At 37.5% G+C, this 61485-nt stretch overlaps 1 protein-coding gene, 1 long non-coding RNA gene and 1 pseudogene across 3 annotated transcripts; 1 reads left to right on the top strand and 2 right to left on the bottom strand.

Moving 5' to 3' along the window:
- Positions 1 to 5118: 5118 nt before the first annotated feature.
- Positions 5119 to 25839, top strand: LOC128018314 (nuclear receptor subfamily 5 group A member 2-like). Of its 2 annotated transcripts, none has more exons than XM_052603763.1 (8): positions 5119 to 5351; positions 8089 to 8213; positions 17077 to 17218; positions 17975 to 18456; positions 20129 to 20287; positions 22998 to 23117; positions 23223 to 23367; positions 25041 to 25839. In XM_052603763.1, the coding sequence occupies exons 1-8, from the start codon at positions 5300 to 5302 to the stop codon at positions 25295 to 25297; spliced, it is 1482 nt and encodes a 493-aa protein (XP_052459723.1). In that variant the 5' UTR covers positions 5119 to 5299; the 3' UTR covers positions 25298 to 25839. The 2 variants fall into 2 exon arrangements, with proteins under 2 accessions (XP_052459723.1, XP_052459724.1); XM_052603764.1 differs by lacking the exon at positions 5119 to 5351 and adding an exon at positions 7724 to 7887.
- Positions 10051 to 17061, bottom strand: LOC128018315 (uncharacterized). The gene is made up of 2 exons (XR_008184806.1): positions 16006 to 17061; positions 10051 to 10340 (listed from the first exon to the last, which is right to left on the bottom strand). It is a non-coding gene; the product is annotated as an uncharacterized LOC128018315 (long non-coding RNA).
- Positions 25840 to 26177: 338 nt separating the features above from the next.
- On the bottom strand, positions 26178 to 41439 carry LOC128018313 (adhesion G-protein coupled receptor D2-like; annotated as a pseudogene).
- Between the last annotated feature and the right edge of the window lie 20046 nt (positions 41440 to 61485).

The raw sequence follows: 61485 nt of genomic DNA, 5'->3' as shown, positions 1-61485 counted from the left end.
GTATATATATTTATAGAAAAGCATTTGGCATCGTTTTATGCATGTAAGTCTAATTTGGGAATGTGGAGAGTTGTGTGATGCATATGTTTGTGCAGTTGACAATACAAAGAGGTACAAAAGAACAGAAGAGCAGAAATCATACAGAAGCAGCATTTAAAACTATTTAACGCAACCACCAATGCCAAGAAAGATGTTTATTGTCAGACTGTACTAATTTGGCCATGACTGAATTTCTAAAGGGCTCCTCTTACAGTGTGTCATGTCAGGTCACTCATTGAGATGAATGAGAAGAGAAGTGAGTGTGAGTGTGTGTACTCTACCTACAGGCTCACAGTGGCCTTGACAGCGTGGGGGACGTCGAGGGTTTTCTGGCAGTGGATCTCACAGCTGCTGGAGTCCAGATATCTCGTGTGTAGGGACTCTTTCCGCAGAGGGCCAAAGCGGGGCTGAGTTTTGCTCAAAATTTTGATTTATCTATTCAAGATACTTTTCATATCCAAAGGTTGACAGGCATGGATGTCTGGCTCCTTTTGAGGACTTAAATATGTTAATTATTACATCGATATCTCCAAAAATTAAACAATTTATAGGCAATTAGAACAGATGAGGTGTTTGAAGTGTTAACATTGTAAACAGAATCTGATATTGCTCTTAAAGCAGCATTACAGTACGTCTGACGCGGAGCGTTTCTATATTGAGACGTGTGTGTGCCTTAAATGAACATCCTGTCAAGATAGAATGCCCTACTGCTTCAGTAAATATATTTATACCGAAAGTGTCCAAGGCTGCCTATGGAATCGGCCTTGTGACTGTCAAAACGTGTACAAGGCATTGTTGTTTATGGACAAAGTAAATCTCTCAAATGGGCACCAATGGGGGGAAAAAAAAGCATGGTGTAGTTTTAGAAACCCTTCAAGGGCAAGACATTTCTCAAGAATACCCCGACCTCTTTCCAGAACATCTCTGCTTGTTGTGAACTATTTGTTGAGGACATTTTTGGACAAAGGGTGACGTGTGCAGCATTTTAAGATTGAAGTTGTGACAGTCGAATGGAGGAAGTTTGAAATGAGCACACTCTTCATAATAGCAATATGTGTGTATGTTGCATTTTCAGTATATAAAAAAGTTGATTATTTAATGTTTTTTTTCAAGGTGTGAGAGGCTGTGTTACACTTTGAGTATATACAAAGCTCAAAGACTGTAACTAGGCCTAAATTCATACAATTGCACAGACTTGCCTTATTGTTTTTATAAAAAGGTATGTACATAATAAAAAATAAAAAAAAGAAACTTCAAGCACATTCACTACGCACCCTCCTGTTATGGGCTGATAAATTAAATTAAATTAAAATTAAATTTGAGCATTTAGCAGACGCTTTTATCCAAAGCGACTTACAGTGCATTCAGGCTTACAATTTTTACCTATCATGTGTTCCCGGGGAATCGAACCCCCAACCTTCGCAAGGCTCTATTGAGCCACAGGAACACTAAACATATACAAGTGTTATTAATACAAGATATTATACAGTATTCTCAAGAAAAAAGGGCAATTACATGACAGGGGGTTTAGAAAAATTCCTGTGAACTATATAAAATAATATAGTCGCCCCTAATAGGTATATTTGGAAACTTAACTCACATTAAAAAAATGTATGAATGTAATTTTATTTTATTAAAATATCACTGTAACTGTTTCATATAGCTAAAAGAAATATAAGCAGACCTGTGTTAGAGCTCAAAATGCTAAAACAATAAATGTAGCCTACTGTTTTAAATGAAGACAAACGTATTGTGGTTTGTCAAATGTTGGTTGAATTTGTTGACAGCTAATGTGATGAACTATACCTGTGTGAATTTGAGCAGAACTGATAATCTAATCAAATAAACTGGGCTCCTTGGCGGATTAAACTAATTTTTATATGCAGTTATATTCAGATATTAAAGCTGCTGTAGGGAACTTTTGACGCTCTAGCGGTTAATAAACAGAACTGCTTGCGTCTTGCGGAAGAATATTGTAGCCGGAACTACTTCTCTCTGTTTATGTCTATGAAGAATCACAAAGGTACTGGGTTACTCCGCCGCGGTACCCCGAAGCAATCTTAAATAGTCCGAATATAAAGACTTATTATAGGTGTACCCTATTCAGGACAAGCTAAAAACACGGTTTGGAAAATGGATTCATGGTGTACTTGCTTTTTATATACATTTTTCTACATTTTGAACACAAACAACGTTACGGACCGCAGCTCTAATTGGTTATTTTTTTACCAGGAGCGATGGAGTTTCTGCAAATGGCAATAGGACCACTGGAAGGAGCCAGAGGAGCTTGATTTTTTTCACAGATTATCTGTCTAATATTCTACTGTCAGGACATAATGACAGGTTTAATAAATATGTAAAAAAAAATTTTTTACAAAAGTTCCCTACAGCACCTTTAAAGTGTGACGTGTGATGCATTGCACCTTTATATGTTGTTATAAATGAAAGTTGTCTGAAAATGTTCCCTTGTTAACACTGAAACACTCACACTTTAGCATACTTTTAAAAGAGTAATAATATATCAATACAATTCTTTAAAAGTACTTATGTGTGTAGGCTACGTATTTATTTAGTTTTTTTTTTTTGTGAATTAGTAGCCTATGTTAAATAAGAAGTCGCCTACTTCTTTAAAGCGCGAAAAAAAGATGAATTAAACAATTATTTAAAACTGATTTTATTATAAAGTAGGACTTATAACGTGTAATTAGACATTAGACAACTAGACATGAGAGCGTGCTCTCTTTAAGTACACGTCATTGGCCTTTTATTTAATCAAAATCATAAAACTAATAATTCTTTAAAAAAAAATACTTTTAAGATGTGAAGTAGCCTGAAGTACCACATTCATGCAATTAAGCGCACTTCTTTTTCACAAGGGTTACCATATCCCTTCGCTCTTAACTATCAGACATTGATGTTTAAGCAGAAGACGGAGGAATGCTCGCCAAGCAAAAATAGTCTCTCGGGAGTCAAAGCATCTCGGTGAGGCTCTTCGTATCAAGAACAGAGCAGAGCGAGCAGCACAGCAGCCCGACACAACAGCGCTAACCTTGACAGCGCTAACTGATACACTGTCTGTCACACTGTCAAATGCGTTTAAATGCATGAAGCGACGGCCACTTCACTATTTAGACTAGTTTTGACTATCTTCTTCAGTTGACCCACTCCATTCAGTCAGCCTTGATGTTAAATATAAATCAAAGTAAGCTTAATTTTATTTTGCATCATGAATATACACGTGTAATAAAATAATACGCCTGCTTTTGTAAAGTTGCATGGAAGATTAGGCCTACATGAAGACTTCAGAACCAAAATCCTCTGAAGTTCTGTCTAAAATGATCTTTTTTTTTTTTTTTTTTTTTTTTTTTTTTTTTTTATCAGGCTCATAGGTTCCGTGATTTCAGTTTAATGGCAATAAACAGTTCATTTTTATTGCCATTAAATACTGAATAACTGCACAGATTTGAATCTGATCAAATGCTGCTTTTAGAAGAACATTCAGACAGAACTTTAGAGGCTTTTGCGTCCTCCTCTCATATTCTTCTGAGAGCAATTACTTTTGTGCACTATAGGTCATGGATATTATGGGTCTCTGACACATAAAGGACTTCTGAGATGGTAAGTAGAGAAATATTTGACAAATCCTTTTCAAAGCGTCCGCGAGTTCATAGAAATGCCGTCTTTGTAATCAAGTTGGGTTTTGAAACGCATTCATTGGATTTCGTGCAAACTGGAATTAATGACTCCGATGTCAAGTGGTGTTACCACGAGGCCCTACTGTAATATTTTCCTTTCATTTTTTTACACATTCGTTATTTTCAAAGAAGTTCTCAAGGTAAATCGTACTGTTGAGTCACATGAAGTTTTTAAAGTTTGCTCCATTTCATCTTAAAAAAGCGTGCCTTTTCGCAATGAATAGCTAGCTACATAAATAAATTTAACGATAACAAAATGGACCTCTTTTTATTGTTTTCTTATATATATTAACAATATTTTAATATTAATACAATTTTATTTATTTCTATTAATACTCCCGAAAAAAAATAATAATAATGAGCGCCACTTGAAGTAGCAGAATTTTTTTTTTTTTTCTTTTATTGTATTCTTAAATAATGAATGAATTCAGACTCGGTCAGGTCATTGACCCCCGCTTTTTGTGAATCTTAGAGAAAGAAGGCTATAGGCTACTAACTGTTTTAAGTCTAGGTGTATCTTAAAGAGGACAACCTTGGCTTGAATACGAGATGTCATCATAAATAGTTAACCTACATCAGCTAATAAACGCATTCAATGGATTTCGTGCATACACTGGAATTAATGACTCCGATGTCAAAAGGTGTAACCACTTGGGGGAAGAAAGTAGACCTACAGAAATATTTACTTTCATTTTTTACACAATCGTTATTTTCAAAGAAGTTTTCAAGGTAAATCGTACTTTGAGTCACATTAAGTTTTTACAATTTGCTCAGTTTCACCTTTAAAAGCGTGCCTTTTCACAATGAATAGCCTACGTAAATAAATCTAACGATAACAAAATGGACCTCTGTTTTATATTTTTTATAAATATGTTTATTAATAGTATTTTAATATTAATTACATTGTATTTATTTTTAATAGGCCTTAACCCGGACGGAAGAAAAATAATCAGCATTTATTCATGTATTTTTTGAATAATTAATAAATTCAGACTTTGTCACGTCATTGACCCCTACTTTTTGCGACTTTTAAGTCTTGGTGATTCTAAAAGAGGACAACTCTGACTTGAATACGAGATGCCATCATAATTAGCCTACATCAGCTAATATATGAAATCATTATAAGCAAATACAATATGATAATAATACTTATTTTAAAACGACGAAGCGAGAAAAAGAATATATATCTAGCCTATATATAGCCTATAGAATAATAAAATGTAAACACTTTTGTTTTTGCATTATTGCAGGATACTTATTAATGTACCAATCCTAACTGTGTGAATGACATGCCTCCTTTTTTTTTTAGTTTATAGGAAAGGTTTTTTTTTTTTTTTTTTTTTTTTTGCGGCTCTTATAATAAAGTGCTGTGGCTGTAACGTCTGGCGCGCATCATTTTCGTGAGAGCTGTCACATGAGCGCGCGCTATCCAATGAAGACCTCTCCAATACTCTGATCCAGCGCAGAGGAAGACGCTCAGACACCGAGGAAGACCTCAGACCTGTTAGATTCGCTCTTGAAGTTTCTGAAGGACTGGACGGACCGCGGTCCATCACTGGAGCTGAATGATAAAGACGCAGTTTGAAGCGGCTCACGTGCTGGACGCGCAGATCAATGGTGAGTCTCTATGAAACAATCATTCTAAAGCTGTTGGAACATCGGTCCTCCTTAACAAACATTTTAAGTTTCAGTTCTCACGCTGTGAAGTGCAAACAATTTTCTAGGCTGATAATCTAGGCTATATATATATATATATATATATATATATATATATATATATATATATATATATATATATATATATATATATATATATATAAGCAGCGCAAATACGCGTCCCTAATGAGAATGCATTATTTAAAAATATTAGCCAAAGACAGCTCTGTATGTGAATTAGCTTGAATTCCGCCTATAATGCATGTGTTTCCTTTTATTCGTTTATTTAAATATTTGTAGTTAAACATGGGATATAAAATTTATGCATTACAGGTAAGTGGAGGCTAAATTGTGGTTAAATAAATCTTAAACTGATATTGTCAGTTATCAAAAGGAACTATCTTCAATTGATCTCTTCCATTAAAATCTGTTTACCATTTCTTCAAGCTTTTCAATACTTTTATCGAGCGCAGATTTTTTATTTTATTTTTTATTCTATTTTTGCCTCAGTTTGATAATTAAATATAGTCCTTGTTTAAATATATTACATTAGTTATTTAAATGCATGCAACAGGGGCTTTTTTATGTAGCCTATCAGTAGTTACCCCAAAACATCAAGAAAACTAATTCGAAAAATAAAACGTAAATGACGATTAATTCCACCACCTGAATTAATTAAACAATTTAACTATAGTCCGTAGTTAAATTTCCACATGAGAATGACAAGTATTCATCGTAAATGTCAATTCATTCATCAGTGAATTATAACTAATACAACTTATAATTGTAACTAATAAAGACAATTAAATAATAAATATTGTTATTTGAGTTACAATTGAATTCCTATGTGAAATAAATCTACAGGGGCTGATGGGATTTCCGCACGACTTTTGTAAACTTGTGCGGCAGAACGGTGTGGGGTAGCTTTGAGAAATACATTGTGTCTATTCAGAAAAGTGAAGTATCCTCAAAACTGGGTCCATGCTTATAAACAGGGCAGGAGGGCGGAAGATGCAGTAGGGAATACTATCCAATTAGTTTCTAAACATCTGGAGGAGTCAAAGGCATATGAACCTCTTCATTTTATTGATTTTAGCTCAGCTTTTAACCCTGCTGAGCAACTGTATTTATTATTGGAGGAACTGAAACACATGGATGTAAATCCTTATATTATAAAATGTTTTTTTCTTTTTTTTCTTAACGGGTAGAACACAACAGTTTAAGGTCTATAAGATGATCTCTGACACAGGAGTACCTCAGGGGTGTGTGAGCTCCCCAGTTCTCTTCACATTATACACAGAAAACTGTGTGAGCAAAACTAATAATATTTACATTGTGTAATTTAGGACACAGCTATCCTTAGATTATTATATAAAGATGAATGCATTTTTTTCTTACCACTCTGAAATCAGTCAGTTTACAGAGTAGTGCCCACCACCTAATTGTGAATGTGAAAAAACTGAGATGGTATTCGATCCGAAGTCAGTTGGTGAACATAGCCCTTCATAATGTTCCAGTCACACAGGTGTCCTCATATAAACACCTTGCTGTTTATCTTGATTGTTCTCTTACATGGTGTGTTCATGTTGACAGTTTGTGCACTAGGCTTCAACGAAGGATGTATTTTTTGACAAGGCTCAGACTTTATCGTGTCAGTAGCATGATTATGGTGTTGTTTTTATCAAGCTGTACTAGAGAATGTGATCATATATGGAATACATCTTTGGTACGGTAATTTGACAGCACAGCTCAAATCCAGGCTTGGAAGACTCCTCGAAACAGCATTGAAAATCATGGGCAGGATAGAACCTCTTAATCTCCAGACTCTATATGAAAAGTCTAAACTGAAGGAAGCAGATAAGATTCTGCATGATGCAACACATTTCTTGAACTGTGAGTTTGTAATGCTGCCATCAGGTATAGGAGATGAAGAATTCCAAGATGTAGATTAAATCGGTTTAAGAACTTGTTTATTCCTTCTGCAATTAAGATTTTAAATAAAATTGTGTTAGGTTATGTTTTTCAGGATTATTATTATTTTCCCTTTCTCTTCTTACTGTTATTTTTTTAATGAGATGTGGTGGTTGTATTTTTGAGCCTAAGACACATTTCCCACAGGGGCAATAAAGTATAGATTTACCTTAACCTTTTGATAACTCGCTGCTTAATCCTTTTAGTATGAAAACTCTGAGTAAAAAAAAACAGTGTGTGTGTGGCTGTGTGTGTGGCAGTGTGTGTGTGTGTGTGTGTGTGTGTGTGTGGTGAAGTGGGCGTGGGAGTCAGGCGGTCGGTGGGTGGGTGGTCACATCCATATAGGAGGATGACAAGAGTCACTATAATCAAATCCATCCTTTCCTCTGCGTGTCCAGATACACAACAAAGCGGATGCATCGAGAGCTCTAGATCTCTAGCATTAGTTTCTCATTTTTGTCTGATATTTGACACTTTTACACAGTTGGTGTTTTATTTTTTGACAACTGTTCGGGAATAAGCTAAGGTATCTTATAGTGCATGCTTTACTTTATGTGATAAAGCTGTCTCGTGATGTTTAGCTCATTATAACATTATACTCTTATTTTATTGTTCAATAATAATTACAAAAATGAAAACAAAATGATGTTATGTATATATATATATATATATATATATATATGATCATCTGATCATGGCATCTCAAGCACCTGATTTGTTGCCTCAGTCACAGACGCATCTGTGAGGGTGATGGACTTCACAGCAGATGAGGAGCTGGAGGAGTTGTGTCCGGTGTGTGGAGATAAGGTGTCCGGATATCATTACGGCCTTCTTACCTGCGAAAGCTGTAAGGTACAATCCAGTTTCTCTTTTGTTATTAACTCAGCATGCTGCACTTGCCTAATAATCATAACCAAAGAGTTTATGAACAGTGAAGTCCATGATTGTATCATTTTAATGTAGCTAATGCAATGAATTACTACATATATATTACTACATAGCAGTCTTTAATAAAATGTACTTTTTGGTTCATCATGTATGCAAATATATACTACATCTGGCTGTAGACTCTGGTCTGTTCATTTAGAACAGTCCAGTGTGATTACAGGCCGTACTCCTGTTGTTTTTAAACAGCTGACAGAGCCTGTCAGAATATACTCCTTATTATTTGTATTACTGATGCAAAAAATTAGAGACTTCAATCCTGGTCAGACGGTGGGGTGGTATTTTAGTATGCAAATTTATTCAAAGAATATAGGAAATGAGAATACAACTCATAACTGGCAAACAGATTAGTAAGTATTAAAATCAGCTCCAAATATAGAAAATACAAATCCCAAAATTAATATAGTTTTAAAAGCAATCCATGTATGATGGATGTTGCCCAATTAAAAGTAATACAAAATGCATTATAATATTCAAAAGTAATCAAGATGTTAAAAATAATAATAATACAAAGTATACAACAAGCATATAAAATACCTGCATTTCAAAATAGCAACAATAAAGACAATGTATCTGATATGAATAAAAACCTGTAAGATGATCAAAGAGTTCAAGTGAGCCCCGGAATATAGGAAGAAAAAAGGTGAGAAAAGACTAAGTCCAGCTAGAAGGGTCTAGGCTGAACTCAGTCTGAGTGAAAGAGAGAGAGGAGGAGAAGAAGAAGAAGAATAAAGAAGAGAGGTGAGTTCTCCTCTTATAGCCTGCAAGTCTGCACCAAACTAATGGCACATCTATGCAGTCACGTCTCAGACAGCTATTAAAACATTAGTCATCTTCTCTGAAAATACATTAAGCTCTTGCAAGGTAATTTCGGTTCCCTATTTCCGCAGATCAGCAGCTTGATTGTCCAAAGTCTAACTACCTTACCCAAAAGGTCAACCGTCTCGTTCTTCTCTGATTAGAAACCCACAAAGGGAGTTAATAGCTCCAAATAGCGGGCGAGATAAGATCTAATCACCTCTGCGTCATGCAGTTTTGAAAATACAATCCCTTCATAGAAATCGCTAATTCTAGCTTCCCTTGTTTCCATATATGTATAACAGTCTTCTAAGTCTAAAGTTCAGCTGAGGTCTTCAGCACAGGTTGTCCTGTACTTTTAAGCACGTAGCAAATGCACACATGATAAAAGTTAAAATTTGGATTACACCAGTCCCCCACTCGAGTCTTGACAAAAAGACTCGCACCCAAAATCCTTTCCCTTGAAAATAAGATACATAATAGTCAAAGGTAACAAATACATATGCAGAAAAATGAGTAAGTAAAACATTTCAGATAAGCACTTAATCGTGTAAGCATAAAGGAAATATAAAAGTGAATGAATCTTTTCAGGTAGACTGTAGATACCTCTTTAACCCCAGCCGCGTTAAAGTTGACAGGAATTCTTCACCAAGCTGATCAGACGAGGAGCACTAAAAGCATCCGACCCCTGACCTCACCCGGACTTTTGCTGGGTCGAGGACTTACTACAGCATACCCTTCTTTCCATCTCTAAACTTATCATCATACTTTCTCTTCTTGATGGGTAGCTTCTTAAGATATTTGTCCTTATCAGATTGGGGTATCATGTCGCAAATTTCCAAACTTTCGTTGATCTTTTTCAACATCTCGTATCTTTCCTTACCCTTCACCTCTAATTCATACATTTCACCATCATTGCTGATAGCAATAGGAGTAAAAGAATCGTTTTGATCAATAATCTTGTGAGGCATCTTGATGTAGGGATTTGTAAATCTATATATCAGCTGGTAGATTAAAGCACAAGTCTCTCAGATGATGTAGAGTTAGCGTGCGATGTGATGACGATGCGTCCAGTTCTTGGGATCAAACACTGATGTCCAGCTACGAGCACAGCAACCACTCCCGAATCGTCGATGAGCTGCACTGTTGCAGAAGTCACACCAAAAGGGTCACCCTTAGAACCAGTCGTGTGGTAAATGTACGCAGGATAGATTCCGTATCAGCATGCACTCATACCTGTTTAGTTTTAGAGTAGTAGGAACAGAAATATGTGGAAACAAAAAGAACACAAACACAAACACACACACACACAAACATATAATGCCAAAGCGAAGCGACAAACATTACATATAGCATTCACACACACACACGAACAAGGACACAACAAGACAGATAAAACAACATTAATCACAATTGTTACATGTAAACATTATGGTTTTCAGTTTCATTTCATCATTTTATAAACAAATAAATACATTAGATCCAGGGGAACTCAGCATTGGAAACCTGGAGAGAAGTAAACAATTAATCATTAATCATTGTTCGTCCTTAGCAGCAATTCGTCTGATAGAGCTTACACCTGTTGGACAAATTCACGGTGAAAACGGTATCATCAACAACCTAAGGAACAGATATGGTGAATTTTGGTTAATTTTGATTCTCTGGAAGCAAGTGAACAATCACTAGATAAATAATCGATAATTGAACCAATCAATTCTTACACTCCTGACATAAGTCAGACCCTCAGTCACCTCACAGAGGTTAAAAACAAACCTTGATTACAACCTTAATTTTGGAAAGGGTACCCTTAGTCTATAAAAAGAAAATCTATTGTGCATTGAGAGATATTGTTAGTATAAGCAAGCTGCAACAGGGGCTTCACTTGTGCAAGATGCTTCCATCGAGTCAAGCCTGGCTCGATTTCAATGAGTAGAGAGAAAAGTTGGAGTAGTCAGCAACACTGAGCAAGGACCTTCATACCTGGGAGACATTGGACCTAAATTCCCTATTTCTGAACCATTACTTTGTCCCCCACTTGTACAGGATTTTAGCCGTTAAATTAAATGCAGCAGCCTTTAAGTCTCCCGCAATTTGGACGCTTAGGGCACTGAACGGGCATCCTTAAATGCGCATAATGTGTACCCATGATCAGAGGGTACAAAAATAAAATCTACCTGTCAATGTGTAAAAGGTCCTCGCGGGCGAGGACTGTGGCTTATTGATATCATACCTCTTCATAATCGTGGCTTTGTTTGTAAATGATGGATATATCTGGACAGTCTGTCCCTCACAGTTCGTAACATCTCTGGTCAAAACCATGTTTGTTGTAACAGTATTAGTTTTATGAACCCCTTGGTGTGCAATCCTGTGGTATAGATCAATTAATATCTGCTAGGCGGAACACCCTTTTCATTTAGAGCATAAATTCCTTCTTCAGTTAAAATAGCTCCTAACCTTTTTGACATATTTCATTATCTTCATTTGTGTACAATTTAGATAAAGTTTCTGATCCTGCACAATTTGGATGAACAGGGAAAATTGCAGTTACCTCTCCAAGTGATGCACCCCTGGCCGCCTCTCTCACAGCCTTATCAGCTAGCGAGTTTCCTTTTGCCCACCAATCATTGAAAGTACTGTGACCTGTAACCTTGCAAACCGCAACACTGTTAGGTGAAATGTTCTTGCATGTTTCAAGAATTTCTTTAATACTGGTTTGATGACTTATTGGCATACCGGCGGTGGTCAGATAACTGCGACGTTTCCAGACAGGGCCATAACTCCGCACTACATGATAACTGTAGCCGCTGTCAGTAAAAATATTCACATAAATGGAGCTATTTTCGCTTGCAGTTAATTTAAGTGTAAAATTTAAAGCAGCTTTCAAAGCATGCAGTTCAGCGATCTGGGCACTTCCTCCCCGTAGCGACCCTTCAGCCAAGACTTCGCCCATCCTCCCCTCTACTACCGCCCAACCTGTGTAGCGTGTTTCCCCCTCATAAAAGCTGCTGCCATCCACGAACATGTCCATGACATTTGCAAATGTCTAATTTCTGACGAAATGTCCTCTGTCACAAATAACCACCACAGCACAGTCATGTGCACTCCCTTCGTTCTCCATCAGGGAGGCAGGGTTCGTCCGGTTATCTGTAACAACAGTAAGCTGAGGACTCATTAGAGCAGTTTCCCACTTAGCAGGTCGCTGATTTGAGATCGATTTCACCTTTGTTTCAGGTAGCAAACGTAAAAAGCGATGTGGGGTATGTAAAATAGTCTGATTGCAGCCGACGATGTGCTCAGTGACCTTCAGTGCCCATTCTGCACAGTCCAGCGCCATCAAACACGGCATTTGTCTTTTCATAGAAGAAGGAATCACAATTGAATAATATCCAACAGTTCCAAAACTTTTGTCACCTTTATGCTGTCCCAGCACGCAGTTGTAAGCATTCAGGCCTACATGGGTCCAAATGTGGAGCGGTTTTAGTCATTTAACACAGGAGAAGAGTGAAAGACTCAGCCATGTCTGCTGTCCACTCTAGAGGGGAAGCACCCGGAAGGCCTCCCTTAAGAGCCTCTGTTAGAGGTTCAGCCAAATCAGAAAAATCAGGAATATAAACCCGATTAAAATTAAATAGCCCCATTAATGATCTTAAACCAGTAACTGTGGTTGGCTTCTTTAACTTTGTAATTGTTATGACCCGATCTGGAAAAGGTCTTTCTCCCTCACGACCAACACTCTGACCAAAAAATGTAATAATGGTTGAAACAGCTGTACTTCCCGTATGTTCAGGAGGAAGCCAGCCTCTTGAAGTGCTCTCAACAAGAGAGTGAGTACACTCAGATGCTGCACCTTATTTGGAGATGTAAGAAAAATTTCATCACAATATTGAATTATAACGGACGGCGCGCACGATTTTTTTTTTTAAAATGGTTGACTGATGGGCAACAATGGGGTTGCTTTGGTGGTCACAGCATTCAATGCGGTGTAATTTATAGTAAGCCTATAGTTATCGTCTGGCTTTCTTACAGGCCACATGTGAATCACATTGAGAGGCACATCTTACCACAATCCCTGTCTCGAGCGGGGTCACAATTGCCTGTGCCGCTCTCTCTTTTTCTCCGAAGAGGATACTGGGATACTGGAGGAGGTGCAGGACCTGAAACATTCAGAGGTTTAATTCTGCAAAGACCAACATCAAGTTTAGAAGTTGACCACAAATCTGAAAATTTCTCAGAAAAATATTGTATCATTGGAGAGTCAGTAGACTCTTTCTCATTTGCTGTAACAGCTCCAATGTTAAATTTAGGAGTTCAATTTTTCTGACGACTGGAATGGGACCTGGCAAAATTTGACTAACTATTTGATTTGGTTAATAAAATATCTGCTTCTAATTTCTCCAATATAATTCCTTCCCAATACAGTGCCAACTTGACTTTCTCCAACCCAGAATTGCACCCAAAAGGGTTTACTTGAGTGAATAAATTATTAAGGGAAATAATTGAGACTGTGTGAAAAGACTGCCATCAGATAATCCTCGAAGAGTCATGTGTTTATTTGTAAAATGTAAATTGGAGTAGCTAAATAAATATGTAGCTATCCTGATCTCAAGTGCTTTGGTCAGCCTGTGGCATCAGCAGCTTCAGCTGTGCCTGCATGTCGACTTCCTTTTCTCTGCATCACCTCTATTTTCAGAGCGAAGCCGAAGGGGGGGGGGCTACTTTGGTAGCCGTCGCTGTTGCTGAAAAGAGGAACCTTTTTAAACATTTTTAAAACCCTCGCTCTCCATCTCGCTCAGGGCACCTATTTACGTAGTGGCCTGTTTCCTGACAATTATAACAGGTAATTACAGAGACAGAGGGCGATCCAATCGCATCATCATCTCTTTTCGTTTGGTCAACAATATCTTGAGCTCTGGTTCCCCACGTGTGCAATGTGTAACAGTATATGAGATTTCAAATCAACAGCTTCTTTTGTAGCAACAAACTCTTTCAAAGCTCATGTGAAATGCTCAGTATATTTAACAAAGGGCTCGTTAGTGCCCTGTCTGATCAATGTTACATTACAAAAAAAATTTGGATTCCTGATCCAATCACATGCTGTACTTCAATACGCAATTCGTTAAATTAAGTAGCAAAATCATTTGCAGTTGTAATTAGTACAGTTAGATTTCATAATTGGCAGCGTGTTTACAATGCTAGGTAAATCACGCACACCAATAGTTCGATAGACCCCCACTTGGCCACCTGCTTATAGCATGGTAACCTTGAATATAATTTCACATATTTGCCCCACTCAGCCTCAGCTTCTTCCAAACTGCCAGGAGAAATAACAAACTATACTCACAATTCTCAGAAATCTGTTACATTTCTGCCAGTTATAAATGTCATCAATCTTAGGAGCTTTGCCTACATCGGCTCTCGGCTCCTTTGTCACAAGATTTTTAATAAATCCCACATATCTTATAGCCTCTCTAGCTGCTTGCGCTAAATTATAAACCTGTACAATTCTACCATTTCTGTCTGTCAAAAGCCCTTTGACTTTCCTTATCTATAAACAACATAAAACACGTGCCTATTTCTTCTGTTCTTTGTGATCAGTAATTTCCTTCAACCTGTTAACTGTCACCCCGTCCCGAATACGGGACGCCTGCGCCGACTACACCACACCACAATCAAATCAAATCCAATCCTGACAAACTATATACCATTGGAAAAGTCCAAGACTCTCAAACATATATTTTACCAATATTCTTGTTAAAAGATTATGTAGGGAAAGTAATAAAATTAATTTATGACAAGAGTACACCCTCAGAAATCTACATTACAAAAGAAGACTTCCTCGTTGCCTTTTTCTCTATCACATTTTATAAATCATCAGAAGTCATATCACTCGAAAACATAAAATAATCAAAATTCATCCTTTAAATCCCATTTTAAAATCAGACATTGCATTACCATGTAAATGGCACATCAAAATCATGTTACAAAATATTTTCAGTCATGAATTGTAAAATTTTAGGTTTGTATTATGCAAATTCAAGTCTATCTTCAAAAACGTGAGTGGCCGTTAAGGGGTCAACACCCATTCACTCTGTCTGCGTGGAACCGAAATCTCTCTAAATCCATCTTTAACCATTTTCTGTCTTATTTCTTCTACATCACATATTCATTTGGAGTTTCTTTTATTTGAACAAGTGCCATTATCTCATGTGCTGACAAATCCAACAAGGAAAAGGTTTATTCAATTCAGATACACTTAATTAAAATTAATTCTTTATTTACCTTAACTTATTTGTTACTTATCTTTACTTATTTTATTTATCTTTACTTATTTTTATTTCATTTCTACTTATTTTTTTACTTAATTTCTACTTATTTTTACTTAATTTCTACTTATTTTTACTTAATGCACCGTCTGACAATTTATTGATCTAAATTTAGTCGCAAGGTGGGGTTCTGTTTGTGTCGTAAACTGCCAAGTCTAATCCCAGAGACTATACCCAAAAACAAGAGACGGCATTCAGACCCGACCAGCACGCTGTAAGTAAACCCTCACAGCGCGTGTCTCAAAATACTGTTGCCCTTTCGGTTTAACCCAAAAGTGCTCGCAATACACCCCCGGTAACCCCGCAGGATGTAAAGCGCAGATATTTATCCACACTACCAGTAACCCTCAATAGTGAACAACACATTTAATGCCGCGGATCGCCGTCTCGTCCCCCAGCGCGCGCTGATTTTTCAAATACGGTTAAACCACCGTCTACGGTTAAACCACCGGCTATGACCCAGGCTCGTTCTCTTGCTGCAGTCAAGAATATGAACGAGGTGGGTCTGCGGATATATCTCCTAGACCCGGCAGGCAACACCACAGAAGCCCATAAAGAGAAAAAGATGAGCTACTCACCTCTCTTTATTTTGTCTTGCGTTGCATCAAAACTTAATGAAATGAAAACTTCAACGATCTCCAGCGGGTGCCTCCAAAAACTGATGCAAAAAATTAGAGACTTCAATCCTGGTCAGACGGTGGGGTGGTATTTTAGTATGCAAATTTATTCAAAGAATATAGGAAATGAGAATACAACTCATAACTGGCAAACAGATTAGTAAGTATTAAAATCAGCTCCAAATATAGAAAATACAAATCCCAAAATTAATATAGTTTTAAAAGCAATCCATGTATGATGGATGTTGCCCAATTAAAAGTAATACAAAATGCATTATAATATTCAAAAGTAATCAAGATGTTAAAAATAATAATAATACAAAGTATACAACAAGCATATAAAATACCTGCATTTCAAAATAGCAACAATAAAGACAATGTATCTGATATGAATAAAAACCTGTAAGATGATCAAAGAGTTCAAGTGAGCCCCGGAATATAGGAAGAAAAAAGGTGAGAAAAGACTAAGTCCAGCTAGAAGGGTCTAGGCTGAACTCAGTCTGAGTGAAAGAGAGAGAGGAGGAGAAGAAGAAGAAGAATAAAGAAGAGAGGTGAGTTCTCCTCTTATAGCCTGCAAGTCTGCACCAAACTAATGGCACATCTATGCAGTCACGTCTCAGACAGCTATTAAAACATTAGTCATCTTCTCTGAAAATACATTAAGCTCTTGCAAGGTAATTTCGGTTCCCTATTTCCGCAGATCAGCAGCTTGATTGTCCAAAGTCTAACTACCTTACCCAAAAGGTCAACCGTCTCGTTCTTCTCTGATTAGAAACCCACAAAGGGAGTTAATAGCTCCAAATAGCGGGCGAGATAAGATCTAATCACCTCTGCGTCATGCAGTTTTGAAAATACAATCCCTTCATAGAAATCGCTAATTCTAGCTTCCCTTGTTTCCATATATGTATAACAGTCTTCTAAGTCTAAAGTTCAGCTGAGGTCTTCAGCACAGGTTGTCCTGTACTTTTAAGCACGTAGCAAATGCACACATGATAAAAGTTAAAATTTGGATTACACCAATTACCATGACAGGGTTTTTTCAAGAGGACAGTTCAAAATAACAAGAGATACACATGCACGCAGAACCAGGACTGTGGCATTGACAAAACCCAGAGGAAGAGATGCCCCTTCTGTCGCTTCCAGAAGTGCCTCAGCGTCGGCATGAGACTCGAGGGTGAGCCGAGCTCAGTAGAAAACATGGAAAGGAGCCAAATCAAAATTACAATGCTTATGATATGACATTAAATCATTTATTATATGTGTTTATGTTATATTTTAACTCCAGACCAAACATCGATTGTAATTAAAGACATTTATTCTTATATTTCATTATCATGATTTATGTCATGATTTAAAATAGCCTTAATTTACTTAAAAGTAAAAAAAAACATGTGTTTTGATTCATTGGGGAACTCGACACAGTACCTATACCAGTTAATAAATGTAAAAAAAATATTTTTAAATGTTTCATAGCCATTTATGAACAATTCCCAAGCTTATTTTCTTCCAAATCAGTTTTAAACTACTAATAATTGATTAACTTATTTATTTGAAAGTTTCTGGGATGGAAATATCTTTGCTCTCTGTGCGCGCGATTCCCAGGCCGAGTGCAGAGAAGCACCTGTTTCCGCGCGCGCCTGTGACACATTCCTCACGCGCTGATAAGACTCGCGGATTCATGTTGAGAGTTCACAAAAACCAGGCCGGAAAATGTCCATTTGAAGAGATATATCCATTTGCTGTTGCCCTGAGTTACTTGAGCGAAACCGTGCCAGGCATTCCTTGCTTTATTTGGCTTTTTATCCACCGTGCTCCTAAAATAGACTTACATCGCCAATTTCATTAGACAAACAGCACATCTGCAAAATGTAAATAATATTTGATACGTTTGATATGCATACTTTAACACTCTCATTCTCTTTCCTCCCAGCTGTCCGTGCAGATCGAATGAGAGGGGGAAGAAACAAGTTTGGCCCCATGTATAAGCGGGACCGTGCCCTGAAACAGCAGAAGAGAGCTTTAATCAGAGCTAGCGGCTTTAAAATAGAGGTCAAGCCATCCCTCTTGTCCAGCACCCAGACTGAGTACCCACTTCCTGGATCCGTCTCAGGTCTCCACCCTCCTCTGTCCTCTCCGGAGTACGACTGCCCCCCTCTCTGCCCCCCGGCCCTGGGAGTTGCGCTGCAGAGCTATGGCTCATTCCCGGCTCAGTACCAATACACTGCTCCCTCATTACAGAGCAGATCCATTAAAGCTGAATACCCAGACACATACTCCAGTTCACCAGACTCCTCATTAGGCTACCCGTACCCTGACGGGTGCATGCCTGCGTCCCCACACACCAGCCCCATGAACCCTGGCTTGCCCCCGCTGGTGCTCGAGCTGGTCAGCTGTGATCCAGATGAGGAGCAGGTATGAGTTTCATCGTCTGGAGATAGAAATGAATTAGTTAAGGAAAATGAATCTACTTTATTTAACCCAAGACATTCTTTTGATTGCAAAAGATGAGTTTAAACATTAAAAAAGAGGAATACCACGAGGTTAGGCAAAGTTTGCCACAGTGTTTAATTTTGGCTGAACTATCCCTTTAAAGGGAGGCGAATTCTGGGATTTTAAAAGGGTGCATGGTTTAATTCAAACCTTTCAAAGACAAGTGTAAAATTGTAATTTTTATATGTTTTAATTAAATGCATGTTTTATTTTTTTGTTTAATAATATCAAATTTTTCTATCACCTCACAGTAAGAATTCATTCATTAACATTAGTTAACTACTGTTCATTAGTTAACAGGAACTAACAATAAAAATACTTTGCATTTATTAATCAGTTAATTTCAACATTTACTAATACAACAGTACAAAATACAGTACAAAAGACAAAAAAAATAAAAAATACAAGAATCAAAAGTTGTATATGTTAAGAATATTTAATGGACCTGAACTAACATGAACTAACAATGAGCAATTACCAAAATTGATCGATAGTTGATGTTAGTTATTACAGTAAAGGGTTAGTTTACCCCCAAAATAAAATTTGTCCATCTTCTACTCAACCTCGAAGCATAGGTGTATGCGACTTTCCTCTTTCAGAATAATCTAATCGAAGCTATATTAAATATTGTCCTTGCTCTTCCAAGTCTTTCATTGGGGGTAATTGGAAATATAGGAGCAAAGGAAACAAAGTTTCAACAAAGTCTCCTCCTGGCTTATTTCGAAATCCTCAGTCGTTTTTTTTTTTTTTACGAATCCTCATTTTGTGCTTCTAATTCGTGACTAGTGTTTTGTCTTGTTCTCTCCGCGCTCGTCACTAACCACGCAGCACTGACGAACTACGACATCCGCCTCTTTGTCTTCCGTGTCCATCAGTCAGCAGAAGTGAGAAAAAAGTGTTTATTAAGTTTGAAATCTGGATATTTATCTTACAAAAATGCTTGGATTTTCTACAGGGGGACCTCAGGTGAGATTAATTCTGAGGTGAACTAACCCTTTAATTAGCGAGCTAATAGAATCTTATTGTAAAGCGTTACCACTTTTCCTTTAATAGTTTGTGTTTTGAGGGTACTAAACAGTATTCGCCTCTAAATTTAAAATAAAAAACCTGTTTTATGCTGCTTTTCAGTTGATGCAGTATTTAAGTTAAAAACAGTGCAAAGGTATTTAATTTCACACACCATTGGTCCCACTTTATATTAGGTGGCCTTAACTACTATGTACTTACATAAAAAAATAAGTACAATGTACTTATTGTGTTCATATTGTATTGTAAAACACTTTTGCTGCTATTGAGGTGGGATAGGGGTAAGGTTAGGGAGAGGGTTGGAGGTATGGGTAAGTTTAAGGGTGGGTTAAGGTGTAAAGTATGGGTCAACAGTGTAATTATAAATGTAATTACAGAAATTAAATATATTTTAGATATAAGTACAATGTAAAAACATGTATGTACACAATAAGTACATTGTACTAAATTATGAATTAAAATGTAATTACATAGTAGTTAAGGCCACTTAATATAAAGTGGGTCCAACCATTTTTATACATTTATTTTATCAATTTGACTTAGTTGCTCTATACCTTTATACTTGCAGGTGAGAGGGAAGATCTGTGCGTATCTTCATCAGGAGCAGAGCGGGAAGGGGAAACTGGATAAACTGCGGCCGTTCAGCATGTTGTGTGTCATGGCGGATCAGACATTATTCTCAATAGTCGAGTGGGCAAGAAGCTGTGTCTTCTTCAAGGAACTAAAGGTACATGTCTGTGATAAGACAAAGTGTGTGTGTGTGCGTGTGTGTGTTTGTGTGTGTGTGTGTGCTTGTGGACACATCTCTGATCATCCAAATGATCATTCTGGAGTGTTTTGTCTAATACGAGAAAGTCTGCTATTTTGTCGCCAAACCACGTATCTTACTGAAAGATAACATTTAGGGACGCCAAGGCATTCAGATATTGTTAATGTTTTGTTGTAGCATGTTTGTATAGCAGCTTTAAAAGTAAGATTACGTTTTCATGTTTAGATTTTAGTGGCGGTATCGCTGATGATACGTGTCAAGTTTCCAAAAGGCTTTGGATGGATGTTAATATCCTGAGAGGACGTTTGGCAAGAAGGCATCAGATGTGAATTTGGAATCTCGAATTTGGACACTCAGTTGCTACATACACATCTGGGAGTGTTGCAAATCACAAACGATTCCTTGTTGCTGTGATTCCGAAACAGAATTTCAAACTTTCAAACAGTTCATTCCATTCTGCAGCCATGGCAACTAGCATTCTGCGATCGCGAGCGTGAATTGTGTTGAGTTTGAAAACACATTCCAGCGACTGACTCCTGCAGACACAACGCTTTCAGAAACACTTAATTACATTCCGTACAGCAATAGTGCAGGAATCGCAGCCACATTGTTCCCAACTGCTGAAAGGTTTCGTGCGATGTTGAAAACTTGCATTTCGACTGAAAAGGGTGCGTGTTTGTGTGCGTACTAGGGAGGTTTTGTGAATAAGTCTGACTCTTTGTGTCCGCAAGCACGAGAGAGGTCAGGTTTCCGAGGCTGTTGATTAGATGTGGATACACGGTTTGAGTGATTGTGTCTGGGCTATGGTTGATATATGTAGCGCTATGCTTCTATTAGAGCTTTACTGTCAGAATACTGACACAACGTGGCCTTCAGAATACAGCCTACTGTATACGAGCAGAGGATTAGAGCGGGATGGAGATGGAGATACTGATGAAGGACGACAGGTGAGAAGGTTTGTGAGGTCATCATTCGGTGCTCATAAATACAGTGCATTCAATATGTGCTCGACAACTGCTCCTCACAAGGACTCTCGTTCCCTCAGTTTATGGTCTCTATCCGTTTAGCTGTTCCTTTGCATGCAAGGGTTGTATTTCGTTGGGTTTTAGAGTCAGAGGTGACGTGCTTCAGCTTGTGCCGTGTACTTTCTTTGAGTTAAGTAAAACCGCCTGAATGTGACACATTTATTGTCGTTTAGGCCTTTTGAGACTTTTTATTGAGAGGAGAAATTCTAACAAGGCTCTGAAATGATGATTATTTAGTATTTTTAGATCTTGTGTGAAATATCTTTAGCTTTTCGTTGAACAGTCATCGATTTCCTATTCACAGCTTTCTCTGAAGCTTTTTGCTTTCTCACATACACTCAATTACGGCAAGCTCAGATCTTAAATCAAAGCATTCGCTCGACTTTATTTACAGTCCTCCTGTCATTCCAGACCTGAATGACTTTCTTCTGTGGAACTCAGAGGAAGATCTTTTGAAACATACAGTATCTCTGTTTTGTCCATACGATTAAAGTCAAAGGTTTCCAATGATGGTTTGGACCCCTTTTGACTTTCGAAACACTTTTGTGTTCAACTGTTTTTGTCCATACTGTAGCATGTTCCAAATGTTGTTGTGTTGTGGATAACAAGGTGTTTAACGTTGCACTTTGTTCCTTTTTGTGTTGCAAACTGTTATTGGATGTTGGAGTTGAATGTGAAAAGAGGCTCCGCCCCCTGTGTGTGTAAAGGGAAACAGAATATCATGAGAGTCAATGGGGTCCAAAAGCAACATTGGACCCAATTCATTGTTTTTTTATTTTTTTTATATGCTATTATAGTATTTATTAAAGGGGTCTTATGATGTGATTTAAATTTTTCCTTTCTCTTTGGAGTGTTACAAGCTCTAAGTTGCAAACACAAAAGTCTTAAATCCAAAGAGATATTCTTTGTAAAAGTTAAGACTCATCCACACCCTACTAAAACACCTCATTTAAACACGCCCCCACATGTCTACATCACTATGTCTGAAGACTTGCATAACACAGACAAGATTTTCATGCAAACAAAGAAGGCATAACCTTTATTCTGGCTGTAGTATTGTTGTTGGCGCCATCGCCATGTCGTATAGACATGGGCATAGAGGAGAAACAATAATGTACAGTAACTATGTGGAAAATAATACGTTTTTTTAACCTTAAACTGCATAAACACATTTCATTACACCAAATAACGTTCTTTTTAGCAACATCGTAAGACCCCTTTAATGTTAAATATCTCTCTCTCTCTCTCTCTCTCTCTCTCTATATATATATATATATATATATATATATATATGTGTGTGTGTGTGTGTGTGTGTGTGTTGAGTTTTTACTTACTAATTTTGTTGCATTTCTTTACATGCTTCATTTCAGTTAGCTCTTTTAGGTTCTTATTTGAGCAACATTGAAATTTTTTCATTTTGTATTTTATTTTCCTTTAGGTTTTTCATCTAACATTTGTTTATTCAGCTTTGTTTCAATTAACCGAAACACATTCTCATAGTTTTCAGTATAGAATTTAACAACACTGATTATGGACAAAAAGACTGAATGAACTATCCTCTTACATGACAATATCATGCGTTAAGTCAGTATTGTGGCCTGGTACTGTAAGCATGTAATAACTCTTCATTTCTCCTGATGTAGGTAGGGGATCAGATGCGACTGCTGCATAACTGCTGGAGTGAGCTGCTGCTTCTCGATCATATCTGCAGACAGGTGCATCATGGGAGAGACAACAGTCTGCTACTCATTACAGGACAGGAGGTAGGTGTTTCCAGCCCTCATCGTTATCGTGTGGAAGCTTCAATGCTTGTAGAGGAGCAGAAGATGTAATTAGAGAGAGTGTAGTGAAGGTTCTGTGTGCTGCAGGTGGATCTGTCGACGGTGTCTGACGCGGGACCTCCTCTGGTCAGTATGGTGCAGAGAGGACAGGAGCTGGCCAGGAGACTGCAGCTGCTGCAGGTGGACAGAAGAGAGATGGCCTGTCTGAAGTTCCTCATCCTCTTCAACCCCAGTGAGTACGACTGCATCCTATTCACACACTGCTCTACATACTTTTAAGTACACACAGAGACACAATGACAGTCTACAGAGGGACAAAATGTAGCAAAAAACCTTTTTTGTCACAGTTTATTTAACAACAACAGCAAAAAATGATTTTTAGTTTGAACGGCAGAATTCACAAGTTATTATACTTCAAAAGCATTTAAACGAAGTGTTAAAACCAAACATTTGTTTAATTTGACCTTCTATTTACAGAAACCTCATATGAAAACTAGCCCTGTCTAAAAATATATAGTTGAATAAACATAGTGAGCACCAAAGGTATTAAATAAATACAGCACATCTAACTCTAACTTGTACCTAGCAAACAAACCCTTTTCTAGAAATGTCCAATTTCCGTTTCATTAGGCACAATAAACAAACAGCTGAAAGGAGAAAACTGGTTTTGAAAGCGAAAGAATTTGTCATCTCCTCTCACGCTCACATTGATTTTTTTTTTCATTCTTGGTCTAAATGGAAAAAGCTTTATTGTCTAATTTGTGTCCTTCAAATGTCTTGAAAAGATTATTCAACATTTTAATTACTGTGTGAATGGCTCTTCTGGTGAGCTCTGCTAATGCTTTAAAGTGCTCCATTAATGGGTCAGGCTGTTGTCACACACACACACACACACACACACACCTCTCTGCTGGGACTATAGCTATATTCAGACAGTCCAAATGCGATTAATTCTCTCATATATGACTCAGTTTTGTTTTTTTTCATAACACAACCCACATGTTGTTTTTTTTTAGTTTGTGGTTTGGGACAATTCCATATGTGATATCAAATAAGATACAATTCTGATGTTTTGCAATGCAAGCTCATTCTGAACAGTCATATCTGAATTCATGCAACTTTAACACCACTTTAGATCAACATTAGTCACAATTCTGTGCTGACTGGAGTCAGATTTGACTTTTTTCACTCGGTCTAAGCAGTCAAAACACTGCTTAGAAAGCTTTGAATTGTTTGCGAATCATTTGTATGTAACCAGAAGTTTAGAAAAACGAGGCTTCGTTCCGTCACCACTGTTCAGTTCGTTGCTGAAGTCTTTGAAGTCAGCTTGGTGTGTCCCAGCCTTAAAGCTGCGGTAGGTAACTTTTGACGCTCTAGCGGTTAATAAACAGAACTGCTTGCGTCTTGCAGAAGAACATCGTAGCCGGAACTACTTCTCTCTGTTTATGTCTATGAAGAATCACAAAGGTACTGGGTTACTCCGCCACGGTACCCCCGAAGCAATCTTAAATAATCCAAATATAAACACTTATTACAGTTGCACCCTAGTGATTTAGGACAAGCTAAAAACACGGTTTGGAAAATGGATTCATGGTGTACTCGCTTATTATATACATTTTTCTACATTTTGAACACAAACAACGTTACGGACCGCAGCTCTGATTGGTTGTTTTTTACCTAGAGCGATGGAGTTTCTGCAAATGGCAATAGGACACTGGAAGGAGCCAGAGGAGCTTGATTTGTTCACAGATTATCTGTCTAATATTCTACTGTCAGGACATATGGATAGGACATAATGACAGGTTTCACAAATATGTAAAAAATATATTTGTACAAAAGTTACCTACTGCAGCTTTAAGCAATAGATGTGAATGTAGCCTGTAATGATTTGTTTCTTGTCTGCAGATGTGAAGCTCCTGGAGAACCAGCAGTTAGTGGAGAGCGTTCAGGAGCAGGTGAACAGCGCTCTGCTCGAGTACACGCTCTACTCTTACCCTCAGTGTCTGGATCGCTTCAGTCAGCTCATTCTGCGGCTGCCTGAGGTCCGGTCGCTCAGCACGCAGGCCGAGGACTTCCTGTGCTACAAGCACCTGTGCGGAGAAGTGCCGTGCAACAACCTGCTTATAGAAATGCTTCACGCCAAGAGGTCCACCGGCGTGTGAAAGTGACACTGCTTGGAGAGTTTCAGCCGCATGCGCAAAATGGATGGAGAACAGTTTTCAGGCAATTCTTTCTTACCTTACGTGATGAATGTACAGAATTTTCTCATTTGTGTTCTTTTTAAACCATTTAAGCATGACAATCATTGGTGGACGTGGAGGCGTTTTTTATTTTATTCGTCCTGTTGTTCTCTAGGCTATAAAGGTAATTGCAAAGCGTGATCTCTGTAGTCTAAGAGCGATGTTTCATTTTTAAACACTTATTTATGTGACTATGTTATTTTATCTTAATGCTCCTCTGCTTTTGAATGGATGATGACTATTGTAATTTCTTTGTTTTCAAATACATTTATTTAGGAGGTATTTAAAAAAAAAACATTCCAAAAGGGCCTTTCCGACAATGAATCAAAAAAAGGTATTTATTGAAATTATATAATTAACTATTTAAAGCACTTTTATTCTTTACATAGATTACACATTTATTTGTCTTTCCATTTAAGTGAAAAAAAATGGTTGCAATAAAATAAAACAACACGTGGCAGTTGTATGAGGACTGTGTGTGTGTGGCAGTGTGAAAGCAATCTGGCTTTGAATGGACATGTTTCTAAAGACAGACATGCTGCTCTTCATGTGTCTCTTCAGCGGGCCAATAAAGAGAGGTTATGAAGGTCAGAAAACATTCACACATGATGCCACCTTTGTGAGCGCATAAAGAGAGAGTGCTTCTTCTGAAATCCATTTGAACCAATTATTATTCAGTTTTATTCTAATCAAATAAAATGTCATGTGTATCGCTTAAAAAAAAAAGCAGTATTCATTAATGACTACAGAGATACACACTTTCCACATCAAAACAAACAAATTACTTTTAATAGTGGAAAAAAGACATACTGCATTTTATATGCATTATTTAAAAATAGGTTATACCTATTACAATAAGATAATTATTTACAATTTCAATTGAGAAGTAGAATTACAGCATGAATAAACCATTAAATATAAATTATGTTATGATCAGGTGATCGTCACATACTTGCTATTTGAGAACTAAAGACTATTTAAATAAAAAAATGAATAATGTGCCATTAAAATGATATATTGATACTTTGAACAGTATCTTCAGAAAGATCAAACAGCTGGTAGGTTTCAATGTCCACAGGTTTCTGTTTCTTCAAAACACTGAATGTAAATCTCCACGGATATGGCCTGCTCGTTCCCAACCGAAGTCAAAAATCACTAACAACTCATTCTGTTGTCTGGTCACGATTAACGGTGTGATGCTCTTTGTTGTCCTTTTTTAAATACTATGAACCTTTGTACTCATCTGTACATTATAAAATGATGACTAAATACACAACTTTGAGCACAGTCTCATTGAACGTTCGCTGAAAGAGTCATTTCGTGCACTTGTTGAGCTCTGGGAATGAGACGGCCTGCAGGATTGCGGAGGAGGCAGTGTGTGCTCCTCCACAGAATGAGCTACGTCCTCGTCCCAGGATAAGCCACGGGTCCATGCACAATTGTAGTGTAGTTTTCTCCTCAACAGCCTGTGGTCAAGCAAAAAGAGAGAAAGAAATAGCAGCACTTGTATTTTGACGGCATTATTTAAACATGTCAAAGCTTTAGTCCGTCATGCTTTTTTAACAATTTTTAAGTTCAGTTCTCAATGTGTTCAAACTGTTCTGCCATCAGCATTGGCATTAGATTTAATTGTAGTCTATTCTGATGTTAATGTATCTTTATTTATCACGTATTTGTTTAGAAGCGCATCAGTTCAATGCTAGTGAAGAACTAGTGCGCCTCCTAGAGCTTCGGTGTGGACACACCTCATGTTGCAGGAGGTTCATGTGAAACAGTTTTTACCTGAGGGCTTAAAGGCTGTCAGCTGAATCACCTGAAACGAAGCAGAATGCTGAAATATCAAGTCAAGTCAATTTGATTTGAATAGCACTTTTCACAATACACACGGTTTCAAAGCAGTTTACATTTTGCAACTATAGCCTATGAGCAAGACACTGAGATTATGTGTTTAGTGAATATCAGCCTACTGTATGTATGCAGATAAAGTTGCATATACTTATATATGCAATAATGTAACATTATATAAAGAGTTGCACGATAATACAGTAACATTATTGGACAAAAATTGACATTTACTATAGTAAATATCACTTTAGTTGAGTGCACAGGTATGCGGTCAAAGTTGGATATATATATATAATTTGTTATTAAAATATTTTTTGTTTGAGTATACAGTATGTAGGATGTACTATATATATATGCTAATTTTAATATATCGCTGAACTATAATATAATTTACTTTAAAATAAAGCTTTTGAAATTTGCTAAATAATACACTGCTTAATGTGAGTGTTCTGTATGTGTCCAGGTAATGTTGGATATACTTAGTAGTAGTTGTATAATTCATTAATAATTAGTCATTTGTCAATTTATTTAAATTAATAATTTATCATTTAAGGTGACCAGGAGGTGACATGTTCGGGTCACTTAGTTTTGTCATGGCACTACATAAAAACTCTTGGCAACCTGATAATACTGCATGTCGTGGCCACGAGATATTAATTTGTGGGAATGTCATATTAACTCGTGGGAACGTGATATTATTTCATGGCCACGAGATGGTATTTAGGGGAAACGACATATATTCATGTTCCCATGAGTTATTATGAAGTGGCCAAGACAAAACTTAGTGAACCGAACATGTCACCTCCTGGCCACCATAGTAATTTGGTTGTATTGAGAACTATGAAATATAAGTTAACAGGTTTTGTTCAAATCATAACAGCTGGTTGAAGCTTAATTACTATTTGTTGATGTGTATAATATCAATTTGGGTGGTTTGCAGCTTACCTGACTTCTGCTGTCTGGTTTTAATGGGAAACTCAATATGGTCATCTTTAAACCATTCTAACATATAAAGAGGAAAGGACAGAGACGTTAAATTTTTTAAGTTTCATGTGGACTAAAAGTAAGAGGAATTTAGCCACAGATGGTGGATAATGATGAGTTTGACTCACTGTTCTCAAAGACGAGCGAGTCGGCTGTGGAAGTGGTGATGGGAGTCGAGCTCTCGCTGCTCTCCGGGCTGGAACGAGTCGACAGGCTGTTTACCCATGATGCACTTGGAGACTTCTGGGAGGACAAGCAGCTGACAGGCTGTGAGCAGTTCTGCAAGAGGAAATGACATCAAAAGTGAGTATAGTAACAGAGAAATTAATTTAAACTGTTAAACTATTAAAATGAACATGAATATGGTCTTACTGTAAATGACAAAGCTTTCCGCTTGTCCTGGATTCTTCTTATAGCGTTTCGCACCTACATTACAATATAAAACATTTAAAAACCATATTATGATGCAATTTAGAAAGGAAATCACACAACTTCTTTGTACTACGGAAATACAAGAAAAATATAAACTGATAGCTGAGGTTATTGTAAAAGTCATACCTCACTGTTGTAAACTCCATACACCAGAAAAATATACAAGCCCTAGAATGAGAGAGGTTTAATGAAAGTTGTGACATCTGCCAAGTGTGGTGACCCATACTCAGAACTGGTTCTCTGCATTTAACCCGTCCAAGTGCACACACACAGTGCCTTGCTCAAGGGCACTTCAGCTGTGGGTATTGAGGGTGAAAGAGAGTACTGTTCATTCACTCCCTCCACCTACAACTCCTGCCAGCACCAAGACTCAAACCTGCGACCTTCAGGTTACAAGTCCAACTCTCTAACCATTAGGCCACAGCTGCTTATGAAGCAACTAGTGATTAGAATATTAACAACACTGAGCGAAGTTTAAACTTTATAGTCACTAAAAGATGTTTATATGTACAGTTCATTTATAATGGTGTATATGGGTCATTCTACTGTATGTTTTGCAAACATGTCAAAGCAATTATATACAAATAAAATGATCTCAGACATTTCTGAGTCATATTTCATCTCCAAATATTTTTATTTTTTCAAATAAAAATCATTTTCTTTATAAAGAAAATGAAGCCTATTATTGTTATTATTATTATGTTCATTAACTTTTTTTGCATTACAGTAACAATAATTTAGGGAAGTGGAAATATGTTGCATTTGAATGAAAATAAGGTCACTGCAATTTCTATGCAAAATATCATGAAACTTCATAGTGCTATAAGCTAAATAATTTATAATATTTCTTCTCAATTTTGTTTTATAATATATACAATATGGGTTTATCTCAATCAATTATTGTGTTTAAAGATTAAGCAACAGAAAATAAACAATTTGAAATAAAAATCATAATATAATAAACACTGCTTTGTTTTCTGAGTCAAAACATAAAAAAAACGCTTAAAATATTGTTTACACTATCCATTCATAAGTATCACACACACACACACACACACACATATATATATTAATTTACTTTTTATTTTTACTGTCTGAAGATTCAGTGTCTGGGTTGTAATAAACAGTTTTAAAATAACAAAACTTTCAAAAATAACCAGGAGAAGCCTTATTGGTTTTGGAGGTTTAGCTCAAATCATAAAAGGTTTATTCTTAGATCTTTATAGCACAGAATCAGCCATATGTTACAGCTAACAGGAATGTTTCATATACTTCCTGTATCTTTATGCTTGCTGCTCTCCCAGACCTCTGCTACATAAAACATTCAAGACAGATCTGCTCTGGCTAATTATATCAGAAGAGTTTCCTTGCACTGATGGACTCTGCTCAAATGTCTCCTCCTCTCTGTGTGTCTCCCCCATCTGTCTCCTGCTTCTTTTATCTTTTTCCCAGACGCACACAGTAAATCTACATTAACAAGCTCTGGGAGGGAATTCAGTTCTCATTCATTAAAGACATGGGAGGAAGAAAGATACAGTAAAAGAGAGCTAAGTGAAGCTGAAAACCGAGAGCGGAAGTTCATTTCAACGTGTGTTGACAGACTGGAGAGTTTGCAATGCAAGACAAAACAACAGCATTGAGAAATTGAGTTCGTTTTGTGTTCATAATCACTGGAAGCCAAAATTGCAATTGAAAATAAAATGTGAATAATCACCTAGTCATAGTATAAGTCTTGTGTGTTACCTGAAAAGCATTGAGTGTGATGAACAGATAAGCCACGGCGACAGACAAGTGTACTAGCACTCCACACAGCCAGGTCAGACCTAACACTGGTAACAAGATCAACACTGGCCTCGTCGCAGCCCTGCGTGCGCACACAAACACAGTATTACACCTTCATAATACTGGCAGCCAGTAAAGCTGAATGCACTGCTCAGTTTCACATCAGTATGACTGAAAATCTACTTCAAGGACACTCCAGTTCTCTGCTTAACTAGCTAATTATACAGACACTTCGGATTGATTTCTGCTCTTTCTTTATATGAAATATACATATTACAGGACAAACAGGTTTCTGTTGCTATTTGTCTCATATCTTCTCAAGTCCAGGTGGCTGATAGGAATAAATGAGTTACTGGTGGACCATAGCTTTCTAGGTGCTTCCTCTGTTCAACAAGATGAGACAAAAACTAGAAATGTCTACAATAGCGATTAATGACTGGCTGACACTGCTTTCGATCTCTTAACTCGGGTGGTTTTTATTTCAAAAGAAGTTGAAAGGTGAAAAAAACTCACCAGGTAAGATCCAGCATGTGAAGTTTCGAATCAGAGCTGGGTGTCAGCATTTTGGCTGTGCGACGTGCACTGGCCACTGTGACCATAACCACCCGAAAAAGCACCACAGCGTTGACCTAAGCACAGAAACCATATCTCCCATCAAGGAAGACCATATTTCAACTTTAAAGGGTCTCATAATACATTTTTTTTTATTTTTCAGTAGGTAAACTTATGATATTAGTGAAGATTGTTGCTTCTTCTTCACGTTCACAGCAGGGGTGACATATTTTTATAGGCCAAAACCCCGGGAACACATTATTGGTACAAATGTATAGCCTAAATGCACTGTAAGTCGCTTTGGGTAAAAGCGTCTGCTAAATGCATACATTTAATTTCAGAACAGTATACTGCATACACACTCAAAAGCAAATAAGAGCTCCATCGGGATAATTATTCTTACACACTTACTCAAGGAACTGGACACTTGTGATATACTTACAGTCAAAACAAAGAGCACAGGCCCTGCAAAAGCCCAAATAACATGCGACTGAAGGTTCAGCCAGCAGTACTGCTGTGCTTTATACTGATCCAAAGTGGCTGACAAGGTTACCACGACTATAACAACCGGCAGCCCTGAGAAAGATAAAGCAAAACACAGACACAATGCACGAGAGGAAGGTTAATCAAACAGAAGATGAATCATAATGATTTACACACACAGACAGTTCTCACCCCAGCCCAGCACATAGTACAGCTTCATTCTCCTGCCCTCGCTGATGTTCACAGAGACCACTTTACTCCAGAGCAGCAAGCCCTCCACCAGCATCCAGCAGAAAGACGACAGGAAGAACAGATGCAGCAGCACCGTCACCAGCCAGCAGGCTTCCTGCTCCACGTCAACATACAGAACATGTGCTTTATTCAGATTCGGACAAAAAAACATGCCCATACCTGCTACCAGTATTAAATATATATTTATAAAAAGTGCGAAAAAATTTGTTTCATATATATATATATATATATATATATATATATATATATATATATATATATATATATAAATATATATGAATGAAACAAATTTTTTCGCACTTTTTATAAAGTCACTTTTGAATGGTAGTGTATAATTTACCTCTGAAGAAATCACCACTATATGGTAATTTCTTATTAAATAACAGCATCTGATATTTATCAAAGCATTAATAAAAATAAAAAAAAACTTTAATGTCCTCTTTTCATATTTCACTAAGCTAGTTCATCATGGTTTTTGTAGGTCATAATTAAAAAAAAGTAAAAACATGAAAACATTTAAATAAATAAAATAAAAAAAGTCTGGGATTGTATTTTCAGAACATTTTCCTTGATTTAAGCAAGTAATTTTAGTATTAAGCAGCATTAACAACAACAAAGAGATGCTGTATTTAATATTTGTGACGTCCCACCTGGTTGCCCTCAGCCCAGTCGCTGAAAATAAGCAGGAGCTGAGCTACAGCGAGCGCCACCACCAGGTTTTTGTGGACTGTGGTCCGATCTGACTTGGGAACACTGGAGGGAGACAGAGAGCAACACATAATGCAATGCCAGGTAAGACACTTGATATGAGCCACACTATACAGTTTATTTATTTATTATTATTATTATTTTGTATAATCATACCTGTAAACACAGAGAAACTCACCCAACAGCCACAAAGAGAATTAATGTGAAGACAAGACCACACAGAGACACAAAAGAGCCAATCAAACTGAAGATCTGCAGGCCTGTCTCCTGTTCATAGCTCTAAAACACACACAAACAATTTAAGAAGCAAACCAACCTCGAATTTTGATGTCCTAATAATTTTTTAAAAAGTATAATTCTGTAGTTTATATATATATATATATATATATATATATATATATATATATATATATATATATATATATATATATATATATATATATATATATATATATATATATAAATTACCCACAAAATATTACACACTCATTAAATATTACATAAATATGCCTTATGTAGAATTTTTTTATGAGGCCTAAATCTATATTGGTTCGGTTGTATTAAACTATATATTCAAAATATATACACAATTTTCTGGCTCTTTTAATTGAACTCTTTCGTTTCTGTAGTGGTCAGACTCTGCTTCTTTATCTTTATCTGCATCCAGGGTCGCTATTTTAACAGAAAATTATTTTCAGGCAATTGAAATACATGTGAAATAAAAAATTATAAGCTAATCCAAAACTATAAAAAATGAAATGGAATCCAAAATATGAACAAATACTATATTACTAAATAGAGATAATATTAAAATAATGTTCACAAACTTTTTCTTCATTAGAATTAACCTGAACATCGTAGATCTGTAACAGCAAGGCAAAGTTGGTAGTGTGGTTACAGAAACAGGAAGTTGAGTTATTTCGAGAGGAAATAAAGGTGCAACCCTTTGTTGACCACCCTCCCCCATCTGGCCTGAGGTGTCAAGACAAAAGAACAAGATTTCATCACTTATACAAAACATACATGAGAACATTTGAGATTTTACAAGTACAATAAATGTAAGTACATGAAAATTGCTCACATCAGGTCAAAATCCCAAAAAGAACAGACAGGTGTCAAATTCTGTGAACTGTTCTAAACAAGAGTGAAAAAGAAGCATTGTATCTGAAGTCAGGCATGACCGTCCAAAAAACACATGATCAATCCTCATTTTAAACAGTTCTCCTAAAACATTTATGATATTACAAAAGATTACTAAAGATCAAAAAAAAAAAAAAAACAATTAAGCAGCAAAAACATTTTTTTTTATTTAAATAAAAAATGTTCTTGAGCAGCAAATCAGCATTAGAATGATTTCTGAAGGATCATGTGACTCTGAAGACTGGCGTAAAATTGCTGAAGCTTTGATCACAGGAATAAATTACATTTTAAAATATATACATTCCAAAAATGGTATTTTAAATTGTAATATTTCACATAATTTCTGTTTTATTGTATTTTTGATATAAATAAATGCAGCCTTGGTGATCAGAGGAACAAGTCTATCTACATCTTCAGAAACCTTGGAATATAATATGCATGTATTATTGACTGCTATTAAAGTAATTTCAAATGCTTTTGGAGCTTGGATGCCTCTTGTGACTAAACTTTATGCAAAAGAGCAGCGTTGACATTTAGTAAAATCACCTGTTCCGTGGAAAAAGGGAAGTCATATAGGTACGTAATGAAACATACATGTGGTTACATGATTCCTACTGATTCCTTGATCACAACAAAACTGATACTTGTTATTTCTTGTACCTGAATCCGGTGCTGGAGTGTGAAGTTTACGGCCATGTTGATCGGCTTTCCATCTGCCAGCACTGTACTGGAGATGACCGATGAGACCAAGACTGTTCGCAAACGACTGATTTACACAAACACACACTCCCATTAGCCATATGATAACACATTCATCTTGCAATTACACTGAAATATGAAATGACAAGCAAATCTCTGTGTAAGTACCACACTCTCTTATAAATCGGGCTCGTTATTGGCATCTATGTTTCCATGAAGAACCTTTAACATCAATTGAATCTATCCTTTCTGCAAAAGGTTCTTTATTGTGGAAAAGCTTCTTTAGATTTTTTAAATGTTTCTCTCACTAAGAAAACAACTGTCCTCTGAATGTTCATTTGGGAAAACAAAATAAGGTTGCTCTTTTGGATGGCAGTGAAACCCTATGGAACCTTTATTTTTAAGATGAAAAGCTAAGCTAAGCTAAGCTAAGCTGCTCTGATGAACGAATTCAGTGAATCTGCATACTGTGTATCACGCAGGGGCGTCGCTAGGCCCTTTTTAGGGGGGCTTCAGCCCCCCTAAACTTATGCCCAGCCCCCCTAAAAAATTATTTGATTAATTAATTAGTGATCGCTTCAGTCCCCTTTAAAAACTCATTTGAGACGGTGGCAAGCTGCATCAAGTTCCGGCTCCTCCCCTTATCTGAGTCTGCACGGATTCAGCGCGTTTTTCAATCCACAGGGGCGCCGAGCAGAGCGAACATCAGAGAGTACAAGGTGTGTGTGTGTGTGTGTGCGTGTGTGTGTGCGTGTGTGTGTGTTCTCGCATCCAATACAAATACGTCTTCGCTGAGTTCATCTTCAGCCTTTATCACGGTGTGACAGTTGTTTTTTCTTCCAACAAAAATGAAGCGATTAACACCCATGAAAACATACTTTAGAAAACGATCATGATTTATTTTAATTTACTTTTCAAAATTCAAAACATATTTTTGTGTATTTCGGCATTACATTATGCAGCCATTCACAGAAATGATTAAAGACACACATCATTGTCTGAAAGTACTAAATGGCACAGAGAGAGAAACATCATGTGGAGTTATTTTGTTTTCTATTATTAAATATGATTTTGTATTAAGTAATAATGAATCATTAGTGTATCATGATACATATATTAGAGTAAGAGTAAAGGGATCTGTGATTTTTTTTTTTTTTTTTTTTTTTTAAGTAATTGATTTATAGAAGTGGCAAATTGATAATGGTGTTATTTTTAATAAATAGAAATAAATATAGAACAGATTAAACATATTGCCAATAGACAATTACATTAATACATGTTTTGTCTATATTCTTAATGAATATTAGCTGGTTAGTTAAATGATTTGAAATGAAATAAATTTCCAGGGGCTGACTTGATGTATAACCAACCGTATTGTTGATTATAAAGGCTAAAAAGCTAAAAATTTATAATAATAATAAAATATAATAATTTATTTTTCATTGTAGATGGATATACAACATTTTTTTGTCGTGCGGGAGTAGGTCTGCAAATGAGCAACAGTCAGGTGAGAATAGAACAGACAGCCTCACACACACACAGACAATACCACTGTGTTCCCAAGATTCATTGCAGTCATTGAACCCTTATGTTGTTTTAATTTTCTGCCAATTTCCACGTACATTTCATAAGAAAAAGCAGTGGTATCATCAAAGGATAAACATGAATGTCCTAATACTGAATCAGGAAGTCTTTATTGTAAATATCTACATTCCCAATTCAAAATTTTCCAGTGACTGGTCACATCTAAAAAACTGTATTAGTTTTTTTTTTACAGTGTTGTATATGGCTCAGTCAGTACTCCTACTCCCATATATGAAATACAGGGAATACAATGGAATAGTGGATTGCAATAAGGTTAGTAGTATACAACCCTACCCTAATAGTCAAATATAATTTTTTAATCATACCCTTATTGGGGGCTGAGCCCCCCTAAAATCAAAATCTTAGAATCGCCCCTGGTATCACGACTTACCTATGAGATCCATCACTGACTGTAGGAGAAAGGCTAATGTTTTCCTCTCTCTCTGAGACACAATTCACAGAGCTGTACCATGTATTCAGTAAAGTCACATTTTTGATGCCTATACAAGCACAACATATAAAAATTGAAGGAAGAAAAATAAACAGGTTTCACATTGACAACTGAAAAATGAAACATTGTGAAAACCTCCTGGTCCCTACCTCTGTTTTGCAGTTCCTTCATGTTTTCTGCTGAGACAGAGATGCAGTCACGATCTCCTGCATCCGGTCCACAAAACACAGAAACGTGAGAACCTTTAGAAAGCAGCTTCTTTTGGACTTGCAGCTCTGCAACACAGGACCACAGTTTTCTGACTTTGATTTTAATTTCAGTGCATGTCTGTCCGTCTTGTTCCTCTGTATGTGTGTGTAACTTACTGATTTTGTCGGAGCGTATCTGCACACTGTCTGTGTCGTCCATCAGTAGAAAGTTAAGGTTGCTCACCATGCGTTCGACACTCTGTATGACTGCCATTGGGCCCTTCACTACCTACAAAACAGAGATATGTAAAGAAATGAATGGTTTCTTTAAAATTTAAATAATACAAAATGATTCATTATTAAAAAATAAATTATTTACATACATAAAATTAAATTACAAACTTAATTACTGAACTTATTCAGCGGTTGTATAAAAACAATATCACACACCAATTATGCTCTAGTGATGATATTCAGTGGAACTGCTCGTGTGATATTATTGCTTATTTATTAAAAAAAAAAAAAATTTGAATGTGCATTCATTACTGAATTATCAAGTATCATTTAATTGTTTTACTTTTTTTTTTAAAGAAGTATTAAGGTCACCAAAGGTTGCTTTTATTTGACCATACAGTAAGAACAGTAAAACTATGAAATATTATTTTAATTTAAAATAACTGTTTAACATTTTAAAATGTATTTTATTTCTGTTGGCAAAGCTGAATTTTCAGCATCATTACTCCAGTCTTCAGTGTCACATGATCCTATATAAATCATTCTCATATGCTGATTTGCTGCTCAAGAAACATTTCTTATTATTATGTTCAATATTGAAAACAGTTGTTCTGCGTATTATTTTTTGTGGAAACCATGATAATTTTTTTTTTTCAGGATTCATTGATGAATAGGAAACTTATTTGAAATATAAATCTTTTGTGACATTATACATGTCTTTAATGTCAGTACTTTAAAGTGACTGGAATGTCAATGTAATGTATCCTTTCTGAGTGAAAGTTAAAAAAAAATTGTGGCACTTAAATAAGTGTGCCAGTCCATGAGGTCATCAAAAATCACTTTTAATAATTAATAATTAATTATTACAAAACCTCAGTCACCTCTTTGATGCTGTTCCATTTACTGACATTGTCTTGGCTGATGAGTGAATCTGCAATGGTGATGAAGCTCTGGCCGAGGCTCTCCACTTCACGCTGACTATGGTTGGCGGTGCTGGGCAGGTCAGCGGCCCGAGAGAGAACATGCATGAGAAAAAACATGTCCCTGTCCTCCAGCTGCTCCTGCTTCTTTAAAACAGCCTGCTCAGACACGTTCAACAGACGGGACACTGAGGCCCAACACTGCACATCTACAGTATCAGAGAGCGCACTGTCTGCAGTCTGAGAGAAATGGGACAAATACATGTTAGAGGGTAAAAAAATATTACTCTTATTGCTGGAATTCTTTACAGTCATTGTTTTAGTTTATTTGTAGTCTGGTAATAATGTGTGCAAAATATTCATGCTAAGAAAGCACTTTTTAGAAAACGGCTGTACCATGCCATACTGCATGGCGCTTTGCATGAAGGGGCTTGGGTTGAGCGTTAGAGATTCTCTCAGGTCCTTCTTCTTCAGATAATAGTCTGTGGATCAGAGAGCTGCACAGTCACTCTGCACACACTCACAACTCACATTCTTCAATACATTCACACTTCACTAATACAGTGTCTACATATCTCTTTATTACCTTTGCTCATTCTGCAGATGAAGGGGAGCGTGTGTGTGCAGGGAGCAGTGCTGTACTGAGGCTGACCATCAGACCAGCCATTAAAAACCTCACATTCCTTTTCTTGTGGCTTTTCTGTCTTCAGGGACACTGCAAAACCAGGCATTTTCACCAGACGTTAACAGAAATATATATATACAATAATTATATTATTATTATTATTAACTACTTAAAAAAATATTACAAATATAATGAAAACAGTAAATATTGAAAATGTTATAATATTATTATTATTATTATTATTATTATTATTATTATTATTATTATTATTATTATTATTATTATTATTAATATTAGCTTACAAATCGGATCCACTCTCCCCTCTGCAATTATAACTCATTTGAATCTCATGTCATCACTGTAACAGCTCCTGTAAAACTCCAGGTTGTTGTAATTCACTGCGCTCTTGGGCAAATTCAAAGTGCCTCTCAGAGGAGCTGGAATGTCTGCTGTCCTCATTACCGGAGGATGGCAGTCCACTTTCAGTCTTTGGCGATTTCAAGATTCACCTGAACAAGCCTTATGCTACAGACTTCCATTCACTCCTTGCTTCACTTGATCTTAAGGCAACCAACTTGACTTCATTTACACACGCAATTGTATTGCAGACAACATTCTGGTAAAACCCCTACATATCTCTGACCATTTCTTCATTACATTTAAAGGGGGGGTGAAATGCTATTTCATGCATACTGAGTTTTTTACACTGTTAAAGAGTTGGATTCCCATGCTAAACATGGACAAAGTTTCAAAAATTAAGTTGCACGTTTGAACGAGTATTTTTGTTCTAAAAATACTCCTTCCGGTTTGTCAAAAGTTTCGGAAAGTTTTTTTCGAGTATGGCTCTGTGTGACGTTAGATGGAGCGGAATTTCCTTATATGGGTCCTGAGGCACTTCTGCCGGAAGAGCGCGCGCTCCCGTATAGCAGAGCACTGAGAGCACAACAGACATTCACTGATCAGAGCGAGAGCGTCGCGAAATGTCACAAAAGAAGTGTGTTTTTGGTTGCCAGGGCAAGACAACCCTGCACAGATTACCAAAAGAGAAACAGCATTAAGGGACCAGTGGATGGAGTTTATTTTTACAGAGCATCAACGGAGTTGTGCAAGTGTTTTTGTTTGTTCCCTGCATTTCGAAGATGCTTGTTTTACAAACAAGGCCCAGTTTGACGCCGGATTTGCACATCGTTTATTTCTTAAGGATGATGCAATCCCAAGGAAAAAGGGTCACGATCGTGTGTTGGAACCGCAGGCGGTGAGTAAAACTGTTAAAATATCTCTGCCTCCTTGTTAGTGCGTCCCCTCCCATGCCGGAGACCCGGGTTCGAGCCCCGCTCGGAGCGAGTCGTTGCTGCTGCTGCTCTCGGTTAGTTTCAGCCTCGGGATCTGATTCTGGATCATAAATAAACGCCTGAATCTGACTGTTAGCCATGGTTTGTTTTGGATGATGGTTTTTTCCTCAAGGTAATGTCACAGCTTCCACATGCTCTCAACGCAAAAGCCTGGCGCTCGTGATTCTTTAGCTCCGCCCACACGTCACGCCTCAAGCCGCTCGTGTTTTTCCGGGAAAAATCGGTACAGACTATCTTTCTCTTATGAATATAATAAAACTAAAGACTTTTTGGATTTATGAAGGATGCAGTACTACTCTATATGTACTCAAGATTAACAGGATATTGAGTGAAAACGAGCATTTCACCCCCCCTTTAAACTACATTTTGCTAACTGTGAGCCCCCACCCTCCATACTGGTTACTTTTAGATGAAATGTGCGCTCTCTTTCCCCCTCCCATCTTTCTTCCGTAGTATCCTCCTATCTTCCATCACCTTCAGTACCCATTTCTCATCTCTGGGTGTAAGTGCAGCAACTGACACTTTGTGTTCTACTTCAACCTTAGACGATATTTGTCCTCTCTCCTCTAGGCCAGCACGGGCTGACTCTTCTAACGCAAACCCCTCGCAAACGCAAACGCTCACCGCGGAAAGTGGCGAGAAAGACGCGTTCACACGGGCATAGCCGTCCTTAGACGTGAAAGACAATACTCTGAGGGTCGTTTCTGGGAAGTTACAGAGATATTGACTTAATATCTTGAGATACTTACATACAACATCATACCAGAACTATAACTAAACTTACTTTGCTCGCAGTCTATTTGAGATGTCGGGCTCTGCTCTTTGCTGGTTCTAAACCAAACTGGGTCCTTCAGGTTGGATTTAGAGAGTAACTGTCGGGCTCCCTTCTCGTCCTCTTTGACCCCTGAGGTCGTGAGGGCGCTGGACTGACCACAACAGTGATGCTGAGCATGTTCAAAGCTCAACGATGTGTTCACAAGATGATACACTACATTGTTGTGGATCAGAAGGTTTGAGTCTGGCACATCTGCAACAGGTTGAGATAGTGTGAACGGTACGCTTTAAGACACCTCGCTTAGTCTTATGATCAGCCGCTGTGGTTTTAATTGTGGGGGCAAAACATATAATGCAATGCAATACAATGATGTTTGAGAGAACAAATGTTCCTCAAAAGCCTGCATGACATATAAAAAAATGATGTATCAATAATCAAGTTAACCTGAGTTGCCTTAGTCCAGAAAATGTTAATCTTGAACAATATTAAAGTCATTGCATTTAGCTTACATTATAAAAATCAGTGAAGATTTCACAGCAAAAGACACATGAACCACAAGTAAATGGAGGTTGTTTTTACAAAAAAAACCTTAAACAGTATAACAGGTACAGCAGGTTTTTCAGCAACATTCTGATTGTTGATCATTTAGAGGCTTTAGAAATTAATACAGTATTCACATACGGTTCATTATTGTCTGAGAGGCGTAAACTGAACATTTAACTCACCCAAACGTCCTCTTTCTGCTCTGTCCGACCATGACTGAATTGGTTCACACAAACCTTTAATCTTTATTGTTAAACACATAAAGAAGAAACGTACCAAAATATGATCATACTTCAAAAATGTAAAACTGAGATATAGAGTAATACATTTGATTTCAACATTACCATTGCATTAGCCCAAATCACGGCAAAGAGCACTGGAGACATCTTCTCATCTAGACAAATAAATAAATAAACAAACAAATGAATAAATGCTTTAAATAATTACACAAATAATGCAAACCAAGGGAGGATGAGTCTCTTCAGTAAAACAGCCATCTACTAAGTCACGCTCATTTCTGTTCCTCAAATTGAAGTTCCTTATTATTTTGTACATTTACATAATTGTCAAAGCCTGAAAAAAAAACAGTATTATGAAACACAAAACCAGATATAACTGAAGTACAATAGGGTTCAATAGTATGAGACCACAATCAAATGATGGATAAAAAAATGAATTAACCTAATATTAAAATTACTGCACAAATGGCACTACAATGACTTGAAATGTAATGAAACGAAATGCAGTGAAATGTAGTTAAATGAACAGTTATATATATTTATTTATTTATTTTAAGTTGTTTCCTGTAAAACAGCTCCAGGTTCTCTTAGGACAGGCATTCAGAAGTCCAGCAGAATTCCCCTTTCCACATAATTCGATGTGACGTATCATTCGATGTAACCAGATAGTTTTGAACCAGTTCACCAAATCTAACTGAATCGTTTTAAACGGTTCGCATCTCCAATACGCATTAATCCACAAATGACTTAAGTTGTTAACAAACCCATACTAGCTAATGAAGAACTGGTAAGTTTAAACACTGGGGAAAATTTGTCTAATTTCCCTGTTGAGCAAAATTAAATAACTGATTTATTTACTTAGCAAAAAAAAAAAACATGTAGCAAAAATTATTTTAAAAAAAGGCCACAAACAGCTCTGAATAATGTTTTAAACTTTCAATAAGAGTTTCATAATTTCATTTAGCTGTAATATTCAACATCAAGAGGTTTGAGTGGGACCTTAAACAACAGAACAACAAATTACATCTCATCTTCTCACAAGTCCCTCCCTCTTTTTCTATTGGATCCATCTCCGAATGCAATAAGCTGTCCTTTTAATCAACCTTCATGCATCTAGAGCGAACAAAAGCATACAGGTGTTCATCTTCCTTCCCTCAATATTACACTTACATTCACTGACAAGTCCCTTTCTCTTCCCTTAACAGGTAGCCCACCTCCACCATCAATCGTTGCACATTTCGATGGCAGCATTAGCTTTCTATCAACGGCATGAAGATGTCACAGTATCCCAGCCTAGAACAGGAGAGACAAGGAAACCATGTAGAGAGGGGAAAGAGATCGTCCCAGAAGAATCCACGGGAAGCAACTTCTCGACTGTGTTTTGTATATGTTTTTTCGTTTCACACCCCTGCCATGTGATCTGTGATGAATGAAACAAGCTTTTAGTTAATCTCATGGAAAGACAGACATGCAATATGACAGGTCACCTGATCTGAAAAGAAGCTGGGGAAAACATCTCCTTCTCTATCTTTCTAAATGTTTTATGCATTCTTAAATTTTTTCCTTTGATTGTCAATTGTGGAAAGGATCAATGAAACTTGAAATCCATTGAATGGAAGAAGATGCAACCTTAGGGGGTCTGGGGTAAGATGTGTCAGTGGGTAAGATGTCTCATATCTCATAATCTAGCAAACTGTGCATAAATTCAAATCACATGACCATATAATAAGAAAGTTTCCATCATATTTTCTTCTACATTTTTAAGGAGCACCAGGGCTTGCTTGTGTATTAACTTATTCATTAGCTTATTTAATAATTTAGATATTGTTTTTCCAGGTGGACTGGAGGTGCAACATAGAAATAATAATGCCTTTTTTTTAATCAAATGTATTTATTTGTTTAGTATTTTATCTTTTTTATTTTCAGGGGAATCAGTGGTGCAACTTTAAATATTACAATAATAAATGCGAATAACAATGCCATAGTTTATTCAATCTAATTCATAATTAATAACTTTTTCTCAAATCCTTTTATTTATTTAGATATCTATTTTTTCCAGATGAAAAATAATAATAAAATAGTTTATTTACCTTATTTATTTTTCATTTATTCTTTAATTAAATTCTTTAATTTTTTTTCCAGGTGGATCTAAGGTGAAACTTAGAAACAATGATGCAACCGTTTATTCAGTCAAATGAATCACATGCATGTATGTTTTATTCCAGAAGGACTGATGCATCTTATAAATAATAAAACCATAGCTCATTTTTCAATCTAATAATGCTACTTTACTTAATATAACAAGGACATTTGTTGATTTATTTAGTTTATATTAATTATTCTTTTCTTTTCAAGTGGTGCAACTTATGCCATAGTTTGTTAAGTTAAATAAAATATCAGTTGATATCAGACATCATGAAATATATAGCCACATTAGCTTTAGTTTCACTGGACAAGTAAAATCCTTGGCCCTGTGTGTAGATGGAGACAGAACTAGGAATGTAATGTTACAGTGATGTTACACTTTATGACCGCTCACACACTTGACCATCGGTCCAGCCCTCCCACGCCAACAGATCACCTCAGAGACGCTCTATCAGAAGGTCTGCCATGAATGCCGAGGGTGTCAGTGGCAAAACAAGGAAGTGTGAGAGAAAAGAAAAAAATATGGACCAATCAGAAAATGCTGATGGTGTTAGGTGTGCTGGGTTTGGACGGTCACATAACCAGTTTGTCCTAACTGACCCCAGACCATCATAAAGAGCCAGTGGGAGGACACATGTTTGATGGGACAGGCTGGACACCTATCATCCACCGCAGGCTTCTGACATACACTGACACCTTGTGGACACTTGGATCACACATCACATCTTGCCTTCAAGGTAACACGTGACCTAAAATTAATTGAATGCCTTAAAATATTGGCATCTCATTGGATTACATCAAAGAAAGCATGATGCAAGTTAACTGACTAGCTAACATCAATACGCAGCTTTTGTTATTTGTTATTGCATTGTTTTAATGTATTACATTATTCGCAAACATACTGTGTTGTAGGGCAAATTGTTTTACTGTTTACTGCATCTTGTTAATTTTAGAGTTATTTATTTATGGGCCACTAAACCGGAAGTCTAGCTCATTCACATGAAGTAGCTTATTGAAATTGCCCATTAAGCCATGGTTGCACAGAGTGGAAGTATCTAGTAAAGAGCAAGATTAGTGTACAGGTAAGTCTATAATTTAATATAATATAATATAATATAATATCACTAACCTAAAGAATGTAGAATAACATTGCATTTTATTTTGTGATCAAACTACAATTGCTCTGTTTACCGTCTTACTGTATATGCTGCTTGTCACTTGGTTGACCTTTTTATTTACAACCACAGATGAATTAGTCTGAGCTCTATGTTCATTTCTGAGTTTTATGTTAACCTCATTATAAGTAGCCTACTCATTGCCTTTGGTCTAAAGTGCTGCATCATCAAAGATAAACTGAGAACATTTTAATAGTGTTACTCAGTTTTGCTGTGCTTTTTATTAAATCACATATTATAGATGAAAAATATATTTGAACCTGTGACATTTCTCCACTCTGAAAAAAAGAACATTACAAGTTTGTAAGTCAGTGTGAAAATGGCTGATGGCTAGAGAGTTTTCCAGTTGTTTTACTGGTCGTGTTTTCACGTATGAGACAGACGGCGTCTCTCTTTTGAAGTGGGCTGAGTGTGATCCAGGTGAGCTTGTTTACACTCTCTGCAGGGGTCAGCGTGTGTGTGGATGGGCTGTGTGGGGCTCAGCACAAGTCTCAATCATAAAACCTCACAGACCCTTGGAAATATGGTTCTAGATAACCACAAGGACATGAGTATGACTTAATAGACATAGAAAAAAAAAACTTAGCCGCTTCTTTATACATAACATTTTGATTTGTAGATATACTGGCTTTAAAAAGTTCTAAATTCAAAAAGTGCTTGCCAAAGATGAACTATGGCCTTAAAAGGCCTCTAGGCATCAGCTTCTTCAGAGGCCCTTCTTACTCTTATATCTGGTAACTGCAAATTAAACTTCAAACCTTTTAATTTTGAGTTAATATCTAGTTGAGGTTATGTTACTCAATCCCTATTTCTTTGGAACAAAAAAGAAGATATTTTGGAGAACAAGACAATGTTGGACTTCACAGAATTTAATTGAGAAAGACATTTAAATATCTTCTTTTGTGTACCACAGAAAAGAAAGTCGTAGAGGGTGAAAAAAAAATGATGACAGAAATAACAAGAAAGTTTAATAACAAATATAAGAAGACAAAAAAAAAGGAATTGTGAGAAGAATACTCATTTGGTTACACTACTAGTAAAATTGATTGGATAAATTTTTTATGCATTTAATACAATAAAACATTTAATATTATCAATGTTGGAAACACACACGCATTGGGTAGAGAAAACAATCACCCCTGGAAATAATCAAATTTTGTTGCTCTGCAGCCTGAAATCAAGAAATAAGTTTATCCATCTGTATTTACTGTATCCATCAAAGTGAAAGATATGTAACACCAACATATCAGAAAAAATAAATCAATAAATAATCAGAATCACTGAGTTAGTAAAGGGCTCAGTCTCTTTTGTCAGTATTTGATTGAACCACCTTTTGCTTTAATTGCATCCTTTGGTCTGTTGGGATATGTTGTCTCTACTGACTGTTCAAATCAAGAGACTCTGCAATATTTGTCCACTCTTCTTTGCAGAACTGCTCAAGCTCAGTAAATGTGATGGCGAGTGTTTGTGGACTACAGTCTTCATGCCATTCCACAGATTTATCACAGATCTCTCACACAGCTTTGTCTTTGTCTACAGTATGTTTCAGTTCTTCTGCAGTACATTCCTCTTTTTCTTGTCGGCTCGACTGATCTTCTGTTCATTTCCCTGTGGCTACAGCAGCCGCAGTTTACATCAAAGGGGGCAATAGAGGGCCAAACAAATGCACAAGTAGTAAAACATAACAAGGTGTGAATGTCCTCATGTTGCCCTGACCCAAGTGATGCAAAGCCTGTTTGTTGTTTTTGCAATGTGTGCATTTTCTGAGCGACTTGGTGTTTTGGGGTTACGCACGCATCGACGACGGTAATGTGCGGTAATGTGCGTTAAACAGAGAAAGCTGGAGGTAGGTGCCAGCTCTGGTGGGGGGCAGCAGGCTGATCTGTTTGTAAAGGAAACATCAGGTGTTTGAAGCAGCTCTGCCTGTGCTTGCACATGCTGATTTATCTGTGCATTTCAGAATTATGTTCCCGACCTCTTCACCTCAGTGCCATTTGTGTTCTTCCCCCGTTCTGTTCAGGCAATAAAACAAGCATGTATCTGCACCCCCTGCCCACCTCCAGAGAGTTTCTCCTGCTCCGGTGTCACCCACAGTTCACCGTTCGTTGACAGACTGCCAGCCGGCGACCTGATGGCGTTGGGGGGCGGCTCTGCCGAACGGTGCATTCCAGGACAGAAAACACCCCTCTCCCATCCCCAACACACGCTTTGTAACTGGAAGCCACAACACAGACATGAGACTGTGCACACAATAGGAGCTGGTGAGCGTGGCTTGATGTGGCAAGATTGATAAGCTGTGAAAGCATGAATCAACAGTGAGAAATGTTAATGGGGTTATTACGGCATTACGCTGATCAATGAGCATTTTCAAAGGACATTTGATGTTTGGACCCATTGAGGTCAGAAGTGAAAAGTAAAAAGTGCCAAGGATGGGGCTGGTGTCCTAGGGGCCTTTGCCAGGGTTCTCGAGCTGAGAGGGCCTCAGTGCCCTTAAAACCTAAAAACAAGGACAATGTAATGTAGAGGAATTGTGTTAAATGTGTGCCAGTGACTTGGCAAAATGTGGAATAAATAAATTATTTTTGATTAAATTTAGCTTTGCAATCAAAGGAATAAATTACATTTTAAAATCTATTGGCTTACAGTAGAAAACACTTTTTAACTATATTTTTGATGAAATAAGCAGCCTGGGTCATGTAGTATGAATGTAATCTGGAGCATACCACACCTACCATGTTGTAATTGTCATGTGACCTACCATCATCAGTTGTGTCACATGACTGCCATTCACAAATCCTCTCTAGTTGCCCTATGGGACAGAGAAGTGTCTATTGAAAGCGCACTTCACAATCAGAAAATAGTAGGTCACCAAGTAGGTCAACTGTTTTATGGCTATTTTGAATTCTGACATGCTACTTTTCTTGCACAGTTTTTCTGCCTACTATATAAAAAGGAAGTATGCCATTTTGGATGCAGCTGTTGGATGAGTTTACAGCAGTCTTGTCTGTCTGTACAAACAAGGGGAGACATGGCTGTGTTCGGGAACGTGTTTAATTCCATTTGATGCCACTAGTAGTGGAGAAATGACACCAGTAATCTCTCCATTGTGAATTTGGCCAATTCTGAACAAATTTGTCAAATTGATCAGCCCTTTTTTAAACATATTTTTGGTTCTTGTTTTGAGTCCTGATTCTTTATAATAAAAAATATTATTTGGAGAAGATCAAGAAAATGAATGCTACTTGTCCCACTTGAATTTGGGGACAAAAAGATGACTGAGTGCAGAGAGGACTCTGTTGATGACCTGAAGTCAGTTGTGGCTTGCATGGGTTGCTTCACTTTTTTTGTTTTGGAAATTCTTTACTTCTACCTGTACACGTGAGGCTTTCCTAAATTACATGAAGGAATGCAAAGGCAAGTGATTAAAGGAGCAGAGGGCAGGTGATATTTCAGTGTAAGTGGTACTTAGTATGTGAAGCCTGACCGGAGGAAAAAAAAAGAGATGAAAGGAGAGAAGTGGAGAGAGAATTTGCTATCTATCTATCTATCTATCTATCTATCTATCTATCTATCTATCTATCTATCTATCTATCTATCTATCTATCTATCTATCTATCTATCTATCTATCTGTACTAGGGCAAACTTCAAATACCTTAAAATTGGCTGTGACTGTGTGTTTGCTAACTGAAACAAAGGTTCCTTCTGACCTCATCACACATCTATTGATGTTTTCACTTGCCCTTGTGTTTGTGTGTGTGTGTGTGTGTGTGGGTGGGTGTGTGTTGCTATTTCTACAACGAACACAAATTAAAGGCAATTCTGAAAATTTGTAGAGCAAATCAAATGCTCAGACAAACATAGGAATGTTAATTTAAAAATACAAAATGATAAATCGCATCCTAATAAGCAAACAACATATTATACAGGAGTCATTGTGTATTGCTGTATTTCAGCATTTCTATACGCACCAACTACTGTTAGATAGTGAATCTGTATTTTTATTGTGGCTATTTGCATTTTTCCCCCCTGCATGCTAAACGTCTGACCGTATTGTCCTGCAGGTGTGAAAAGGGCAGGTATATACTTGTACAACAGTGGTCCAAAAGACTATACACTCTTATATATAATGAATCAACACTCCTAAAAATAAAGGTACCAAAAGGGGTGCCATTTTTCTTCTTTTAGTGAACAGTTCTTAAAGGGGGGGTGAAATGCTATTTCATGCATACTGAGTTTTTTACACTGTTAAAGATGCTAAACATGGACAAAGTTTCAAAAATTAAGTTGTACGTTTGAAGGAGTATTTTTGTTCCAGAAATACTCCTTCCGGTTTGTCACAGGTTTCGGAAAGTTTTTTTCGAGTATGGCTCTGTGTGACGTTAGATGGAGCGGAATATCCTTATATGGGTCCTGAGGGCACTTCTGCCGGAAGAGCGCGCGCTCCCGTATAGCAGAGCACTGAGAGCACAACAGACTTCACTGATCAGAGCGAGAGCGTCGCGAAATGTCACAAAAGAAGTGTGTTTTTGGTTGCCAGGGCAAGACAACCCTGCACAGATTACCAAAAGAGAAACAGCATTAAGGGACCAGTGGATGGAGTTTATTTTTACAGAGCATCAACGGAGTTGTGCAAGTGTTTTTGTTTGTTCCCTGCATTTCGAAGATGCTTGTTTTACAAACAAGGCCCAGTTTGACGACGGATTTGCACATCGTTTATTTTGTAAGAATAATGAAGTCCCAAAGAAAAAGGGTCACGATCGTGTGTTGGAACCGCAGGCGGTGAGTAAAACTGCTTCAAATATCTCTGTGTTATTAACTTAGCTATCGGTGCGTAAGCACATCAAGTAAACAACATGCGATGTTGGCATAAAACTTTCATTTTAATAGTGTTGGTTGTCTCGTTTGTCATTTTATGCTTCAAATGAGTGCCACAAGAGCCCGCTTTCATGCCACTACGTGCTGCACTTGGGCTGACTTTTACCCAACGTTTCATCCGAAGTGTAGGACAGTTAAGGGTGGTATTTGGGACGGGCCTATGTGTTGATTCCTGTGTACGTCTGACAGTAGAAAAGACACGTGTGAGTTTCACGATACGCACGACCAAAGCCTACAACACCACTGTACTGCTGTCTTGAAACTATTACTGTTTCCTTCAGCAAATGCAAATGTTTTTGCTAATTATATCTTGTGAGTTCAGATGCAGAGCGAGAATGGGAAGACCGGACGTACCTGAAACATAAACACACCACCTTCCTGTGTGAAAGACCTCTCTTGTCCTGTCAGGGGTCTGAATGTGGGATTAAGTCTTTTAGCATACCTGCTTTGTCGCACCTGAATGTGAATGAAAGGCAGCCATTGTGAAACCCTGACTCCATCGCTTAGCTCTCGCCCGTGCCTGTGCGTCTCGGCCCACCTCTGACTGAACCTCCACCACCCACCCACAATTAACAACTTAAAATTAAACCTCCACCTGGGGGACTAATTGTTTCTTACCATGCTTTTGTACAAAAGAAACATGCTGTTTCCCTGTTGTCCATTCAGACTTGATTCTTTGGCTCAGCGTGGGTCATATTGGGAAGGCATACCTCGTTCTGCTCAGTTAAGATGGAGATAAACCAAACCCTTATAATGATGCCCCTCACCCCAGACCTCATTTCTGCCCTGCTTCCAAAGGCTAGCTGCATCTGAGTATTGAAACACGGTCAAGGGATAGAAGGGTCTACAAAAACAGAGCTTTATATATATATATATATATATATATATATATATATATATATATATATATATATATATATAATGAAGAATTTTTTCCCTGTGAACTTTTAGAAAATAAAGTATATTAAAGCGTGTTGTAACTGGTTTATTTAATTTTTCCACTAAAATGATCTAATTGTATATACAGTACATGATTTCATCTTTCATCTTTTTTTCTCCCTTCCCTGAATCTTGGGAATGTTTTAACACACTGTCATTCATTTCAATAAAATTCTGTGGTAGAAACAACATTTTACACATTTTTTGGGATAAAAAGGTTGGTTTATTTGTGATGCTAAAAGTAGTTTTCTGTTTCCTGCATGCACACAAATAATATTTAACATTTTCTGCATAATTTGACAAACTTAAGGCTTAATACACAACAAAAAGTGATATTATTACCTTGAAATTGTTATTTTTCTTATGGTGAAACATGGTGTTTTTCTTATGGTGTAAAACAAAATAAAGCTTAGGTTCTAAATTATTTGTTATGGTGGAAATTTTTGAAAGGGTAAAACCACAAATCAGATTATGGCATGATGAATTTTTTCCAATGCAATTTTAATGTGGAACTTACATAACAAAAAGCCAACAAAGGGTTGAAATCTGTTCGTTTCAATAACATAAAAGTACCAGATGATAAAGAAACACTTACCATTACAGGCACAATATTCAAACAATACACATTATGTACAGCAGCAGAGTGCAAAGTATTGGGCAATGCAAAGCAATGAGAAAAGCTTTTACTGTGTGCTTTATATTGCAAAAAATAGCACATGAAACAAGGCATCTGCCAGTTTAACAGGAAAGTTCATTTAGAATATCTTGGGTTAGTGTAAGCTTAGAAAATGTAAAGTAGCAATCATTTCAGTCAGACTTTATGGATGACTTCTAAAAAACAAAAACAATGCAAACTAAACAGAAAACAACACTTTAAGATGATTATTTAATACCTAGTGATATTAGCATGCAGGAATATCAGACATATACAGCTGGAATGAAGTATGACGAGAGGCTGCGGTCTGACAGAGTCTGTCTCTGTGTATCTGAAACGGAGTGTGACAGAAGCACTGTGCACATGACTGTATGATGGACAGCTAGACTTTTCTCCATATCTCACTGCTTCCCACACACACACACACACACACAGGGGAGGGAAAGAAAGTGTGAGACATGGAGACAAAAACACTGTGAGAGGCAGATCTTTTTCTGGAATGTTCTTGTCACAGAGGACTGACATGTAACCATTGACCATTCAGAGTTGTGTGTGTGTGTGTGTGTGTGTGTGTGTGTGTGTGTGTGTGTAGCTCTCCATCTGTGTTTATGTTATCCGGCCAACCATGTTACACACTCTGGCAGCTGTCTTGATGTCTTGATAATACACTTTAACAATATTTAAAGACATCAGAGGTAATTATGAAAATACATTGATAGAATACATTTATTATTTTAAAGTATATTATTTCCATAATTTTTAAAGAATATGCTGAACTGTACTTATCTTTCACAAGGGCTGCACCACTTTTCCAATGTAAACGTGGTAATTTGTTATAATTTTCTATAATATTATGCACATAACAAAAATAAAGTTTCTTTTTTTTCTTTTTTTTTGAGAATCAGTGGTGAGAGTTAACCACTGTCTCTCTCTTTCTCTCGTTCTCTCTCGTTCTCTCATTACTCTGGTGTTGGGATGAGTGTGGCCCCTGTGCCGTCACTGTTGGGGGTCCTGTAGTAACTTGAGCCCCTTTCACACTGCCATTCCGGCAAATACAGGGGGTAAGTGTTCCTGTAATTGTTCCCTGGTCGCTAGATTTGGCACTTTCACACTGCCAGTGATGACCCGGTATATGTGAGTGCTTTCACACACAACCCCTGAAGATCCCGTAACGACACGTGACATCAGCGCGTGACGTGTAATGTACGAGTCGACAACGCTAGGCACGTTATACTTTAACTGAAGCAAGCAAACGATCTCTGCGTCAGCGCGGAAAGTGAGGAACTAACTGATCTCTGCTTCATTACAGTTTGCACATATGTTTTCGTCGCGAATGTTGATCTTCCTTCAAAACAGCCGGTAAAAGAGTCGCGCGATAACGCGCGTCATCACTTCGATACCGAATTAGATCTGGCTTTTGTTCACACTGCGCTCGTTCCGGATCGATTACCGCAATGTTACTATGTCCCCGACCCGGGTTCGATTCGGTAATCAATTCCGGGACGTGGTTGCTTTCACACAGAAGGCGACCAGGCAATGTTACGGGAATATTGCGGGTCCGACGTGCAGTGTGAAAGGGGCTTTGCAGAGCTCTCCTCAGTGCACACACATGCATAGAAACAGGAGCTGAGAGAGTGTCTCTCACTGAGTGTTTAAGTGCTGTCTGCAGCGGTGTTCTGTTACCCTGATCTCTGCCCGACCTCAAACACACACACACACACACAGGGCATCAAAGCCACTCTCCATCACTCACTGTGTGCTGATGTCAGAGCTGGAGAGAGCATTTGATTTGGTGTGTTTAAAGAGACGAGGCTGAAGCAACTGAATGCGTTTCCAAGAAGCCAAATGTTAAGGTTTCTAGTGATCTCACATTTCAAATAGAAAGTTTAAAGTCAACATGAAAAATTCAACCAATTTACTTTCCTAATGCGCATTTCCAGTCGATTCTTTGAACGATTCATCAGTGCATGTTATTTCAAATTAAAAATGCATTTGTAATCTTCAAACATACTCTGATGTTTCTTGAATAGCCAAATTGCTACTACCAAAACGTGCATTCAGTTGACGGTAACCACTGACTTCTATATTATAGGAAACAAACACTATGGAAGTCAATGGCTACCACCAACTGTTTGGTTAGCAACATTCTTCAAAATATCTTAATTTGTTTTCAACAGAAGGAAGAAACTCATACATGTTTGAAACCACTTGTGGGTGAGTAATGCAAGTACTCTTGGGTTGAGTATGGAAACCTGATTTCAGACATGACTAGCACACACACACACACACAAAACATTCAAACATTTGAAAGGTCTTTCTACATTTTACCTTGGAGCAGGTGTGATTGAGAGGTCACCTCAGTAAGAGATGCGGCTTCAGATTGTGGAGGTGAGGGGACCACTGAAGAGGAAGGAATGAGAGAAAAGGAAGGTGAAGAGAGATCGATGAGGAGTTCAAGGGTCAGGGACAGGTAAAAGGGCATGCCGGCTGACCCGAATAATACCACACAATTCCCACGCTAAATGACCGCCTACGGACAAGATACTTCACTGTCAGAAATTAACTGAATATTCAGCAAAAAATAAAAAATCATTTAAAAAAATATTCAATTTATCATATTGTAAATAACAAAAAAAAAATACATCAAACATTTTATAAAAGTTTCCCTTATCAACATCATGATATCTTACACTACCCTTGAAGCATATGGACACATAATTCATTATTATTAGTATTTTGATAATTAAAGAATAATAGTAAAATCAAGAAAACTTTGAAAGAACAGAAAGTAAAGGAAATATGTATTGACCAAAGCATATTAAAACAAATTCATCTCTGATACACTCAGTTCTTGCCTTTATGAGGTTGATCCATGTATTCCTCTGGTAATCATAAGTTTCATTTTATCAATCATGCACAATATTGTTCCCTTTCAGTTGGTCACGTTCTACATTATGTTAGAAAGAGAATGACGAATGGGATCTCGCCCGAGAGCCCAATCACCTTCAAGTGGTTACGAAACAAGCCAATGGTACACAGAGTACCTTGGTCTGCGGAATTTGCATCGTGAGCTCCGCCCCGCAGAGCCGGTATATAAGGAGCAGTGCGAGGTACTCGTGATTCAGCGGTTCGTCTGGGTTTCCTGCGTCAGCTCCCGCATTCCCCTGAGTGCTTAAGCACCTCTAAAAGAGCTTTTTCTATTAAGCTAAAAGAGTAACGGGCTGAATTTGCGTCTCGCCCCAGGGAATGGATACTCCACCCCCAGTCGGTTCAGCTGATTTGGGAACGCTTCGGAGACGCTCAGGTAGACCTGTTTGCCTCTCCAGAAAATTCCCACTGTCAATTGTTTTACTCCCTGACCGAGGGCACCCTGGGCACGGACGCTCTGGCACAGAGCTGTCTGCGCAAGTATGCTTTTCCCCCAGTGAGCCTGCCTGGACAGACATTGTGAGGACGAGGAGTTACTTACAGAGGCCAGCAGAAGGAAAAGGCTGTCTCCAAGTAGAGGTTATCCCACTAGATAGTGTATGCTATTGTCCTGGCTCATCAGGCTCAAGACCTGTTATGCCCGCTAGTGGTGAGAGCTCACTCAACTAGGAGTGTAGCTTCCTCCTGGGCACTGGCGCATGGCGCCTAACTTACAGACATCTGCAGAGCTGCAGGCTGGGCGACACCTAACACATTTGCAAGATTTTATAATCATTCTGTAGAGCCCGTGTCCTCCCGTGTACTTGACCCTTCGGGCCAGTAAGGTCAAGACAGCCATGTGGCATTTTGTAAGCGACCCCATTCGTCAATCTCTTTCTGACGTAACGTAGAATGTGACTGACTGAAAAGGTAATTATATAATTAAAAATGAAATCTCTTAATTCATTCTCTTTATCAACAAGTTTAGTGTCGCATTGAGGGAGTTGTTTCTTTAAATGCATCCAGTCAAGGTGAGAGATGTGTCTCTGTAGCAATTGTTGATTTCAATAGCTGCAGATGTGAAAATAACACTTAGAATCCACGTCTTCTAAAACCAGATGTTATCATCAGCCTCCTATTACCTGAAAGAACCTCCCAGATTTGAGGAGACAACATGGAGCGCAAAACCTTCAAATTTTAAAAATGTTTTACAAAGGATAAATGCTTGTTGCTCTTTCAGAAGAAGTTGTGAATATAAACTGGTGTGTTGTGGAGATCTAGTGTGCACACTGGTGTATGGACTGTGACTGGCATATATTAGTCGTGTGTGTGTGGGCATGTTTTTGTGACATATCAGGCACAACTCTGTATAATGACATGGGTATGACACAGGTATTACAAGGAGAGGGTGACTAATGAGGACATAAGTCATGTCCCCATTTTTCAAACCACTTATAAATCATACAGAATGAGTTTTTTTGAGAAAGTAACAAAGTTTCCTGTGAGGGTTAGGTTTAGGGGTAGGGTTGGTGAATGGCGATAGAATATACAGTTTCTACATTATAAAAACCATTACGCCTATGGGATGTCCCCACTTTTCACAAAAACAAACGTGTGTGTGTGTGTGTGTGTGTGTGGGCCGCTGGGGCTGGAAGGAGGGGCCAGACTAGCTGCTAGAGAAAATGGAAAATTCCTGTGTGAAGTGCAGGGGTTTGGGATCAGGTGTGAACTAAAGAGAGATCAGACACACAGGCTGGGAGAGAGGGGGAGGGGAGGGGCGGAGTCAGACAGCTGATGTTAACGTTTACACACAAATTAAAACATCAAGAAAAACACTGACCACATTTACCCCCTCCAAAAACACCGGGAGGTGCAGCTTTTTGTCATTTCTGGTTAATTATGTCTCAGAATTTACCAGTATTTTAAAACTGGTGTGTGAATGGTGCATAACCCGAAAAAAATTATGGAATGTTGTTGCCTTTTCAATCAGCCCATTTTTGTATTTAATGGTAAAGTTGTTCCAATAAATGCATAGCTGTCAACCCTCCCGTTTTTTCCGGGTTTCTCACGTATTTTAGGTCTTTTCCCGCTGTCTTCCCGTTTTAGTATTTTCCCGTAAAATATCCCGTAATTTTACACTATGGGTTAACTCAGAACACGCATCTATCTGTGTCTGTGAAGTGGCTTGCACTTGGGTTGCTTGACCTCCAGTACAGCAGGTGGCAGTAGCTTAGGCCACCATCGAAGAAGAAGACAGTTACAGCGGCGCCAGCGGGCGGGAGGAAGAGGGGAAAAGTAGCGGGAAGTGAACTTCGAGAGAGTAGATGAGTGTGATGTGCGATGATGGATTAGGACGCCGAATGCCAAAATCACTGAATTAATCGCCAACCAAAATTATGTCTATATTTGAGTTAATGGGAGTCCACCTTCCACTACCTGACAAGCAGCCATGTAGGTCCAAATTATGCCTACTGCAAAATTTGTCGTTGTCGGGAAAAACAACGTTTCTCAGCACGAAATTATTATTAATATTAAATTATTATTAATATTACCTTGTTCATAAATAAATCACTTTTAACATATCAATTGGTCTGTCATTCTTTAATATATATTGTGTAGTTATAAACTCTTTAGACTGTTAATGATTAGTGCTTTTTTTTTAAGTTTGTGGATAAGAATCGTGTAAAAAAAAAATCCCTTATTTTGGGGATGGATTCCGGGAAATGTCCCTTATTTTCAATGTTCAATGTTGACAGCTATGTAAATGTATAGCAATTTACTGGTATTGCTGCCTGAAAGGGGCTAATAGCTCCAGCCAGGTTGAGAACCCCTGCTCTATGGTGATCGGGACGGTTTTCAGGGGGTTTCAGCCTGTTGGTTAAAGTGATTGAAATAATTTTTGTGACGACCCTGAGTCTTCTCCAGATCCTATTAGATGGAGTGTGGCAGTTCCTAATTGATCTTCTCTATTAATTGTTAATAAGTACCATATATTAGTGAGTTACCTGTTGACTAAGAAAGGCACTCTGTGGGATGGTTTCTCTGGAGTTGCTCTGGTTTCAACATGTAATATCTTGTTGATCATGCAAACCTTTGTTCCCCTTTGCATTTCTTATATCATATAGTTGAAGTTTTGTTGTGAGATTTATTTTCCTTGTTTTTCGTTATTACCCTAGACTTATGTTTATTATTATCACTGACTGCTGATGTCCTAGTTTAATACAATAAAAGTATTTGCATTGATATCCTTTGTTGTTTGATCCCTATTTTTATTTTGCAGCTTTAAAACCAGCTGGTCTTAACACTATGCAGTTGTTACAATGTTGTGGGTGGCTGCAAAGGTGTTTCTAAGCAGTTGCTAAGACAAACTGAGAGTATTTTTTAATGTGAGGCTTTTTTAATGTGTTGCTGTGTGGTTGCTAGGGTGTTGTGGGTGATTGCCAAGGTTGTCAAGGGTATAGTAACTTTATAAAAAGCAGTTGCTAAGGTGTTCTAATGTGTTTTTAATGTGTAGCTATCAGTATCCAAAGTATTCATGATGGTTACCAGGATGTTTCAGTGTGGTAACTAAAGTGTTTTTCCATTTTAAGTGTGTTGCTATTTGGTTGTTAGGTCATTTTCTATGGTTGCCAAGGTGTTTCTAAGCAAGAACTAAGGTGCTCTACTGTTTTATTTAATGTGTGGCAGTCAGTATCCAGAGTGTTCAGAATGGTTAACAGGGTGTTTCATGTGTTTATTGAGTGTTGTGGGAAGTTGCCAAGACTTTTCTAAGCAGTCATGGTGTTCTATAATGTTTTTTAATGACTTCAGTCTTTCTTTTGGTTGCTAGGGTGGTTGCAGAGGTGTTGCTTTGTAGTTGCTAGGGCATTCAGAGAGTGTTTTGTTTTACATGAGGCCATCAGTTTCTTTAAAGGTGTTCAGGATGGTTACTAGGACATTTCAGTGTGATTGCTAAATAGTTTTAAGTAATTTGTACTGTGTTGCAGTGCTGTATTTACAACACTGTTCCAGATCAGTGCAAACCAAATATTCTGATGTGTGCAGCGCATTTTACAGAGTTTCCTGAAGTATTAGCCTGCAATGCCGGTGTCTGTTTCTATAAAGTAGGGAAATTCCAACTTTGCAAGGACAGAGCCTTGTGCTTCTGACTCACAGTCTGTAAGTATGTTTACATATTTAAAGAATTTGCCACTAGCCCCTTTCACACTGCACGTTGGACCTGGAAAATTGCCGGAACATTACCGGGTCACCTTCTGTGTGAAAGCACACATGTCCCGGGATTGATTCCGGGACTGATCCCGGATCGGGGACCTAGTAACATTGCCGGGTTCATTCCCGGAACAAGCACTGTGTGAACAAAAGCCAGATTCAATGCCGTGTCATGGTGATGACGCACGTTATTGCGTGGCTCTTTTACCAGATGTTTTGAAGGAAGATCTACATTCACGACGCAATAAATACGTGCAAACTGTAATGAAGCAGAGATCAGCTTGTTCCTTACTTTCCGCACTGAAGCTGAGATCGTTCGCCAGCTTCAGTGAAAGTATAACGTGCCTAACGTTTTCAACTCGTACATTACACGTCAAGCCCTGATGTCATGTGTCTTAACGAGACTTTTATGGGTTGTGTGTGAACGCACGCACATATTCCGGGTAATCACTCCCGGAATATGTGCAAAATCTAGTAACCCGGGAACAATTGCCGGGACACATTACCCATGTATTTTCTGGAATTGCAGTGTGAAATAGGCTTAGGAGTTTGCTATAGAGTTCTAAAGGTTTTTAGTTTAATGTTTGGCCATCAGGATGGTTACTGAGTGTTTCAGTGTAGTTTCTAAGGTGTTTTAAAAACTCGTAAGCTTGTTCTTATGCAGTTGCTAGGGTGTTGTGGGTGATTGCAAGGTGTTGTTATGTAGTTGTTATTATGTTCTGAGTGTTTTTATCGTATGGATATCAGTTGCCAGAGATTGCATAGCTGTTCCAATATGGTTACTAAGATGTGTTGGTTGTAAGTGTGTTGCTATGCGGTTGATGGTATATTCTGGGTGTTTGTATCATCGTAGGTAGTTTACAAGTTGTTGCTTACTAGACGACTTTAAAGGAGCCCACGTTCTCTGTCTCTGTACTATTTTGGTCTCTGGAGTTGGTTTGGTTCTTCCTTCAGTCACTATATACATATATATTTTTTTGTTCCTTTTTTATCATCCACCAATTGAAAATCTGTATGTTATGCTTTAGAAAGGTACACATCTACATAAAATACTGCATGATTTGAAGAAGCATATTAATCACATTTTTTTTCTTTCTTTTATTTGCACAAATTCTTTGCACATCATTACTGATCATCAACCATGATCTCAATGTAAGTCTCGTGTCATTCTGGTTTTAAAGCGCTGCATGTGTTCTGTATGAATTTGGGCATTATATGTTGTATGTTCTCCTGCTGGGGCGAGTCAAAGTGTTTTCTGAGTTGTTAATGTGTTAATGTGTGAGCAATACGATGAGATGTTTCACAGGCTAATTTTACCAGATGAAAGGATCAGCTATTGGTCCAGTTACTGCTTGATGAAGAAAGAGATTAACTCCCTTGGAGTGAATGTACCAGGACTTTTCAAAAGCACACAATAAGGAACTTTAAGTGGCTCTGTTGAACTCCATAGAACTGTTAATGGAGAGGAGTGTGGAGCCTGCTGTGTGTTTGTGAATGTCTGTGTACGTGTGATATGAATGTGCTGAAGTGTTCGCATTTGCTGATGACAACAAGAGTCCTCAGTATGACCGCTGACTAGACCCTGCAGTTGCAGACTAGACTGGTGATAAAATGGACACATGTCTCCACTGGGACAAGGACGTCACATCAGTCTGTATAAAGAACCAAGAGTAAATAATCAAAGACATGCTGAAAGGACACACGTTATGAATAAGGTCTCCTTTTAAAAATAATAATCATCTTTTATTATTGCTTTTAAAGATGTGATATAATATTTGTCAGTATGTTATAACCAACATGCATTTTGTAAAAATGTCAGTGGATTTTGTTTCTTGTATATATTACAAAATTTGATTACACCTTATTTTAAGGTGTCCTTTTTACAATTTAATTATAAGTACTGAGTTATATTAATTAACTACTTGCACTAACTATATGGTTAGGGTTAGCATTTGGGTTTGGCATAGGGTAAATTGCATGTAAATTTAATAGTTATTATAATTGTAAGTACATGTAAAGTGTAACAAGGACACCTTAAAATAAAGTTTTACCCAAAATTGTGAGGTTTCTTAGAATTTCGTATTAAATAAAGATGTTATAAATTTCAACATTTTCTCTCTTTCTCTATCTCTCTCTCTCTAGTTGGTAAGATTTGTAATGTTTTTGAAGGAAGTCTCTTCTTATACCAAGGCTGCATTTAAAAAACATGTTTTTTTTTTTTATTTTGATATATTTTAAAATGGTTCAAAAACTCTGGACATTTTTCATATTATCTAAAAAATGTTTTGCTGCTTAATTTTTTTTTTTTTTTTTTGGAAACAGTGATACTTTATTTGGGATACTTTGTTATATATGTATATATTGCAACAAAATATAGTTTTTACTGTCATATTTGATTAATAGTAATGCATGCCCTTGTTGAATAAAAGTATTAGTTTTTAATGATAAATATATATTTTATTTATATAGAAAACCACAAATAATCCAAAGTACACAAGTAAAGTACCAAAGTAAAACAAATTATCTTTATTTGTAATTGACTTGTAAGGTTTTTAAATCGACAGTTTAATATATGGCAGCAGAAAAGCAAAAACACATACCATCACAGCTTTTCCTCTCTGCCATGTTGAGCTCCCCAGTGTTGGTCACTCCAGTTATATATATATACATACATACACACACACACATCCTAAAAACTATGAAACCATTCAGGATATAGAAAATGTATAACAAAAACTGTGATATTTTTATTGAAATCTTTGATTAATTACATATTTATGCTATATTTAAGTGCAATCAGTTTTAAAACATTTTTTTTTATAATTACCCCCATTTAGAAGGCTCAATGGTCATGTGACTGTCACGCTGTCTGGTCTCTGTTTCCCTGGGTGTCCACTTGTGCTCTCACTTCCCCTTAGGCACCTCACCGCAGGCACTACAATTCTCACAAGCCTTGTCCCTTCATCACAGTAATTGCACCCCTGTTAATTGCACTCAGGTGCCTTCACTTATTAGTCATTATCCTCCCTATATTTACCAGTCTTTTCGTGTTTGTCTTCATGGAGTCCTTTCCTTCCATTATCCAGTTTTCTTGTCTTCCGAGTTCCTGTTCCTGTTCCCGTTCCTTCTTTCTTTGTTTGTTTGTTTGGATTGTTTTCTGGTTTTGACCCTGGCTTGTTGGATTCTGATTTGGATTACCCTTAATAAACCACACTGCGATTGAATCTCTCGTCCCCTGCGTTTCACTGGGTCTCCCTCCGATCATCACATAAGGACTCCATCATGTCGAGATCCAGCGGTGTGGGATTTCATACCCGTTCCACAGTATGATGGAACAAAGGGCAAGATACGTCAGATTGACCACTCTCCGCCAAAATGGGATTGAGGTGGGTGCTATAGCACAAATGTTCTGGACC

The sequence above is a fragment of the Carassius gibelio genome, chromosome A8 (genome assembly GCF_023724105.1).
Source record: "Carassius gibelio isolate Cgi1373 ecotype wild population from Czech Republic chromosome A8, carGib1.2-hapl.c, whole genome shotgun sequence".
NCBI lineage: Eukaryota > Metazoa > Chordata > Actinopteri > Cypriniformes > Cyprinidae > Carassius > Carassius gibelio.
This window is presented reverse-complemented; position numbering and strand designations above follow the sequence as displayed.

Excerpts from the sequence above, each read along its gene's own strand:
- LOC128018314 (XM_052603763.1), top strand. The coding sequence starts at position 5,300 with ATGATAAAGACGCAGTTTGAAGCGGCTCACGTGCTGGACGCGCAGATC. Across the intron at positions 20,288-22,997 it reads TCTTCTTCAAGGAACTAAAG|GTAGGGGATCAGATGCGACT; the intron begins GTACATGTCTGT and ends CTCCTGATGTAG. Across the intron at positions 23,118-23,222 it reads TACTCATTACAGGACAGGAG|GTGGATCTGTCGACGGTGTC; the intron begins GTAGGTGTTTCC and ends TGTGTGCTGCAG.